At 42.8% G+C, this 72,089-nt stretch overlaps 1 long non-coding RNA gene across 1 annotated transcript; it reads right to left on the bottom strand.

Annotated features, from left to right (window-relative positions):
- Nucleotides 1–31,364: 31,364 nt before the first annotated feature.
- LOC105378555 (uncharacterized) lies at nt 31,365–61,053 on the bottom strand. Its single transcript, XR_946460.3, has 5 exons — nt 60,941–61,053; nt 48,633–48,746; nt 44,091–44,289; nt 33,489–33,657; nt 31,365–31,453 (listed from the first exon to the last, which is right to left on the bottom strand). It is a non-coding gene; the product is annotated as an uncharacterized LOC105378555 (long non-coding RNA).
- Between the last annotated feature and the right edge of the window lie 11,036 nt (nt 61,054–72,089).

The raw sequence follows: 72,089 nt of genomic DNA, 5'->3' as shown, positions 1-72,089 counted from the left end.
AATATTTTTCAATGGCTAGGGTATGAGTAACAGGTGACATCCTCTTCATTCATGGTGTAGGTAAGTGTATTTTTCTTTCTTCTTTTTCCCTGATTAGTCATGGGCAGGGTTAATAAAATGTGATTTTGTTAATATTTTCAAAGACCTAAATTTATCTTTGTTAATTTTCTTTATTGTTTGTTTTTTATTTCATTGATTTATCTGATCTTTATTTTTTTTTACTCCCTTATTAGTTTTTGTGTTTTATTTGCTGTGCATGTTCTATCTTCTTAGAAGAAATCTACTACCAGTGACTTTATAGTTTTTTCTGGAAATATCTTCATTTAAAGCTACAAATTTTTCTTATCTACTGCTTTTTGTTGATTGCCACAAGTAGTTTCGGTGCATGTAAAATAAGGGATTGGCAGTGTTTACTTTTTATCACTTTAAAGATGTTATTCCTTCATCTTTGGCCTTGATTGGTTGATTGCTGAGAAGCCAGCTGTCTTTGTTTTTTTCTGTGTATTTAATGTGTTATTTGTCTATGGCTCTTTTCAGGGTGTTCTGTATCATTGATTTTCAACCGGTTTCCCGTGAGGTGTGCGCAGGCATGGTTCTCTTTGCGTTTTCCCAGTTCAGGATTGTTGTGCTTCTTCAACCTGTAGATGGACGCTTTTCCTGAAACTTGAAAATAGTTCAGCATTATTTATTTGTTATATATAACTATATGTTTTTCTGACCTATTCCGTCCTTTCTCTCCTTCTGGAAATCCTGTCGCAAACTTACTCCATTGCTAATTTTTCTCCTCCAGGTTATTGAGGCTCTGTTCGTAAAAAAACAAAAACAAAACAAAAACAAAAACAAAAAACTTTCTTCTCTATGTTTTTCTTTCTCTGTGTTTGTAGAGTTTCTACTGGTCAGTTTTTAGTTATGGGCCCTTTCTTTGCTCTCTAACCTGCTGAGTAGCTCATCTGGATGAATATTTTACTTCGGATATTTTGCTCTTCTGGAATAGAACTTACCTTTGGGTCTTCCTTTTCTGCTAAGATTCCTGCTCCCTTCACATTTTATCTACCTCTTTGCCTTTAAATTCTCCAGCATATGTATATTTCCATGGAATGCTTCTTCTTATGATTATGAATAACATTTTCCTGCTTTGTGTAATAATTTTTTATTGTATGCTGAACATTTATAACATGTTGTAGGGTGTATTGTTATGTTGCCTTTAATGGATGTTAAGCTCTGTTCTGGTAGGTAATTAAACTATTGGCAGATCTCCTGATCCTGTCAGCTTGCCTTTAGCTTTTGTTAGAGTGGATCTATTTCAGTTTTGGTCTTAGTGCTAGAATATGAATCTTAATCTACGGAGATACATACATACATATATGTATGTGTGTGTGCATGCTTGCGCATGTTTGCATTTCTTTCCTAGTAGGAAAAAAGTTCTCACTTACAATTTCAACAATGACCAAAATAATTAGAATAAGCCAAGCCAACAATGTAAAACATCCATATGAAAAAAAAAATTAAAATCCTGCTGAAAGACTTACAAGGAAAAAAATGCCCTGTTCTTAGAATGAATAAATATTTCAGCAATGTAAACTAAATGTAATCCCAATAGACATCTCAACACAATTTTTTTTACATTATCAAATTCTAAATTTCATAAGAATATTATTCTTGCATAAATAGAAAGAAAAAATCTGAAGATGAAAAATAAATGAGGTAAAAAAATCCAGATATTACATGTGTTATGAAACTAGAGTAAATTAAACAATTGGGGGTTGACGGAGTAGACAAGAACAAGGTAAAAAAATAGAGACAAAGATAAACTCTAACACATATATACATTTAGAATACAATAACTATAGTATTTAAGATCAGTGGAAAACTCATGGATTATATAAGAAGCATTGTTGAAACATTAACTAGCCATTTGACAAACAAATCCAATCTATACCCCCAGCTAATTCCCTAGATACCAATGTAAATGACAGATGTATCAAAGACTTAAAGGTGCCAAATTCAACTTAAAAATACTAGAAAAGAAAACGGGATAATCTTATTTATATAAGTTCAGGCTGGGAAAAACTTAACAGGAAAAATATCCACATGCCACAATTTTAAAAAATTATGCAAACTTACCATTTGTCAAGGAAAATTGCTCAAAGTGAAAAGACAAACAACAAATCGGAGAAACAAGTCAGAGTTTGGCCACCTACATGATAAATAGAGATCTTCATTTCTTGGCATGTAAAGAGCTCTTTCAGGTCAATTAGAAAAAGTCAGGATGCAATATAAAATTCTGAGAAAGAGGAGTGAAATTACACGCACAAAGAAATATAAATGACTTTTGAATTTAGGGTAAAAAGCTCAACTTTACTCTTTACTAAAGAAGTTAATTAAATACATTTAAATGAGATACTATGATCTATGAGATTGATAAAAAACTTAAAAAATCTTAATATACTGTATTCATCATGTTGAGTGAAAAGAGGCATTTTGTGCATGTTTAATGTAGGTGTAACTTTGTGCATCCTCTTTGGAAGCAATTTGATAATTATCTACGTACCTTTTTAACCAGGAATTCTCCTTAGGCACCCGTTAAAAAAAGATATACAGCATGTTTTTTTTAATGGTGACAAAAAAACTTAAAAATATTGTTCAATGATAGGTAACTCATTGAATAATTTCTGTTATATCCATAAAATATAATACATTATATTTTATGTATATAACAAACATTAAAAACATGAGTTATTTACTGATATGGAAAAAATCTCCAAGTTATATATTTATTTTTAAAAAATCAAGATGTATTACAATATGCATCACACACGCCACTTGTATACATAAAGATCACACACACACACATGCACACACACACACATTTGTATATGTATGAGGATACAAGAAACTAGTTATGATGTCTACATCTGACAGTGAAGTTTGATGGCTGGGGTGGAGAGAGACTTCCCTTCCTTCTGCACCCCATGGATCCTATTCTCCAGTTTAATTTTTGTAAATGGGCATAGGTTACTTTTTTAAGAACATTAAAATTATTTTTTAAATATTTACTGAATATTTAAATAAAATACTTAAATTATTTTATTAAATAAAGGAGTATTTAAATATTTATTACTTAAATAATTTTAAGTATTTTATTTAAATATTTTAAAAATATTTTTTAAAATTAAAATTATTAAATATAAAAGAATTATTTATGGATCTCTTTCATAGTTTGTCATTCTAAGAAGCTGTGGTTATGAGATGCTGATGAGGTAGTAAGATTGGGTTGAATGTCTGTAAGAGTTTAGGTTAGTAAGTATATCAAAACCTGGAAGTTTAGATGACTTGCCTAATATGATTTAATTTGTAAAATAAGTTACTAATCCTCACCTCACGGAATTTCTCAATGTGTTAATACATGCAGGACATCATTATAAATCATGTCTTCCTATTTATGTGCTAGTTAGTCACACTGATAATACCATGACTGTGATAATACAGCAGCAGCAGGTGAGGAGGGAAGCTAAGGGGCACTCCTGCTTGTTTCTTCCCTTTGCAAATGTGACGAAGCGTGTGCTGTGAGCCAGGCGATGTTGAGTATGAGCATGAGTGCTTCCACATGAAGGCTGGGACCACAGAGCCCTGGCCTGCTTCTGACAGGGCCGGAGGGGATGAGAGGCCACAGCCAGCTCACACTGCGCGGCGTTGCCCTCCCAGCCCAGGAGGCAGAGCTGAGATCCAAGATGGAACTTGCCTCGAGTTCCCCTTCTCTGTTTTTGTTTTCCTCTCTTGTTGCCCCTGAGTGGAGCTGGGACTTTGCAGACCTCCATCCCTCTTCGCTTAGTAGTTCTTCCAGGTCATTTGGAATTCATTCCTGGTACTTGCTCCCGGTAGATTCCCATATTGCGGAGTGCTGCAGACAGAGAGAAGCTGGTGGAAAGCTCTCTGCTTTTTCTGTTTAAACAATTCTCTGCAAACTTTATGTTCCCTAAGTTTGCCAAGCCCCAGAGCTTCATCCATGTCTGATTTGAAAAGTGGTGAGTTTTACAGAGAAGGGAAAGCAGAACAAAAGGAAACATGTCGCTTTTGTATTCAGCTGTGGACTTGCTCTCCACTCACTTGGAATATGGCACCTAGAGGGTAATCTGTTTGCAAATGGCCCTGAAGCAGCCTGGCCTCACCGTGATGTTACCAGCCCACAGATGCATGAGGGAACACTTGCCAGCCACTTGGGCCCTGGTGGTAGAGGTGGCACTGGCTCCCACCAGGCTGCCCTGAAGAGCGATGGCAAACTGATACTCATTCACTCCTCCCACTACTGGCCAGGTGTTAAGTGCTCATTGTGGCTTTGTTTTTCCCAAGATGGCTTCATCTTGGATGCTTCCAAGTAAGCTTGGCTATGCTGCCTTGGCTGTGCTGATGTGGGCCTATCATCAACGTCACCAGCACCATCCGGGGATACTTCCTGTGTGCCTGTTGCCAACTGTTGCCCATTCAACAAATGGTCCTTTACTGTCTGCCGTGTGCCAGGCCCTGTGCTAAATACTGGGTGGATGGCCACGCACAGCCTCCTGGCTCAAGGAGCATGTGCTGCAAGGAAGCAGAGAAGCACAGTGTTTCCAAATAAGACAAACTGAGCTATGCTGGAGGGAAGGACTAGGTGTTATGGGGCCAGGAAGGGGAGCACAGAGGTCCAGCCTGGCAGAGGCATCCAGGAAGACTTCTCAAAGCAAAAGGGAGGAGTCAAGATGAGCCAGGTGGGAGGAGACAGTGAGTTCAGGGAATTCTCCAAATGTGGGTCCAAGGTTAAGGTCAGATGTTAGGAAGGAATCTTCCTCTGTCTTTCCCTGACTGGGACCCAGCTGAGGTTTTGGATTCCCTCCTGTGGAACCAGTGGAGAGTGGGACAGATAATGTTCTCCTTGCAATGATCCTCTGTAGGTTCACCTTAACTAGCCCCTCAGAGGATGTCCTGCTTGCCCTGCATTCCACCCTGTGCTGCCAGGAGCCCCTAGAATCAAGGCCCAGGAAATCAGCCTGGTTCAATCTGGGGCACCGTGGATCCAGAACAGGACCCTCCTGGATTTGATTCGGCTTGGCATCACTACACAGTCGGGGCCTTTGAATATTCTTTTATCTAATATTATTCTATTTATTCATTTACCTGACATTTACTGAATACTGATTAATGATGACGATGATGCAATAGAGAGATAGATAGGTAGATGGATAGATGAATGGATAGATAGATAAACATTAATTGAGTCCTTATATGTAAATGTATTAGCCCAAAGCCAGACACATGGTATTTATCTCTTTTAATCCTTACAACCATTTTGTGAAGTCAGCATTAAGCTAATTATGCAGAAGGGAAAACTGAGGCTTAAAGAGGTTGAAGTGACTTCCCTATACAGCCAATCAATGGTGAAACTTGGATTCCGTCCCAGGCAGCTTTAACTCCAGAGAGATGGAGATGGGAGTGCTTTCTTGGTGGAATAAACCTGCAAAGGTTCAGAAACAGAAGCTGAATTTAGAAGAATGGCAAGCGGCCCAGCATGGCTGATCACAGGCCCAGTAAGGAACTAAAGCAAAGAAGGCTAGAAAGGTGGTTTGGGGAGATCAGGGAGGGCCCACAACGCTACACTAAATAGTTTGTTTTCCTCAGTAGGCAATGGAGAGCCACTGATACTTTTGAACACAGAACAAAGTTATCCTCTAGGAAGGTTAATGCTGGGGTATATCAGTGTGTGTAATTTTGTTTAAAGCACTTTCATACAAAGATCAAATGCGAAACTAAGTAAGATGCTTCATCTCACACTGAATATGCTAATAAGAAATGCATGGTTCTGGGAGGTCTGCTGTGTTCTCCTGGGGAAACCCACACTCCAGAGCCAGCTCCCACTGGCATTTCTATTACCTTGATCTTGATCAATATAACCAATGATCTCACAGCTAACACAATCTGTCCATCAAGCTAGGCTCAGCAACCCCAAGATCTTTGGCATGTACTGTTGTAAAACTCATTTTTCACCTGTGTGAAGCCTGCTGTCCGACAGCGGCTTCCTTTGTCCTGCCATTCTGACGTGGGCTTTGCATGGCTTAGACCCTTAGTTCCCACCAGACAGCCAGGCACGCCTTCATATTTCCAAGCTGCCTTGGACTTCTGTAATCATAGGGAAAGACGGAAAGAGTAGCACAGTGATCATCCATGCACTTGTCTCATGCATCTGATCGTTGTTCGTATTTCCCACATTTGCTTATCTCAAGTTATTGCTCCAGCTGAATCTTTTAAAAGTGAGTGCAGGCATCATGCCACACTTCCCGAAACACATCAGCATGCAGCTTCCAAACACAAGGACTTTCTCTTACATAAAACACCGTTATCATAGGTAGGAATGGTAGTAATAATTCCCTAAATTCATCTACTATTTAGCCCATACTTAAATTTCTCCAGTTTTCCTCAAAATGTCTTTGATGGTTTTCTCTTTCAGACAGAATCCAGTGAAGGACCATGAACGGCTTCTGGCTGTTGTCACTTCTGAGTGTCTTTTGTCTAGAGCATGTCTCTCCTATTTTTTGTGTGATGTTGTTTTGAAAAGACCAGGTGCCTTGTCTTATGCAAAGTCCCACTGCAGAGTTTCTCTGATGGTTTCCATGTGGTGGGGTTTAACATTTTCTTCTAGCCTCTGAATCTCCTGTAAACAGAGGTTAGGTATAAAGGCTTGACCCAAGGTAAATATGTTTGGCAAAAATAGCTGGACTTCGTGTGGTCGAACTTCATGGGCACAGGACAGGTTTCCCCATCACTACTGAGGCTGCTTAAGATAAGAACTGCTATATTTTTTCATGATAAGTGTGCATCTTTCCATTAGCAATATATGAGTGATGGTTTTAGTCTCTATTGATGGTCCTTTCCTGAGTCGATCATATTTTGGGTGAATGTAAAATCATGACTTTTTCAAAAAAGGAATGAGTTTATATTGCAAACTCATTTTGCTACATAAAAGCCTACACTGTCATTTTACTTATGATCTTGTACTTTATTTATTATTTTGGTGTTTTACAGGGAAGTTTCAATACCCCCTCCTCCTGTTCTCTGAGATGTGTCCAGTTGTGTCCCTATGCACTTCAAGAGTGACTTAGGCTATATAGCAAAAAACCTTTCTGAGCTAATCGTGGATATTTTCTTGTCCCTGAATTGTTGGTTAATTGTTTTGCAAGTAGCTTCAGTTCCTTTGATTCGAAGTGCAGGGCAGAAAGCAAAAGAAGTTTCAGAAAAACTGCCTGCCAGTCTTTAGTGCACCAGCAGCTAGCTTGCCTGTGAGCAGCAGGAGATGCTGGGCAGATGGGAACATCTCCATGACTGGAGGAGCTGGAACTCTGCAGTTCTTCTCAATTCATGGGGCTCCACACTCGCTTGGCTCCTGCCCTGACCCTGGGAGACAGAAAGACCTCGCTGGAGGACAGCGGGTGGGGCTACTAGGGAGGCTGGACTCTTGGCATCAACCACAGGTCCTGGCGTGGGGGGTGATTCCTGTGCCCAAACTCCTTGGAAGCAGCAGAGCCACTTGCCTCCAGGACCTTTCAGCTGGGCCTTTCTCTGACTTCTGGCGTCACCAAGCTCACAGGATTCTGGTGCTGCCCCAAGAACAGAGGAAGGGCTCTTCGATGGCTGAGATTGAGCACCCTGCAGTAGGCAAATTTGGAGCTTGGAGTGGGGCCTGTGATGAAAAGGATGCAAAATGTGCTGTCAATTTCATATCTCCCCCTAAAGAATCATATACACACAGACCTTGAACGGAACTTGAGGAATGAACTACCCCAAGCCCCAGTCTTGGATACACTGTTGAGTGACACATCAGGTTGATTGACCTGCCCTGGTGCTGCCCTGGGCTGAAGGGGCATAGCCCCCACTTGTCATCATTGGGTGCCAAAAGTCGGCGTGTCCAAGCTGTAAGGCATGAGAGAGATGATGCATGCCGCCCCCTTCCTCTTCCAGGGTAAAATGGAGGCTGCAGAAATGGCACAACTTGGCTAGGAGAACTCAGCGAACTCTGGAGAGGATTGGCATGGACCTGGCATCTCGCTTCTAAGCCCAGAGCTCTTTAGGCTACACCACACATGGATCAGTCTGGCCAAAGATGGGGAAGAAGAGCAAGAGACCACCCATCTCCCTGATGAAGGGTCCCCGAAGCCTTGGGTCCATCAGGGAATATAGAAAGAGCAGGCTGATTTGTTTGGAGATGTGCCTCCAAGCTCTTAAGTTACAGAGTTCTAAATTCCAGTCATTACCACTAAACAATTGTTATTGGGGTTTAACCATATAGCCCTCTAATCAGGGTATTTCTGCTTTTATTTAATGGAAATCATTTCCCTGTGGCCCTGAGGGAGCAGGTTTCCACGTGCCCTGTCAAGGTGAGTGTGCTGGTGCCATCTGCCACTCAGAGGCCCAACAGTCCAATATTTTTTTGCCCAGCTGTGCTATAGTGAGTACAATAGATTTAAGGAGGGTTAGAAACCTATTTCATTTGCAATAAAATGCCTGGGAGGTAGACCTGGGAAAGTGTAGCCAGAGGCCCCTGGGGCCCACCCTCATGGAGTAATGTTTGGACCAGGCTGGAAGAACTTGGGAACACATCAATAGCTCTTGTCCTCCCCTCTACCCCTGCCACCTCCTCTTCTTGTTTGAGAATTCGACACTGATCTGTAGTCAGGACTCAAAATTAAATTCTTCTGCATTATTAAATTGAGTATTTGGCTTAATATTTAAAAATCTGAGACCAGTTGAGACCCAAAAGCACTCCATCAGTGCCTTGTGTTCCTATTGAAATTAAAAGCTTGGTGAAAAAAAAAAATGCAGCTGAAGGCTGACTGCCCCATGTTCCCTGATGGCCACAGTCTGTTTATGGGTCTCTGAGCATCTCTTTCCAAGCTCGTGTTCTAAGCTCCCTCAAGCCTCCTGAGTGTATTCACCAAAATGGAACTGGAAAGTGCCAAAACTGGAATCCAATTTTTTACTTCTTTTTCTCTCGGTTCCTCTAACATTGCCTGACTCTTTCGATTGTATCATGCGCTTTGCTGAACTCCCTGGAAAAGTCTGTATGCAATCAAACCGCAGTGAACACATTTTGAACTCTTACTATGTATTTCAGCAGCTCATTTGGCTCTCAAATATGAAAAAGTGCAAATTTCCTGTTGGCTTGGCTTTAGTTTAAATTTTTTTTTCCCCTTCACTCCAAGACAAATCATAGGAGGACTTTCAGGATATCCTAGACATTGAAGCTTGAGCTCATAGATCAAAACGCCTCATTTGCCTTTCCTAGAGATGTTTTTGCTCCATGTAAATTTATAGCAGAACTTGGCAACCCAGCCCATGTATAGAGTTCCTGGGAAATATGTCAATTTTATGTCTAATTTGTATTACTAGGATCTAGGTGCTCCATAGATCCCAATGCAGCATGCGATCACAGTAGTTCCGTTTGTCTACTTGCTTGGTGTATTTACTTCTGTCTTTTTCCTTTTTCCACAAAGTTTCTTGATTTTTCATTTCTGTTCTAACAGTCTATGTTTAGGTTTCTAAATAAAACTGACAATGCTTGGTACTACTCATTGTGAATAAGAAAAAAGTGCTTTCTTCTCAAGCTGGGCAATAAAGGATCTGATACCTTCAGCACTATCTATCCAGCCCTTCAAAGACACTTCTTACTGAGCAGATGCAGACGCATCACCATCCTCCTGGCAAGACATGGCAACGTGGAGGGGACGCCGCTGCAATTGCAAACATCTTGCACCTGTATTTGCTCCAAGCTCTATGTACCCTTTGGTACATTGTAAAGTGGTAAACCCTGAGTGGAGCTTGAGTTGGAAAGACAGCAAACTTACAAAGCCAATTTGTCATCCGAATGGGGTTTCTCACGGTGTGGTTAATAGATCACTGACCATCCAGGGTGGGCTAACTGGTGGTCCCCAGGCAGTTTATCACTTTAGGAGGAAAAACTAATGAATTCATACATCTTATTTTGAAATTGTGAATGCGTCTAAACTAAATGAATATTCTAATTAATTGCTATAGCTTAAAGGCTGTTCGCCATGTATAAGGTTCGAGAGATGAGGCGAGTTGCCCAGATTCACAGAAAGGAGTGGCACAGGACTGGAACGTGGGTTGCCATTACTAAAGCCCACGTACTAGTTTTGAACTGTGGTCCTTGCACGGTTGTTGGGGCTGCTCACTGTAGTGCTCTGATGCGTTAATAGGTGGTGTCATTAATCATGTTTATTTGTCTAAAACATTTAACTTATTTAGATTTCTGGCAAAAGCAGTAATCCATGTTATTTGTTCAAAACTGGGAAAGCTCAAGAGAGAATGAAGAAAAACAAACACATACCTGGAAGTGCTTGCCTGTCTCCCTCCCCTCCCCTCCCCTTCCCTCCCCTCCGCTCCCCTTCCCTCCCCTCCCCTTCCCTTTCCCTTCCCTTCCTCTTTCTTTCTTTCCTTCTTTCTTTCTTTCTCTCTCCCTTTCTTTCTTTCTTTCTTTCTTTCTTTCTTTCTTTCTTTCTTTCTTTCTTTCTTTCTTTCTTTCTTTTTCTCTTTCTTTCTTTCCTTCCTTCCTTCCTTCCTTCCTTCCTTCCTTTCTTTCTTTCTCTTTCCTTTTTTGTGAGACAGAGTTTCACTGTGTTCCCCCCAGGCTGGAATTCAGTGGTGTTATCTCCGCTCACTGCAACCTGTGCCTCCCGAGTTCAAGCGATCCTCCTGCCTCAGCCTCCCAAGTAGCTGGGACTACAGGTGCCCACCACCACGCCCAGCTGATTTTTGTATTTTTAGTAGAGATGGGGTTTCATCATGTTAACCAGGCTGGTCTTGAACTCCTGACCTCAGGTGACCCACCCACCTCGGCCTCCCAAAGTGTTGGGATTACAGGCGTGAGCCACTGTGCCTGGCTGGGAATGCTTTGTTTTGCATGTACAGAAGTACCCCCTTCTATGCAGTTTCACTTCATTTGGTTTTAGTTGCCCAAGATCAACTGTGGTTGGAAAATATTAAGATACTTTGAGAGAGAGAGAAAGAGAGACTACATTCACATAACTTTGATTACAGTGTGTTAGAATTATTCAATTTTATTATGAGTTATTGTTGTTAATTTCTTACTGTGTCTAATTTATAATTAAACTTTATCATAGGTGTGTGTTACAGTCAGCTGTCCATATCCACAGGTTCCGCATCTGCAGATTCAATCAACCATGAGTTGAAAATATTCTGAAAAGGAAAAACAATAAAAATAACAATAAAACAATAAAAAATAACAGAGGCTTAAATGCAGTATAACAGCCTTGTATATAGCAGTTTCATTGTATTAGGTATTATAAGTAATCTAGAGATGAATTAAGGCAAGTTTGTCCAACCCGCCCACGGGCTACATGTGGCCCAGGATAGCTTTGAATGCAGCCCAACACAAATTAATAAACTTTTTAAAAACATTATGAGATTTTTTGCAACTTTTTTAAGCTCATCAACTATGATTAGTGTTAGTGTATTTTTTGTGTGGCCCAAGACAATCCTTCTTCTTCCAGTGTGGCCTAGGGAAGCCAAAATATTGGACACCCCTGATTTAAAGTATAAGGGAGGTTATATGCAAATACGACACCATTTTATATGAGACTTGAGCATCCACAAATTTTGATATGTGCAGGGGGTCCTGGAACTAATCCCCTGTGGATATCAAGGGATGACTGTACAGGTGACAAAAAAAAAAAAAAAAGCACAGTACATCCAGAGTTAAGTACTCTCTGGGATTTCAGACATCCACTCACAGTACATCCAGAGTTAAGTACTCTCTGGGATTTCAGACATCCACTGGAGGCCTTAGAACATATTCCCTGAGGATAAGGGGGGAATACAATATTGATCAAATTGGGCATAAGATTTTGTATACCTCTTCTTGTTTTTTGTTTTATTTTGTTTTGTTTTGTTTTTTGAGACGGAGTCTTGTTCTGCAGCCCAGGTTGTAGTGCAGTGGCGTGATCTCGGCTCACTGCAACCTCTGTTGCCCAGGTTCAAGCAATTCTCCTGCCTCAGCCTCCCGAGTAGCTGGGATTACAGGCACTTACTACAACACCCGGCTACTTTTTTTTTTGTATTTTTAGTAGAGATGGGGTTTCGGCCTCTTGGCCAGGTTGGTCTTGAAGTCTTGACCTCGTGATCCACCCGTTTCGGCCTCCCAAAGTGCTGGGATTATAGTAGTGAGCCACCGCACCTGGCCTGTATACCCCTTCTAATAGGCTTATTTTCCTTATTCACTACAGGTGGTCTGGGAAGATAATTTTCAGCTAAATAGCATTCTACCCTTTGAATGTACCATTACCAATTTAACTAGCTCACTCTTATGGGTCATTCAGGCTGTTTCCCGTTTATGACTGGTATAGATAAAACTTCATTGAATATCCTACACAGAAGTCCTGAGCGCAATATTAGCTGAAAGCCTGAGAGTCGCTACTTTATTAGATGGCGTGTACATTTCTTTCATATATTATTATCAAATTGCCCTCAAAATTATTCTATCAACAAGACTTTGGCAAGAGTGTGCAAGGAAGCCTCCTTTCACAGAATCTTCAAAGAAACTAAGTATGTTCATTACAAGTTTTCAAAAATAATAACCATTGTTTTAGCAAAACATGATAGATCTTATTTTAATCTCCATTTTCTTCGCTAACAGTGAAACTAAACATTTGTCATGTTTTATTAAACACCTGTACCTCTTATCTTGTGAATTGTTTCCTTTTTCATCGAGTTATTTGTCTTTTTCTTACTGGTTTGCAAGGCATCTTTATACCATAAATAGATTAACTCTTTGAAATGTGATCCAAATAACTTTCTCAGAATATCATGGGCTTTTTGAATTTGTTTATGATGTTTCCTTTTAATGCTTCATTAATGTAGTTACATAATTAGATCTGTCTCTTTCTTTATAGTTTCTTTGTGTCATGCTGAGAAAGACTTCCCTCTTCTAAGATCAGATACACATTAATCCATGTTGTCTTCCAGTTCTTTCATGATTTATGATTCATATTTCATCTTTTCATCTAGCAGATATTATGGTGTATGTCAGGAGGTAAGACACTGCTTTTTTTCTCCTTTAATAATTAAGAAATTGTACAAAACATTTAAAAATTATCAGTCTTTTGGTTATGATTTTAAAATGCCACCTTCATCATATCTTATGTTCATGCATGCACAGACCACACACGTCACACACACACACATTTATGAACTTTATTATGTGATCTCCTCTGAAGAGAGTTTATTATTATTTGCTGTTGGTACAGATACTACAACAGACATAATGGGCTTTTTCTTTTTTATTGTATTTTCAATTGGATAGAGATAACTCAATATTTTTATACATCTATTTAGTTACCAATTACTTTATAGAACTCTTATGCATTTTCTTATCAAGGAATTTTCCAGGTGGGCACATGTATCAGCTGCATGTAATAACATTTATTTCACATTTTCCAACACACCATTTTGACACGATTTATGGTTGTTTGTCACAATACATTTTCTTACTTCTTCCATATTATAATTTAGTTATTTCAGGAAGGGACTTCAAAAAGTTTGTGGAAAAATAGAATTAAAAGATAAAGATAAAAATTTAAACTTTATTTCTCAACATGAACTCCATCAAGTTCAAGACACTTTTGTAAAGATGATACCAGCCATTTAGTTCATCCCTAGCAAACTGAGGGTCCTGGGAATTTAACCATGTGAATGGAATCTTTTTTACCTTATTAACTGAAGAAAAATGGGTGCTCCAAAGATTAGGAAATTAAAGGAAGTCAGATGGAACCAAAATCAGGACTGTAAGGTGAATGCCTAAGGATTTCCCATCAAAACTCTGAAAAAATCACCCCTGTTTGATGAGAGGAATAAGCAGGAGCATTGTCGTGGTGGAGAAGGACTCTCTGGTGAAGCTTTCCTGGGCATTTTTCTGCAAATGTTTTGGCCAAATTTCTAAAAACACTCTCATAATATACAGTTATTACCATTCTTTGGCCCTTCAGAAAGTCAGCAAGTAAAAATGCCTTGAGCATCCCCAAACCTGTTGCCATGACCTTTACTCTTGACTGGTCCACTGCTGCTTTGGCCGGACCTCTTCCATCTCTTGGTAGCCATTGCTCTGACTGTGCTTTGTCTTCAGGATGGTACTGGCAAAGCCATGTTTCATCTCCTGTTACAATTCTTCCAAGAAATGCTTCAGGATCTTCATCTCATTTGTTTATAATTCACATTGAAAGCTCCGCTCTTGTTTGCAGCTGATCTGGGTGCAAATGTTTTGGTACCCATTAGGTAAAAGTTTGCTTAACTTTAATTTTTCAGACAGAATTGTGTTAGTTGAACCAACTGAGATGTCTATGGTGTTGGCTATTGTTTCCTCTGTTAATCATTGGTCCTTTTCAACTAGGGTATGAACAAGATTATTTTTTTCTTTGAAAATTGATGTCTGTGGTCTGCTTCTGTGGGCTTCATCTTCAACATGGTCTTATCCCTTCTTAAAGCAAGTTATCCATTTGTAAACTGCTGATTTCCTTGAAGAATTGTCTCCATAAACTTTTCGTAAAGCATCAGTGATTTCACCATTCTTCCTCCCAAGTTTCAGCATACATTTGATGTTTGTTCTTGCTTCAATTTTAGCAGAATTCATGTTGCTCTGACAGGGACTCTTTTTAAAAACTAATGTCTTATCGTTCTTAGTGCCTCAAACTAGATCCTGGTCAGATATGTTATATGACAAGTTAATGCAAGCTTATTTTGATACAAAAAATGTGAAATTCATGCATAGTTGTTCATAATATTGATTGTCTATGGTTTTTTTGAAGACTTCTCATATTTTCTTGCTTTACTCTTAAATTTTCTGTTTTATTCCTGGGTTGCACTTTCTGTAATAAACATTTTTCAGAAGTATTTTTCTCTCCAGCGTCTTGAGTACAATGTTATCTTATTCTGAGGGACCTCTGCATTAGGCTCACACAGTTTTTACTCCTCTCCAGACAAGAAGAAGCCTCTGTTGGCCTCACATTTCCACAAGCCAGGAATCACAGAGTCCCCTGACTCTCTCCCTCATCCTTCTTGGCATGCTTTTAGATCATGTTCTAGGATCTCAGCTCCAGGATTGGTTGATAACATTCATTCTACAGATTAAGGGGCACAGAGGGCTGGAAGTCAGGAGGGACCTGGAATGATTCATGGCTCCAGGAGGAGAGCATCTTCCCTCACTGTGTCTTTGTGTCTGGGGAAGTGGCTTGCGGAATCTGGGTTTGTATGTGATCAAGCTTCCAGATTAGCCATCAGTGAGGGCAAGGACTTTGCCTAGCCTCTTCCTGTGCTGCTGTTTGACAGTCAGAGATAAGCCCATCTACCAAGCTGGATTTTGCTGTGGGTGACCCCCATGTAATCTCAAGGGCCACTAATTCCAGCTGTGACCTGCTGACACCTTGCACATTAGGCACTTCTAATGGAGCCCTGCAATGATCTCCCTCCTGCATTGTAACGGAAGGCTTTTGGGTCTACCATCCTAAGAAGCAGCTGTATTAACACAGCCTGTTACCACTGGCAGTGCATTTTGCAGACATTCTCCACATCAGGGTATGAGAATAGGCACTCCTGATTCCAGTCTTGTTACAGATTTATGCATATTACATGTACACTGTATTTATATGTTTTTATATATACACTAGAAATATATTAATACATAACATTCATTGTGCACTGCAGATGTTGTGCATTACAACTGGGATTTTGGAAGGGCAGAATTAGATGTCAGTCTCCTGTGGACAATAATAGGCTAATCACGTTTACTTTAATTTAGAAATGGGGCATATTATTCTTCACAAGTAGTTTGCAGAAAAGCCATAGTAAACCAACATCGTTAGGCTGTTAATCTCTGGACTAGTGAGAAGCTGTATTGCCTTTGGAGAAGCACTCTCTAAAGACCTAATGACACTGTGTCCTGTAAAGGACATACGACTACCTACTCCTTTCTGTGGTCATTTGTGTGCATGGACTGCACATTTTGAGATGGAGGAAGGGAGGCATCACCACCTGAGCAGGGCCATAATAATAAGTATAGGTGAAGTGAATGTCCACTTACTTGAAGAAAACTTACTCCCTGATAAAGTTGGACTTTTGTGAACCACTGAGCAGGTAAATAAACTTATCTAGGTCCTCTTGAACTTTCTCAAAAGACAGATATTAGCTGCAGCTTCCCTCCTCAATCAACTAGGAACAGCGAAACACCCATCCACTAAGATATTTTAAATCCATTTAAATAAATTTACTCTGTTGATCATCAAAGACCCTCTGGCTTTGATTCACTATTAAAAATACTGTGACAAGATAAGATGAACATTTTATTGACACAAATATATTTCCCATGGAAGTCGAGGACAGAGCATTTAAACTGTTCAAAGTGCCCTCATTTGCTCTTCTTCTCCAAGCTCCTTCAAGGAGTCCATGAATCTGATGCCTTGTTGCTGTTACTAGAATCACGAGATCCTTAGTTCTAGGGAACCACCCTCAAACATAAGGATGTGTCCCCATGTTGATTCAAATTTATCAAAATAATTTATCACGGCATGTTATCTGAGGATTTATTTATAGTTTTAGCTTATGTCATTTCTTCCCCACTGAAGGTAAGAGACAGACAAAACACACAGGTGTGTATGCAAGCTGGGCACACACAATCGTTTTTGTATTTTATCCATCTATTTTTCAGCTTCGAGGGTGACCGTTGGTCCCAATCCTTAGACCAGGATTTCTTTGTCTTCCACCCAGGCACTTTGTGATTTCACAGCTGTGTTGGGCTCCAGCCTGGCTGGCTTTGCCCTGCACACTGGATCCCCAAGCTATGAAGCCTCCCAGTTGCAGCTATTCAGGCTCCTTGATCATTTTGCTGTCCTTCTCTGAAGGTTCGGTTCAATAGTAGAATGCTGTTCTTTGTTTTGTTTCCTGCACCGTTTCCTCCAGGCAAAACTTGGCATTCAGCAAATCTGTTTTGGCCTCCATCCAGGTAATTTAGTAGCACAAGTTTCTCATTATAAAATGGGTTCACCTGTAGGATGGTCCCATGGTCTGGACACCGAGCTGGCATTATTATTATTAAGACGCTGCTTCTGTACAACATATGTTTTCAGCATAGATTGTTAATTTTCCCATATCCATGCCTAGAGAGGTTCCTTTAGGGTTGGCACTTCTTTGTTCTTGTTGGGAATTGAGAGAACAGCCAGCTAAATTTCCAGCTGTCCTCTTCACATTACTATTTAAAATTAGAGATGACGAAGACCGCAATTATAAAAGCAAATTGCCAGCATGTCTGTTCCTACACTCGAGGAAGGGTTTTCCGAATGCTCTGAACATTGGAGCAAGCATTTTAATTTCGGGTCACTGTGAAACCGCGATTATGGTACCTTTAACTCTCCCTTTGTTTTAAAGAAGGTACGGGTTACCTCAGCCCATTTGTGTCTTACTACTCTAAGGCTGATCTTTTCTCGGGTTAAAAGAGAAAGATTACACACTGGGGTCACTCTACAAATGTTTTGCATTAGTGCAGAAATTGCCTTCATGTACTAAGATGTTTAAGCACCTACAAAGTTGTCGCCAGCCATCTGGGCTGCTGGGAACACTAAATCAATCTGTTGTATGCACAAAGCCAAGTAATTTATCTGTCAGGTAGTATTTCATTTAAAACATATTTCTGTGCAAAAGGAAATACGTAAAACCGTCCATTTCTATACTTGAGTCTGGCCGTTCCCATTACTTCGCAGATAAATTTGTCTTTTTAACGGAGCAAGAAGGTCCTTGGGCAGGCATATTGGCCTTTCATTTTAGGAAAAGCCTTCTATTTACATTATGCAAATATCCAAGAACTGTTGGGAAACGCATCGGGATCTTGTTTGATTATTGTGTTTCTCCGAACCTAGCTTTGGAATTACTCAGATGAGTACTGGAATCAGAAGGTCAGTTGAGGTTTTCCATGATGACTTCATGACATAGTATCCGTCCATTATCCGATCTGATGCAGTTAGAAGCCAGAGCTCGATTTCATCTCCTTATACTGAGGGCTGAGCAAGCTTCATGAAGCTTGAGTTTAATCTCCCTCTCAGATTTATGCTCCTCATCTCTCCAAATGCAGACGTGCCTTCTGGCATTCCTTCCTTTCTCCACTGTCAGACACCAATTTGCATTACGGGAAGTGTGCGTGCACTGTACCTATTGTATGTACCTGTTCTGTTAAATTATTCCATTTTTCAATCGTAAAAACCAAAGAGGAATTGGATGAAAAATAGCTGGCTCCCCTCCACCATTTTTGTATTTTTCCTTTCCTATAAGTAAATGATTCATTTCTAAGTTGATGCAGTTAGTATGGGGATCCCAGTCTGGTATCATTTCTCCAGCCCTGCGAACTGATTAATGAGACACCATCTCGGCTGAATTTATGCTCCTGTTCACCTGGCAAAATGCAGTTTATTCTTCCTTCACAAACAGAAAGGAAAAGTGCAGGAATCAGATTTCTCATATCTGTGTGCCAGAGGCCAACAGAGAAAGGCTGCAGAATACGTTTCAGAAAAGCTGCTTGGGAAGAGAAAGGTGCTTTTGTAGATTTCAAAATATTATTTAGTCCAAGAGTCTGTATCCTACTGGGTTAGCTTTCACAGGAGCTGTTAACGCCTTGGAAATGTATCTGTTTCCACTCAAAGAAGCTCTGGGTGCTACGATGTTCTAGCATCTCCCTGCGAAGGTGCCTGGTTGTCTCTTCTCCCCATCTTATGTCCTCCCCCACCCCTCCGAGGGCCAGTGAAGGCCACTGGAGCCTCCTTGTTGAGAATCTGCAGGTGATCATAGATTTTACTACCTGACTGTAGAATTAAAGGTGAGTTCCACACAGTCTGGCACTAAATTTCCATTCCTTGAGTGTTTCTAAATGTCAAAAAGAGATACTGTAAGAATATGGGTGTCTTATCCAGACATGTAAGGTTGGCTAACTCTGGGGTGAGATTTTAGGACCAGAGAATAGAGCCTCACTAAAAATGATGTGATCGTTCCGGTTCCCCATTAGATGAATTTCATGACAGGATGTTCAAAACCTGCTCACCGTCATAAGAGCCTTGGGAGGGCCCAGGAGCACAGCCCAGAGCAGTGATGGATCCAAGCGCACAGCCGGGTCCCTGGCTCTTCCCGACGCCATGCTGCCCTTGCTGGGAGGATGGAAAAGGGACTTTTTGTTTCCTTCTCTCAGCTTTTCCTGCCAGGTTTTCTGCAAATCTTTATTCCAAGGTTTTCTCATCGATTTTTCTCCACAGCAGCCAGAGTCTCCATCCCCCTCACGCAGCGACTGTAGCTCACGCTCCCCTGATGACAAGACTTTCGTGGCTTTCCTGCCCTTCAGCAGCGAGCTGTTTGTCCTCAACCCCTCCCCGCCGGACCCTGGCCTTCCCCCCTTCCCCACCATGGATACTTCCAGTGCTGCCTCTTCTGTCGAAATGATTCCTCTCTTTGGTCGCTCCGCGCGGGAAACACCTCCAGTGTTGGCACATTTGCAGAACATTTGCCTCTGTGGGGAACATTCCTGTCTGTCTCCAAGCCTGACACACTTTTACACGCACGCTGATCTCAGCTTCCCATTCCCCAGACCTCAGACCTCCTGCAGCAGCCCGGGGCTCAGTGGTCCAGGAGTCCGACTTCTTGTGACCCACAGCATCCGCGAGGGTAGACGGCCCAACAGCTGGTCTGCACTGACTCCCTAGGGGCACACGCTCCATTTTTGCACAGATACGTCGGTGCTTCTGTCCCATTTCTTTTAGTCCCAGGAGACAACCTGGCAGGCTCTTGTTCATTTAATTTTTCAGCAAACATGTGCTGAGTGGCGGGATATGGCATGAGCAGACAGAGAAACTCCAAGCTCTACTGTCAGGGGGCTGTGGTCTCTGACACTCCAGCTACTGTTTTGAGAAGAGCACCCAAGGCTACACTTGCTTTTGCTTCACCTCCTGAAGCCAGGTCCCAGCCTGCCATCTTGAACCTAAGTCCCAGTGGTGAGGTGGATTTGTAGAGTCTTGGTTAGTTGTGTTGTTAGCTGTGTGCAAGCCCGTCCTTGTGTTGCCAGGGTCTAGGAATGGGGATGGGTGGTTTGGGGGCAGTAATCAGGGTGTAGAGTGGAGCATGCCATGGGGATGAAACACAGATTTTCCCTGGGCAAAACTTTTGCATGAGTTTTAGAGCCATCTCCAGGGCTTGGCCAGAGATTGGCTTTTACAGCTTCTGTGAGTCTGGTTTGACTGTTCCCCGGTAACTGCCACCTGCCTCTCTGGCTCCTGAGTGGAAGTGTGTGAGTGTCCTGAGGCCTGATGAGATCCTGGGCCATGGAGCTGATCAACATACACTCTTCTGAGAGTAGAGGAACCCTGGTGGATTGATGAAAGCCACCTGTGGCTGCTCTCTGTGAGAGGACATGGGGATTGTCCTCATTCCCTTTTATTAGAGTGACATTTCCCCAGTGGATGCCAGAGGTTGTGATTTCTCCAAGGAACTCGGGATCTCATTATCTGACTCCTTCTGGTGTGGAGCAACATGGCAGGAGGACTAAGTCGGGGGAACTGTGCTCTTCCACAGTGTTAGAAGAATTTAGGCCAGGAAGCTGACTCGGAGGTCAGTGAGGGCTAAGAGTGTTTATAATATTAACTAGCGTGCTTTTCCTATTTCCCAAATGACCTCTTTTTGTAGGAGGAGCAGGGCTTCAGTGTAAACATGAGACACATCCATGTGGACTGGACCACGTTGCGTCCACGTTTAGTCAAATTATCCAGATAGTTAAGAAAAGTGAAAACTGTATTGATGTAATTTGTAGAACCTGATCAAGTCAGTAATCATTGTGTCTTTCAAGTTTTCAGATGGTATCAAGTGGATTAAGGATGTATCGGCTGGACACGTGGGCTTACGCCTATAATCCCAGCCCTTTGGGAGGCTGAGGCGGGTGGATCACCTGAGGTAAGCAGTTCGAGACCAGCCTGACCAACATGGAGAAACCCTGTCTCTACTAAAAATACAAAAAAAAAAAAAAGTTGGCTGGGTGTTGTGGTGGGTGCCTGTAAATCTCAGCTACTTGGGAGGGTGAGGCAGGGAGAATTGCTTGAACCCAGGAGGTGGAGGTTACAGGGAGCCAAGACTGCACCATTGCACTCCAGCCTGGCAACAGAGCAAGATTTTATCTCAAAAAAAAAAAAAAAAAATAGTATGTCTGCCACAGGTGCCACCAGGTGCCATGTTGGTGTGTCCTTGTGACTCCTCCTCCAACATTCTTCTGCAGATGGCACAAGGTTTTCTGCAGTTCAAGGAGGAGAATCTGTGAGTGGCTGCAGGGGGCATTTCCTGGAGGTCTTCTTCATTTCTGTTTTCCCCCATGAATCCTCTACACTGTGCATATGTTGCTTTAAGCCAAAGTGTAGAGCTGAGACTGAGGCAGAGAGAGAAAGCAGAATGACGTGGCCTCAGAAATGTGGCATGTTCCTGCTCCACGGGTTGGGGATGGGAAACTCTTCCTCTCCAGCAAACACAAAACACAGCTCTGAACCACCTGCGTGTCAGGTGCCCCATCAACCAGACGATCCCCCAAGGCCCGTTTAGTGGGAAACAGCAGGATCAGGCGGGCTCTGCCCACCCCAGGAACACAGGCTTGGAGGTTTACTCTCCTTGGTTTGTACTCCCAGGTAATGTCATCTAAACAGTGGCATGGCCACTCATTGGAACTGACACTCTGTGATGGGCTCAGACAAACACAGGGGCCTGGCTGGCCTCCTGCAGCCCTGGGATGGGGTGACCCAGTGTGGTTATCCTTTGACTGAAATGATCAACTCATTTCCCTTAGGTTACAGGATATCAGCGGGCTCCAAATCGGAAAAGACTGGGCCTCATTGCCTGATTACTGATGGCTGCCCCAGCTGAATTCAAGAATGGGCATCTGAAAGTGCTGTTTCCTACTGGCCGTGGCTGGAACACAGAAGTCGAGGTGATGCCTCCAGGAAGTTCCCTCTCTTGTGTCTGCACATTGTAGAACCAGTAGTTGGTGACACTCCCCAGAAGGCCACAGTCCCTGCACAGGTGTGGTGGGGGGCAGGACACAGGAGCTCCTGGCCTATGGCCCTGCCTTCTGCAGAGCTGGGAGGGCCCAGTGTGCACATGGTGTCAGGTGTGCACGCGATATCAGGGAAGAGGAAGTATGTTTGTGTCCTAGGACTAGAGTAGCAAAGCACGACATGCTGTAGTGCGTAACCAACAGAAATTTAATGTCCCACAGTTCTGGAGGCCGAAAGTCCCAAATCAAGATGTCATTGGGGCCTCACTCCCTCCGAAAGCGCCAGGGAGGTATCTCTCTCCTGCCTCCCTCCCAGCTCTGGTGGCGTCAGGCCTCCCTCAGGGTGGATGCATCCCTCCAACCCTCCTCCTTTATGTGAGTTTTGTCTGTGTCTCCACATCATCTTTATTTTCTGTGTGTCCGTCTCTGCATCCAACTATCCCCCTTTTATAAGGATACCGATCACACTGGATTAAGGTCCTGATATAGTTAGGCTTTGTGTCTCAATGTTTTTCTGTTTTTGAGATGGAGTCTCACTCTGTCTCCCAGGCTGGAGTGCAATGGCACGATCTTGGCTCACTGCAACTTCTGCCTCCTGGGCTCAAGTGATTCTGCTGCCTCAGCCTTCCGAGCAGCTGGGATTACAGGCACATGCCATCATGCCCAGCTAATTTTTGTATTTTTAGTAGAGACGGGGTTTCATCATGTTGGCCAGGCTGGTCTCAAACTCCTGACCTCAAGTGATCCTCCTGCCTCAGCTTCCCAAAGTGCTGGGATTACAGGCACCAAATCTCATCTTGAATTGTAATCCCCATAATCTCCGCATGTCAAGGGAGGAACCTGGTGGGAGGTGATTGGATCATGGGTGTGATTTTCCCCATGCTGTTCTTGTGAGAGTGAGTGAGTTCTCATGAGATCTGATTGTTTTATAAGGGGCTCTTGCCCCTTCCCCCTTCGCTCTTGCTTCTCCCACCTACCACCATGTGAGAAAGTCCAAACTTGCTTCCCCTTCTCCTTCCACCATGATTGTAAATTTCCTGAGGACTCTCTAGCCATGCGGGACTGTGAGTCAATTAAACCTCTTTCTTTTATAAATCACTCAGTCTCAGGTAGTATATCTTTACAGCAGTATGAGAACAGATTAATACAGGTCCACACTAGTGACCTCATTTTAATTTGATTATTTCTGTAAAGAACCTACTTCCAAATAAAGTCACATTTCGTGGTACTGGGGGTTGGGCTTTCACGTATATTTGTCAGGGGACAAAACTCAAAATGTAAGAGAAACTAGAAAAACTATGATGACTCCATGTTGTTTCTGGAAGGCCCATCTCTTGGGACAAAAACGCTAGTCCCACGGTACTTGACCGGTCCCGTTCACACCTGCTATACCTCTGCTCGGTGTTCCCCCAGAGGCTGGAGATGAGAATAACTTCCCAAATGTCTAGACCTGCATGCCCTCAAGCAGGAATTCATTCTACATGCAACAAACTGTCCTTAGAACCTTCCGACTGATGCTGGTGCCAAGAAGGAGAAGCTGCCTTAGCATCTATTTCACGCACTGTTGTTCTAGGTATTGGCTTCTTAGAGACCTCTTCAGTGGCTGTGAGAAGTGGCACTGACCTTGGGGAATGTGGCAGACATGACCTAGGATATATCTTAAGGAGAAAGGAAGCGGCACCCAGAGTGGAGTCTGCAGAGCCAGGATCTCTCTGGAGCAGCCCTGATGAAGTCTCCAGGGTGCTATCCAATGCCATCCAATGTGCCAGGTGTGACAATCTATGCCTTGTCACAGCTGCATACATCCCTGACTCAGAGGCCCCACCTGACTCCCACCTCCTGCTTTAGCAGGAACAGGAACAACCCCAGATTGCTGCTCAAAGACTTTGCCAGCAGCGTGTCAGAAGTTTCTAGTGAGAGATAAAAGCTGGCCCATCATGAAGCCTGGAGAAGATGGTGAGAGAGTGGACTCTCAACAGTGGTGTGCAGGAGCCACGCAGCTCGCAACTTGCACCTTTCATCTTGTACCACCTCTGTGTTCTGTGAAGCATTACTTAGAAATGACCTGATGCTCCTTCATCCTCTCCTTTCTCTCCTTATTTTCCTTCATGCCCATTGCCAGAGGATCAAGAATCCACTAGTCTACTGGATCACCATTGCGAGTCTATTGTCACCCTAGGTGGGAGGGCCAGGTACAGACTCCTTGGCAAGGCAGCAAGCAAAGCCAGTTCTGAGTATTTTTTTAAAAAACTCAGGTTTTTGACCTGCCAAGTCTCCTCAGCATGTAAATACTTTAAATGATGGCAGAAATCTGAATGAAATTAGTCACAATTATAACCAAATGGATTTACATTCAAGGGCAGTAACATTGCTGCTTAGACAAGATTCACACATTGGTTTCAGAGAGGAACACATTAATGTCCAGATCACCAAGTGGAGGGAAGGAGGTGCAAGTAAAAGGCATTGGGCAATTTGTCCTTTTTCATGAGTTTCAGGTTCAGTTTTGTCTTCAGGCATAGATATGGGTCAGCATATTAGGTGCACAGCTGTGTTCTGCCATGAAATAATGAGAATGTCACTTACCAGGGCCACTCAGCCTTCCCAGGCAGGACCTCGAAAGCATCAGGCTCCTTGGGTCTTAGGACTACAGGATTGTCTCAGACAGGTGCCTCCTGGAAGTGCCTGGCTCTGGTGAAGGTCAGTGGTCTGGGTTGCTTGCCTAGATTCTGGAGATTTGGAGAGGAGATGGGCTCAAACTATTGCCAAGATTTTGTCACAAGGTTTTAAAAATCCTCAGTGCTCGTGCGATTCTGGAACAAACCTCATTAATGCACAAAGCAGACCTGAGGCCCTGGTTCCCAGGCCAATGGGCCGGGGGAATGAGGAGTGGAGGCTGGGCAGGCCTGCTTGTGAGGGTGAAGTGCCCTAGACAGCCATAGGTGGAGCACAGGGGAGGCAGAAAAGATCAGTGGACAGATTTTAGCTGAGCTCTCCTGAACCAGCACCAGGAGGTGGGGAAGTCACCTGTGAAAGTGGTGTTTTTTTCCTGGGAGCTGTGCCTGGTGTGAGCTGTCTCTCCCTCCTCACAGTGCCATGCCGAGGGGCTCCCTCCAGCCTTTGACTCCATGCCTTTTGCTCCCCTCCAAGGCCACTGTCCTCTACACAGTCTCCAGATGGTGGTCATTTTGAGTGGCTTCTTTTAGTAGAAGTTCCCAAGCAAGTGACCTCCTCTGTAGAGAACTGATTGCTGAAGTCACAGTGCCTGCTTCTTGGCTGATCTGTAATATGGCCCCAGCTTGGGACACCTTACATCCTTCCCCCTGACCTCGTCGGCATCCACAGATTTCCTGAAGCTCCGTGTGCTGCTCTAGAAAACCCTTTCAGACCAGGATGGGCGCGGTGGCTCATGCCGGTAATCCCAGCACTTTGGGAGGCTGAGGCAGGTAGGTCACGAGGTCAGGAGATTGAGACCATCCTGGCTAACACGGTGAAACCCCGTCTCTACTAAAAATACAAAAAATTAGCCGGGTGTGGTGGTGGGTGCCTGTAGTCCCAGCTACTCTGGAGGCTGAGGCAGGAGAATGGTGTGAACCAGGGAGGTGGAGGTGGCAGTGAGCCAAGATTGCACCACTGCACTCCAGCCTGGGTGACAGAGCAAGACTCCATCTCAAAATTGCTTTGGGATTCTTTCTCAATGTCATATCAATATTCTCTCCCATACCTCTCTCACCCCAACCCAGCCCTTGGGGAGACCATAGATGCCTCAAGTCAGAGGCCTTTCCTGCCTCCTTCTCACCCAGACCTTGCAGGCTTAGGGGGCTGCTGAGGGCTGTGGGTGGCTGTGAGACACACCCTTGAAAGCAAGTCTCTGATGAGGCTTGTGGAAGCGCTCTATGAACCAACATGCTATGGAACACACATATGTGTGTGCACGCACCCACAAGTCCACAGAGGTGGAAGACCAGGGTGCAGATGCCCCCCAAATCCTCTCTGTGCTGCCCCAGCTGCAGTCACCTTTGTTCCTCCTTAGTACCCCATTGGCTCCAAAACTCAACCACAGGCCCCAGCTCCCTCTCTTCATCCTCTGTGCATCCTTCCTCAGCTGAGTCAGGCCCTGCACTGGTTCTAATGACATGTTCTTATTACTTCTACAACAAAGACCATCACTTTGTATTAAAATAATCATAATAGTGTCTTGCCCTCTAGCTTGGGGCTTGCTTGAAATTAGGGAACTTGTCTTTCATTTCTAAAGCCCCTAGAGTTAGCACCTAAGAGGCAGATATGTGTGGAGTGAATACATGTCTATAGCTCTCCATCTCCATCTACACCTGTGCTCTGATCCATCTGTATCTCTGTCTACATTCGTATCTCTGTCTATCCACCCGTCTATCCATCCACCTAACCACCCATCCACTCACCCATCTATCCATCCATCTATCTACCTATCTATCCACCCATTTATTTGTCCATTTATCCACCCATCCACCTATTTATCCATCCATCTTTTCATGAATCTATCCATTCATTCACTTATCTATTCATCCATCTATCCACCTGTCCATCCACCCATTCATTCCTTTTTCTATCCACTCATCCACCCATCTATTCATCCAACTATCCACCCATCCACTCATCTATCCATTGATCTACATATCTATCCATCAATTCATCCACTCATTTATTCATCCATCTATCCATCATCTATCTATCCACTCATCCACCCATCTATCCACCCATCTACTCATCCTTCTCTCCATCCATCCATCCATCCATCTGTTCACCCATCTATCCACCCACCTATCCATCCATCTATCCACCCATCTATTCATCCATCTATCCATCTATCTATCCATTCACCTATCCACCCATGTATCCACCCATCTGTCCATTCATCTATTTATCCATCTATCCATCTTTCTAGCCACCCTCCTATCTATCCATCCATCCATCAATCCATGCATCCATCCACCCCTCTATCCTTCTAATATTTATATATGCATTATATTTGTCTACATTTATATCAATATTATGCATATGTATCTATGTCTATGTTCTTGATGCCTATCTATATCCAGATTCTATCCATGTATATCCATATATGTATCTAATTTTATTTGTATCTGTATGTATCTATATTCATCTATTTCTATCTGCATATCTATATACCCATCTACAGCTACATTATGTCTATGTCTATATTTATATTGATATTATGTGTGTGAATCTCTGTCTATGTCTTTGTCTCTATTCGGGACCCTATCCATCTATATCTATATATGTATCTGTTTTTATCTGTATTTGTATATATCTATATTAATCTATCTATATATAACTTTTTTAAAGCCTCACTATATAACTCATAACACAGACATCCCTGAAGCATGTGACCCAGGGCTGAAAGTCATGGTCACATTTACTTTCCCCACAAAGCAGAGAGCTGTGTCCCCTTACTGCTTATATCTTATTCCCGCAACTCTGATGTCTCGTTCTTCCTGTTGCAGGACGATGTGACTCTACTACCCACAACTATGGAAAATTTGCAGAGCAGGTCTTGCTCTTTGCCTCTAGAACTACTTTGTGTTCTGTAAACAAGGTCCAGCACTGATTTTCTAATGTGCAGATTTAAAGGTGGCTTTTATGTTTTGTTGGCAGAGTCCCTGTGCCTTTCATTATCTGAATTTTATTTTAGAACATTTCTCCAGTTTAAAAACTTACCAGAACATAAAAATAGTTCTGGAAATCTGGAATTTTTCATAACACAACTACGCAATATAGCATAAAGTTTCAAATTACCTTTGTAAAATGAGAGGCCCAAGCACGGCGCCCCAACCCCCCGCCACACCCCCCCACCCCCTACCCCCCAGCTGTAACTGAGTGAAATTAGAGGCTGTGCATTGCATCATTCAGATGCTGCCTGACCACTTGGACTCACAGTGCAGCCTAGGACTTCACTGACTGTTATAAACTGATAGCATCCCCCTTCCAAAGAAGACCTTCCTAGTCCTGTAAGCACTGATCCTAAGCTGCTTTTCCAATGCTACTTTGCCATTGGGTGAAGCAAAATGTCAGATAAGCTTACTAGCAAATGTGCCTCTGAGCACAGCCCACTTCTGCATCCCCAAGACGGCATCCTTTGTGCTCTGCTGATGGTGGAGGTGAGTGAGTGGGTCCCTGCGTAGGGGCAGAGCCTGGAGGAATCATTGCAGATACTCTAGTCAATTCCTCCCATAAGTGTGTCAGCTCTGTTCTGTACAATGGAGAGGGTGGGTCCTGGTGGGCTGGAGAAAATAGGAGTGGATGGGCAGGCAGGGGGCCGAGGGGAAGGAGCTTATGAATGAGACAAAAAGGGCTTTCTCTTGGGAAGAAAAAGTGACATTTTAAGATGATTTCTTTGTAAAATAGCCAGAAGCCATGTGAAGTTTGGCCAGAGCCTCTCAGCAGGAGCACCTTGGAGATTTGCCTTGGCAGGAGGGCTCCTTACCATGGCTAACACGAGGACAGCCCTGTCCTGAAGAAAAGGCAATGCCAGTCACCTGCACCTGGCTCGTTGAAAGCGCGTCCCTCTGTGAGCACGGGCGCTGCACGAGCTTCATGTCTACCTCTCTGTCCAGGAGCCACCCGTTGTTCTTCAGCTTCAGGTCACTGGACCTAATATTGATCAACTAAGAAGATTCATAAAGTGAAGAGCAAGGCTGCATGCCACCAAGAAGCTGTGCGGCATCCGAAAGGCGTGCCGCCACCATTGTGTGGCATAGTGCCTGACTGGAGCTTGCTGCAAGGATGAGTCCTGAGTACTCACTGTGTCATGAGAAACCTGGAGGCCTTATTTGTTCACAGCATGACTTTGATGGACAGCACCCCTGCTTCCTGAGCATCTTAACTTCCAATAAAATGGTCTTGAAAGGGAAACTGGGAGCTAGATCATCAGGAAATTGAAAGAGCTTGGAAAGAAGATTTCTTTTCCATAAAGCAATCACTTTCTCATACTAGCTGTGTCCCAAGGTTCAATCACTTACTATTTATGTGGGTATGAAATAACACTGATGAAGTAGCCTTTTTAATCTGTCATGAATCATTTGACAAAGACTTCCTATTCAACTTGCATTGTCTGGACCACACAATGTTGTTGCTGAAATGAGCAGGTGCCATTGCTGCTACAAAGAACAATGACAAACTGCGGACTTGGGGCCAACACCAGACTGCGTGAGAGGTGGTGACCTTTGTACGTTTTTTTTTATTCACAGAGAATCAGCAACCCTCCTTTCCTGAGTGAGTACCTGGCAGTCATCAAGATCCTCAGAAAAGGAGAAGAAAATGGAGAAACTTAGGAGAAGAAAGTAAAAGGTGACAGACAAGGAAAATCGAGCTGTGAAATGCCACATTCATCTGTCCTGGGTCAGGTCGTTGGTTTATCTTTCTCCTCCCTGCTTCCTTCCACCCTCCCTCCCTCCTTCTGTCCCTCCCTCCCTCTCTCCCTGCTCCCTCCAGGCCACAGTCATGACACGATTATAGCACTGCGATGGTACCAGGTAGACAGACACTAAAGATCAATTTTCTCACTGATACCGATCTCCAAATTTTAGGCATATGCCCCAAATATCCCCATCTTTCATTTAGCAGTGGGGACTTTCAGGACACATAAATTAGCTCAGCTTTTCACAAACGTTTTCATAATGAGCAAAGCATCAAAGCCAAGCTTCTGCCAGAATCAGAGAGAGAGAGCAAATGAGCTTAACCCCCTATTCCACAGCTTACTAGCTATGTGCCCTTGGGCGATTTCCTTTGTCTCTCTCAGTTTGCCTCATCCGCAAATGGGAATCTTAACACTCTATTACTTCTCTTCCAAAATGACTTAGATCAATGGCAGGTTTTTAAATTGATGTGCATATGGAATGTGTGGTATTTGTTTTTGCCAGATGATATTATCAATTATAAGACCGATCCCAATTTCAGAAATATTAAAATGTACCACATGTCTAAAAAATAGAGGAACTACGTAGCATCTTCCTGGGCTTAAATGAACCAAGGGCTGCAAAGCGATTTGCACTGAGCTTGGCATGTAGCAAGGGCTCCGTGAGTGAGGGCCGCTCTTACTATTATTCTCAGGATAATTAGGAAGGATGTAATTATGACATTACAAAAGTTAGGCCATATCTGTTAGGAATTTACACAGTGAGCTTTGAAGCCATGGAAACTCCTAAATGAAACTTCCTGTGTTACCTGTTTCTGAGGACACTGCAAAATGTCACCAAAGCCAGAACTAAGCTTTCGAAGGAAATTGTTGAATTTCAAAATTTGTTTTTATTCATAGATTAATGCTCCACATGCTGGGTTGCTGTAGTAGCACATCAGTGGTAACAACTCTTAAAATATATTTGCTTCCATTTAATTAAAGTCGGCCGTGAGGAATGTATTCACAAGTGTTGGCCAAGTGTGTGATTCTTCTGGGGAGTCCTTCAGTCATTGGCTTAAGTAAGAAGGGGTCTGTGCCACAGAATCTTCTGGGGCCAGGCCATCACTGAAAACACGTTTTCCACGACCCAGCCTCTGCATTCTCTGCTGGCAAGCCCACAGACGCCGAAGACAGGGCTCAGAAACACAACGCAGCTGCCAAATGGCTTCCCTTCCTCACTGCTTTATGTTCCCGGGGCCAAATGGGCCTCAGAACAGACCTGAAAATCTGTGAGATGGAAACCGGGAACTGAGCGGTCCCGTGCAGAAAAGAGGCTCCGAGTGTTTACACAACATCCCCAGGACGTACTGCACTTTCCAGGGCGAGTGTCTTTCCAAAACGCCTGCAGACCCAGCCTGCGTCAGGCACAGCTCCAACTTTCCTGCAAAAATCGCCTTGCAGGGCCCTTCATCCTCCTCTCAGTTCAGAAATGGGGCTGGAGAGTTTCACACACGCAGCCCAGATAGGCACACGTGTGGGATCTTGCTGTGTTGCAATCTCATGGGGGTAAAACGGCTGCTGAAATTGGGTAGTCACGGACTTTGGATTTTTAGAGAATACCCAATTCTAATCCTAATGGGAATGAGGATGACGATGATGATGATTCTGTGAAGTAGCGAGCTCCATTTCCCTCACGGTTCAGACCGAAAACCATCTTTCTTTCCAGATACTGCAGTGGAACCCTAGGAAATCATGGTGTTTTGTGAAAAGCTCCTCAGTCTGTGGGATGAACCTGGAGCTCCGACAAGGATAGCTCCAGGCTTCTTTTCAAATCCTCTGGAGAGGGAATGTGTGCGAGAGGAAGTCGGGGGGAAGAGCAGAGACAGAAAGATGTAAATCACCGTCACTTCATAAAACGGAGTTTTCTTGTAATATGCTTTGGTAATGTTGAGCTGAAAATAGATTGACAATCAAAATGGGCTTAATCTGATATTAAAGAATTCTCTTAAAATCCCCCAAACAATTGAGATTTTTTTTTCCCTTTGGTTTGTTTTGCGTTAGCTCTTCCAAGAGGCTGTGGATGTAAAGAAATATATTGACATTAATTAAAGTGAGTTTTGTGTTGCTTAGTGGGGGCAGTTTTGGCTCTGGATTATCAACTGCAAATAATCCTGCCTGGTTCACATAGCCGGAGACTCGCCCCCCAAGTGATGAACCACCCCTAACAGGAAAAGGTCAAAGAAAGACTTTTTGACCACACCACACGGAGGGTAGATGGTCCCATAGCTAATCATCTTTCCAGGTCAGACCCAGTGCATCCAAAAAGATTGAAAATCTGCCAGGTGTGGTGGCTCACGCCTATAATCCCAGCACTTTGGGAGGCCAAGGCGGGCGGATCACCTGGGGTCAGAAGTTCCAGACCAGCCTGGCCAACATGGTGAAATCCGTTTCTATTAAAAATACAAAAATTAGCCATGTGTGGTGGCGGGCACCTGTAGTCCCAGCTACTCAGGAGGTTGAGACAGGAAAATTGCTTGAACCTGGGAGGTGGAGGTTGCAGTGAGCCAAGATCGTGTCACTGCACTCCAGCCTGGGTGACAGAGCAAGACTCCATCTCAAAAATAAAAATAAAAATAGACAAAAGGATTGAAAATCTACATCATCCCTGCTCACATGGTGCCCAGACAGACCCTGAGTTCCAGCCTAATCCTTCGATTTCTCTGGTCAGAAACTGGGAAAGTGGCAAATTTTAGGGAAATGCTCCACATGAACTAGAACCCTATCTGGCCCTTCAGAAAGGTGGCTGTAGTGTCTTTAAAACAGGAAAAATGCACATCTTTTCCTTGGCTTTTGGTCATAATGCAGACCCTTTCATCTGGGGGAAGTAAATCTATTTCACAGTACATCCATTACTTCAGTTGATGAGGTCTAATAAAAATTCTTAATTAAAAATAATTGTATTAATGATAATATCATAATCAGAGCCATAATTCCTATTTTCACACATAAAATCCTTTGATTTTGAAACAAATCACCACACAGCTCTCACTTGGCTTCTTATTGACCAAATTAATCAAATGGGAGATAATATTTTAAAGGAAAACCACTATGTTTTAGACTCTTTACTTCATGACTAACAGCACGTTAGCAGCTCCTAATTTTGAAGGAAGTGTGATGGATCTCGTCTCTCTATCTGGACACAGCACCCAGCTACACAGGCATTGCAGAGCCCACTCTTGGCACACACACGCATTTCCTGCTAAGCTGCACACTGACTCACAAGGGCTGTGATATATTTTCCAATGCCCACTCTGTGTCTTCACAGTAAGACTATGCCATTGGACACAGACAACAAACCACTGTAATTGTTCTAATATGGCCATGGCCACATGGCTGGAAAACCTTGCCTTTTCCAAGGTGCTTTAAGCCCCCTTTGGCACAGTCCATGCCTTTCCTCAGGGAGTGGAGTGGGTACTTTACAGGAACAAATGTAAGGATAACTCCGTATTCACCTGTTTTCTGTTGCTTTTAACAGAATACCTGAAATTGGGTAACTTATAAAGAAAATAAATGTATTTATTGATGTTCTAGAGGCTGAGAAGTCCAAGGTCAACAGGCCCAATCTGATAAGAGCCTTCTTGCTGGTGGGGACTCTCTGCAGGCTCCAGAGGCATCACAAGTCATGGCACAGCAAGGGGCTAAGCATGCAAAGGTGGTCGGTCACTCAGATCTCCCTTCCCTTTCTTATAAAGTTACCAGGTCCCCTCCCATGATAACCCATTAATCCATTAACCCATTAATCCATTAACCTGTGAATGGACTAGCCCATTCACAAGCATTCTGCCCTCCTGATCCAATCACCTCTTATAGGATCCCTCTCTCAATACTGTCACATTGGGGATTAAGTTTCAACATGAGTTTTGGAGGGGACATTTAAACCATAGAAAGACCCAAAACCAGAACTGTTGGTGGCAGAGATAGCCTCACCCTGGGTCCATAGGGATGGCTTGGTGATGGGAAGTCTGCCACACATTCAAGTTGAGTTCTCAAGGATGCCCTCAGCCCTGTGGTCCTGCAGTCACATGAGTGGTGCCTGCTCCAGTGGCTTTCAAGGTAAATTACGACTTCAGAGGCAAGACACACATGATTGATGAAACTGAAAAGTGAAAGGCGAAAAGGAAATGAATGAGAAGCTGAATATGTTGGGCAGAGTGTGGGATTTTTTAACTCTGATGATTTCATGTAAATCTTTCTTGGCTATTGAGGTTTATGAATAAACTCAGGGCCAAATTCTTAGTCATTCAAAGACTCTCAGTTTTCAAACTGTGTATCGCTGGCTGTTGTGGAAGGGTTCTGAGAGTCATCTCATTTTGAGGATGGCTGTTTTATGGTTGCTGGACTCTTGGCACCTGGGCAGCCCTTTATTACACTTGGCAGGCAATGGTGGAGAGCAGTTTGCTGTGAGTGGTTTTGGACACAGCCTTTTGTCCCAGCAGACCAGTGGGTGGAGCAGGGGGAAGGAAGCTTAGTTGTCCAGAACACGTTGAATCTACCATTTTGGATCTTGGCAAAGGGCCTTAGATGACAAATGCATTTGTCATGGGTTGAACTCTCTCTCCCACCCCACAAAGACATGTCCACTCTGTGGATACCCCTGTGGATGTAACCTTATTTGGAAAAAACACCTCAGAAGAATTAGTTAAGATCTTGAAATGAGCTTGACTGGATTTAGGGTAAGCCCTAAACTCATTGACAGGAGTCCTTCTAAGAACAGGGAAGACAAAGGGACAGGCAGAGAGGAAGGGTTTTTGAAGATGGAGGTGGCACAGCAGCAGCGATGCATCTGAAATCAAGGTGCACTGAGGACTGTGGCAGCCCTAGCAGAGAGGAGAGAGGCAGGGAACAGATTCGCCCACAGAGTTTGCAGAAGGAATTCACCTGCCGACACCTTGATTTTGTGCTTCTGGCCTCCAGAACAATGAGCCAATAAAGGTCTATTGCTTTATGCAACCAGGTTTTGGTAATTTGTTACAACAGCCCTAGGAAACTGATCCAAAGTCTTTAATTAACACAGTATCTATAACTGGTGTTCTGGCTATCTCTACCCTTATGGAAATTTTAAGTGAATGTAATATTTCCTTCCTCATATTTTGCTATTTGTTCACATATCTGAAGCATGGGTTTCTTTTCAGTGGGTAGATTTTCATTGGCCAAAGGGTACCTCTGTGCTCTGTAGTCTGTTTGCGACACCTTAAACCACAAGGGCTCCCTCACAGTGCTTCCGCCTTAGGTCAGACTCCCAGAGGCAGACCCTGAGGCAGGGATTTGGGCAAATGTGGCTGAGACTGAGGGAATGCACTTCAGGAGCACAGCAACAGGGCTAAGGCCAGGAAGACAGGGAACGGGAAGTACTGGGCAAGGACGTGGCCTCGGGTGGAGCCTGGGGGCAAAGGAGACCTGTGGGGCATAAACTCTACCCCCTTGTGATGAGACAACTGGTCTTTGCACCTCCATTTCTGTCAGCCATTGGTTGCAACTGAGGAGGGCATGGGGTGATGTAGCCCTCCTGGTTGCTGGACACTGGGGCCTGGGAACAGGAATGTGGTTGGGCACCAACAACACCTACTCCAGGGGTACCCACAGGTAAGGGGTTCCACAGCAGACACCCCACAACCTCCTTGTTACTGGCCTATTTCAGAGTGGCCACCCTATTCGTATTTTGAACCAACTAAGACCTAGCTGTCCCTTGGCCATTGGGTTTTGCAGTGTCCCAAGACATAGACCAAATTTCTCCTCCATTTTCCTAAGCACAGGTGTTTGAAGTTCCTGTGTTGGAGTGGCTACAGGCATCCTCAGGTTGGCATTCTTGTTATTTCTCAACATTTCAAAATGAAACATCCAGCAAATGGTGTCCCTTAACTTAACCGTTCACTCTGTCCTCCCATCCCCAATGAATACTGAGGGTGGCCTCAGTAGTTGAGGCTGCAACAGCAAACCACACACACTTGCTCTTTTAAAGAGCTCAGAGCCTGGGCTGGAGACAGGAAATTAGCAGATCATAAGGACCCGGGCAGATGGCTGTTGCCGCCACAGATAGATGGATCAATGGCTATGTGGGTGCTTCAGGAGCCCCTGACTCTGGAAGATCATAAGAGCAAGCCGAGAAAGATTCACAGTAAGGTAGGTACTGACCAGGTAGAATGAGAACAGAATGGCAAAGCCTCAGAGATGCCAGAAAGCACTGACTTCCCCACACTCAACAAGGAGTTTGGTGGGGTTAAGGGAGGGTGTGCTCGGGAGAGCAGTGCAAGACTGTGTCAGATGAGGTCAGCTCAGAGCAAGCCCTTTAATAAGGATGTTGAGGCTGACAGGTTTGACATTGCTATTAAAATTTGGGAATTATGGCAAAAAAAATAAAAGAAGTGTCACATTTCTCTGAGGTTTGAGGCAGTATAGCCCAAGTTTAGCACCCAGACACTGGAGGTGACAATCTGTCCAACCCAGCCCCTTCTAGTTGAGTGACCTTAGACAAGGGGCTTGAAATGGCTCTGCCTCAGTTTTGTCACTTGTCACGTGGGAGGTTGAAAAAGGCCTCTAACTCCTAATCTTGTGAAGATTAAGTGAATATCACATAATGCTCAAGACAGTGGCTGGGGACAGAGTGTGTGCTTGATGCATTTTAGCTACGAGGCCTAAAACAGTACCCAGCCTATTGCAAGAAATCAGTTAACATTTGCTGAATGAAAATCTTGCACTGTGTTGTGAAATATCATGCACACTTTAAATCTGATTGACATAATATCTTCTTTTTAATACAAGATGGTTTTTTCTCCAATGGTTTAGTCAACATAGCAGCTCCAGCAGGGTGCCTCTTGCCCGTGTTTGGATTCTGCAGCCTCCTGGGGGGGTGGTCTAGAAAGATGTGTGAGCCCCAACTCGGGAGTGGAGGCAGGGGCTGAGGACAGCCACTAAGGGAGTATGGGCTGAACCAGTTGTGTGCCCATCACTACAAGCTGTCTACTTAATCCCAGGAACAGGTGGTCAGATGGGAGGTCACAGGTCACTGTGGGTCTGAGAAATGACATGGTCTGCATCAATGTGCCCCAGTGCATCCAGCCAAGAAGACCAATCATGGGAAGAGCCACATGCAGTTAGAGGTTGGGACTCAGCAGATGGGGACTAGGTCTGAAAGGAAGCATTTTGCACAAGTTAAATCATCTTTGTAGATAGGACCCTATTTAGGTCAGCAACTGAGGCAGGCCAGGACCTTGGATTTATAGGCTACTGCTCACAGCCTAGTCTACCAACATAGAGGAAATGTCCCTGGGTGAAGGCATGAAAAGCCCAAAGGCTCAGGTTGGAAATCTCTTTGCTCCTCCTGGCAGAACATCTGATGCTCAGCTTGTCTGGGTCGGATGAGGTGTCCATACATTTTTCTCTCTCTCTTCACGCAGTTAGCCATTTCTCTAAAATATTAGCCAGGATGTTCTTCTTGTTATCTAGTATTATGGAATCAGGCAATAAAAGAGTTGTCATCATGCATTTGTGTGCTGAAACAAAGAAGGTTGCTGTGGGAACTTTGACTCTTAACTTCTAGAAGTTTCTGAGCTTGATTCATAAACTTAATGCTTCAGGGACCTAGCTGTTACCAAACACAGAAAGGATACCATTTTATTTATTTAATCACACATTTATTTACTTATTTATTTTTAGAGGGGGTCTATGGGCAGGAAGATCATTTGAGCCCACGAATTTGAGACCAGCCTGGGCTCAAATGATCCTCCGTGGGTTATGTTGCCCAGTCTGGTCTCAAACTCCTGGGCTCAAATGGTGTTGAGCCTCCCATGTTGTTCTCTCAAACTGCTGAGATTAAAAGTGTGCCCCACCTTGCCTCGCCAAGAACACCATTTTAGATAGCACTTCCATCAAGAAAAAAACAGATCCCCCAAATACTTTTAAAAACATTCTAAGACACTCTTATGGAGTACATTATAGCATGTATTTGACGCATGGATAAGGAAAACCAGGAAATTCAACTTTCCAGTGATGATATTGCAACTTTCTACAGCACACAGGGCAAACTGTTCAGGCTTTAGCAAAGTTCAAGTTCTTTTCAAGCTTTTCTCAGAAGAGTGAGCAGCACTGTGTGCATCTCTCTGCGAATCTGAAAGAATTGGCTGTTAAATGGTTTCTTATAATGCTGCTTCTACTACCACGGCAAAAACAAGTCTGTTAATAAGAGAGTCTCAGTGCAAACGCAGCAGGTTTTCATGATGTACTTTAGGAAGAAAAGAGAGCAGATTAGAAAGAGGAGCAAGGAAAGGTGGAAGGGAGTGGAGTGACCCCTTTGTGCCCAAGTCACTTCTACATGGCCTTGGAGATTGAAGAAAAACCTCAAGATAGATGAGCTCTCATCCCTGGGAGCCGGCCATGCCTCTCCTCTCTTTCTCCTTCCTTTTGGCCTTCCAAATGTACCTTTCAGAAGCTGGTCCAAGTATTCTAAGGGTCAAGTGTGAAGGTTTCAGAGTGGCTATGGTTGTTCCAGCAACTTCCACATGGTGATTTCCTGAGCTGCTCTGGGGCCACAGTCCAGCTATCACTGAAGCTGGACAGTGATCCAGACAATGCGCCAACTTGCAGACCCACAGTCTCATGACTCTCTTCGGTGATAATCTTGCTTCTTCTCATAAGCTAGCTGCAGCTTGGTTGGAAGCCACACACAAACTGTTCCTGGATATCAACGATATCAATATCCCCTGCTCAGAAGTCCATAATTAATCTGCCTCAGGGATTCCTGCTCCAGAACCCATGCCAAGCCTGGCTGCTAGGTAATCCACAGCATCCAGAAAAGGATTCCAGAAGAATCAGGAGCCAGCAGCAAATATTTCACAAGATGCACAGACAGTTGACTTGCTAGGGAACCACCCTTTGGGCACATTTGCTGAGTGCATGGCCAAGCACCCTGCTGTGTTGTAGTCAAGTGTGCTGAGACCTCATGCCTTGGCAGTAGCTGAGGAGTAACAGGAAAGGTGATGCATTGAAACACAATTGATGGGCACTCTGAAGCCAGGCGGGTGCAAATCAGGCAGGAGATGGGCACATATTGGACAGGCTCAGGATTGGAGAGTGAGGTTTTGGAAAAAGGCTTCCTGGATCCCAGGCAGCTAGGATTCCTGCCGGGAAGCAGTGAAGACACACCCACGCTCACATTTGACTTGTTGTATTGAATGTGGAGGAGCTGAGAGCTCTTCTGTCTTGCTTGTGCTCAGTGTTTGTTGAATGGCTGAATAAACAAATAAGAGCTACCATTAAAGTCTAAGAAATGTAAAAATTATAAAGGTAAACATAAGCATAGGGTCTCACGTTAGCAAGCTCAAAAATGCCTGACAGGCTCTGGCAATATAGCTCAGTTTTGACGCATTGATTTCCCCCTGCAGGCCAGGCTGTGAGCTGACCACTGGGGCTGCCTGCAAATCGCATCCTCTGCCTCTGGGAAACCCGTGATGGAAGGGGGTCTTGGTCAAGTGGACGTTTCACAGGCCCGTTTTCCTTCTGACTTGGTGATTAAGGATGCCCAAGTGTGAAAAGCCCCAAAGTGTGGAATGACAGACTGTGACCTAGCACAGCTCCCCAAACGCCCAGCGTAGGGCAGAAGTTCTCACTCTTCACTACCACCAGAATGGCAGAATGGGGGCAGGGGTGGGGGCTTCCAAACATAGAGGTATCCTGAGGCAGAGCCCAGGTTTCCTGAATCTGCATGACAAAGAACAGTGGGGAGCAAAAGGAAAAAAATAACTAAGTGACTGCATCCTAAAACCTTAAGGGATTGCTTTTCTTAAAATCTAAATTAAGCATCTAACAGGACATCCTTGCTGGCACAAAGAGCCATTGGCACTAAGTGGCTTGAAAACCACTTACACAGTCAACGCTAAGCCCAGGCTGGAGCCTTTCTCCCCAGCCAGACTCCTGATTCACAGTTGCTGATTCTCCTTATTGCTCCTGAATGTGGTGAAAAAAATATGAAATATAACTTGAAGTAGGTCCATATTCTTATTCAGGTGGTTTGTATTGCTTAGAAAAAGCAAAATTGTCTGGTCTGGGTCATGCTCTCTGGGTCTTCCTCTCCAGAGGTAAAGGTAAAGGGAGGATGCATGCTAGGATCATCACAGCAGTGTCCAGGTGTGAGTGGATCCAGTCATGGACATCTCACCAGGGCAAAAAGAAACACAAGATGTGTCCCTTGGTTCTAGTTCAGGCGAGGACCAGAGAGTTCCTCCATCTTCTTGGAAGGCTGATGCGAGCAGAGGAGTCCCTCGGCATATTTTCATACATTCCATTTGATACATTCCTTTTTTTCTATAAAGTTGCCTTGGAGATGACTTCTCCACTACTGGACCAGGGAATCGTCTGGTCCCGTGGCTGTTCCAATTGTTAACCCAACCCTCCTGCCTTCTACATCTGCTCTACCAAGGAATCCCAATCTTGCAATGATGCATAGCTCCTGGTTTCCTGAGAAGGCTGTTAGAACTTTCTTTCTGATGACCCCAAAAGCCAACTCTGTGAAATCCTCACCCACCATCCAAACTCAGGCTTTCTTCCATGAGAAGATAGATTTGCACATTCTTCAGGGTGTCAACAGGATTTAGCCCAACTCTTTCCTTCTCCAGGATGAATGTCCTGGGTTCTTTCCGCTTTGCCTCAGGGGACTGGTCACCTACCCTCTCTCATCAGGGACACCCTCCCTCAGACACATTCCTTTTTGTCAAAGTCTTTTTAGGCGTGGAACTCAGGCGTGATTGGACCCTAGATGCATGCCAAGGGTGGCATCCTCTTCATTTTGGCCCCCTTCTCTGTAGGTGCAAAAGCCTACAGAGTGGGTGCAGGCTCCTGCACGCATGCCAGAGTGAGAAGCTAGCCCAGAGAGCGTGGAAGCATGAAGCCAGGAGCCCCTGATGATTTAGAATACTTTCAGATTCCCTGTGATAAGTTAGAGAGACGGAGAAGGCTTAGCGGACTGATACAGTGGTTATTTTCTCAGGATTCCAAGACTGAATTAATTGTGTACACCTTGAGGAAAGTGTGGAGGAAACAATAGGAAAGCTTCCTTTAAAGTCGTCTTATTAAGGGAAAAGCATCCTGGCCTCTCTCTCTCCCAGGGAACCTCCATTCTGCCTTATCAAACACAAGGTGCTTGCTCGATGCAACAGGTTCCTTCCTCCAAAGCTGTGTTCTCACATTCCTCACACCCCCTGTAGGCTTTGAAATCAGTGTTCAAAGTGGACTTTCTGAATTCATGAAAACCCACAGGTCTATAATCCATCCCTAATGGAAGTCAAACATGACACCGGCAAGATAAAACACAGTGGCCTCCCCCTCTGTTCACAGTAGGTGTCTGCGTATAATAAATATTTTATTTTACTACAAAAACAAATAACTAAACATACCCCCTGTGTTTGTTCTGAACTCGACAGTAGCTTTTGTGAGTTTACTATATTTCAAAGCCGAGCGAGGAAACCATAGTGTCATGCCGGTAACTGGGTGCACTCGTACAAAAGAAAACCAAAGCTGCTTTCATTCTCTACAAACCGCGTATTACAGGGATGCCAGCCAGTGCCCCTCTGTGGAGAAACTTGTTGGCACTCTTCTTCTGAGCCCTGTTTGAGAGCAAAGAGTGGCCACCATAAAAACAGGCATAGAGCAAAAGTGTTTGGAATTAGCCATCTTTTGACCTAAGTGATTCGGATTCATTCTCCACAGCCAACATTCACCAATAAACTATCAACACACTTATTGACTTGGTGCTGTGCAGACATCACCTTCCTGTTCTCAGAAGGCCCAGGCCTGGGGTCTTTGGGGTCCCCCGAGAGCAGAGAAGAAGAAGCAAAATTCTAAGGCTACTGGTCTCCAGGGGGATTCAAAGTCAGCCTTGATGATTTTCAGCCATTTCATGGACTCCATCAGTCTGTAGAACCCTTAAAACCACAGTATTTAAAGGTTTCAGGGAAGTCCTTTTGGTATGTCACAATCTTTTACTGAAGTTGACGCTTGAATAAATTGAGAAATACAAGAAATTCATCTCCTTATGTTGCTCACCTTAAAGGCTGTGGGTTAGGGTGCGAGTTGTCTGGGTTGGTGATAACACTGACAACTCTTCGGGAATATTATCTTACCTGTTTGTTTTTGGTCATGTTGCTATGACTTAAAGATCCAGGGAAGATTTTAATGGGACCAGGTCTCCAGAGCATCTGTGCAAACTAGTGGCTAGAGAGAGTACTGTCTCAGTGCTGCTGAGCCAAGTGGGGCAAACTGGTGGCCAAGAGAGTGTTGCCTCAGTGTGGCAGTGACCAAAGTTAGAGATGGCTGTAAGCCATCTCCGGGAGAAAAGGGCCAGTGATAGCATCATGCTACTTAAATTTCATGTTAGATTGCCACCCACACCGTTTCTTCTTCTGACTTCCAAAGGATGTGGATCTGTCTGAATTCTCACAGTTGTCCATAAGAGTATCACAACAGACTGTCATCTTGGTATACACCTGAAATCTCAGCTCTGCTTCTCTGATGACTAATTGTATGCATCAACGTTGACAGTGTTTTTGGATGAGATTAACATGTAATTTAGTGAACACTGAGTAAAGCAGATTTCCTTCTCCAATGTGGGTGGGCTTCATCCAATCACTCAAAGGCCTGGATGGAACACAAAGACTGCCCTCCCTAAGCAAAAGGGAATTCTCTAGCAGATTGCCCTCACACTGGAACTGCATCCCCACTGTTTGCCCTACTGAGTCTCCGGTCTGCTGGCCAACACTGCACATTTGAACTTAGCAGCACCCATAATTGTGTGAGCCAATTTCTTAAAATAAACATCTTTCTTTTTCTCTCTTTGTACATATGTACATACCCTATTGATTCTGTTTCTCTGGAGAACACTGACTAATACAACCTCCTAGCCAAAGCCAATAAGAGCAAGATGATATCTAATAAGCAAAACAGCAGAGACATGGTTAGATAGCTCGTCCTTAGAGTGAATTCTACCCAACAATCTGGGAGCCAAAGAAAAATTTGTATATTTCACCTTTACTGAGCTGTGTTTCAGGGCCAACTCTCCAGCCAGTATGAAAGGTAAAACACAGGCATGAGACAGCACTGTGGATTCATTGCAACTAGTTGCTCCTGACAGCAACAACTTTTTTGCTCAGTGTCTTGTTTTGAAGGCTCCTCATGAGAAATAAGGTGTCCTGACTCTTTCAAGGGGAAGGATGTATAAACCATTGTGTTGTCCTTTTTGTTTTTGTTGAACTTCCTCCAAATGATGGTGGATGCCAGAATCTACATTATCTTCCTTACCAACACACATCCTTCCTCCTGCTGCCTTTGTCATCATTATCTTTTTCTATGTTGTTTTCTATCTTTAAGTAGCTAGACATTATTTTGGGGAGATGGGGCAGAAATAGCACTGGTTACAGTTCACGCTGAAGGTCCTCCGTTGGCCACGGTGGGTCCTCCCTTTATCCTTCTCAACCTTGTTCTCAGCTTGGAATTTTTATCCACTGGTTCAACCCACAAGGATCCCCATGGAAGAAACAGAAAGAGGGCTACTGGAAAGTAGAATCAAATTACTCTCCCTCTGAGGCCCCTAGGGCTGGCTATGTCCCCCAACAGGTGATCCGTGCTCCCCTCAAGGTAAGTCTGTCCTGCCCTGCTCTACCCCTCCCCAGTTCTGACCACCACTTCCTCTCCATGTCCCTTTGGGCCCAGAGCAGATATAACTCCATTGTAGGAAGCCCTGGCGATATCCCTACTGCCTTTACACGCCTGTAGTTAGGTCATTGGTAAATAAGCTGTCCTTGGATTATTCTGTCAGAGAGTGTCATCTGTTTCCTGCCAGGACCCTGATTCTCAGCTGGGATTTTTTTTTTTTTTAAGACCAGAAAATAACCCGGAGTGGGGACATTTGTAATAGAAAGTCTAAGTCCAATTCTGGGGAAGTTGACCATGGTCTATAGTGAGCTCAACTGGTGGCAGGAGAAACATGGAACAAATCCATCCACGGATTTAAATAGACCAGTATGAGGCGGGGCCCTCCATGTGCAAGGAGCTTTAAGAGATCTAGAGGGGCGATGGCTTTGACCTTGACCTCCTGCTTGCAGGGACAAGCCACTGCCCTTTGTCACCAGTTTCACCCTAAACTTGCTGAGTCCTGGTACCAAAACAATTCAGTAGATTCCATTTCCCAAAGTGTGAAAGTGCACATAGCAGAAGAGCGTTTGCTTTGGCAACTTTTGGTAGCCAAAGGAAGAAAAAGGCAGGGATATTTGAGGCAAAACCAAAGATACTCATGACCTAATCAAAGCAGCTTTTACATTTTGGCAATAAACATCTCAGAGTCCTATGCCAAGATCATTGTCAAGGGAAGGGCAAAGACCAGGAGAGTGAAGGCCATAGAGTCGATAGCTAAGGCCAAATGTCACCACCCTCAGGAAGTCTGCCCAGGGTGAAAGGCTCTCAGGTCTCCAAAGACAGAGGCTGGGGTGACCTCGTGGGGCCTGTGACTGGGGGACTGGTGAGGTGCCTGGCCACATCACCCCTTACCTCAGGCTGGATAGTGGCTATGGGCATCCTATTGGAGAAAGACTGCTGTCACATGGCCCCAGTTCCTGCAGAGCCAAGCTTGCACCCTCCTTGGCACTTTTGCTCCAGAATTCCCTCTGCTGAGTCTGGGGCCCAGCTTAAATGCCCCCTTCTCCACAGAGGCTCACTGCTGAGTTCTCTTCACTGTTGGGAGGAAACTCTGAAAAAAAGTAACATAAAGAAATACTCAGATACACATAGATATACATGTGTATGTGCATATGTGTGTATGTGCATATGTGCATATGTGCATGTGTGTATATGTATGTCTGTGTGCATGTGTGTGCATATATGTGTATATGTATGTCCATATATGTGTATGTGCATGTGTGTGCACCACGTCCCGCCTAAATTAGCATATAAAATTAACCATCCTGGATTATTTAGATGGACCCTAATTCCAAGGTGTGTATACGTACGTTCATATGTGTGGATGTGCATGTGTGCATATGCGTGAATATGTATGTCCATATGTATGCATGTTTGTGTGCATGGGTGTGTATGTGTGCCTATATGTGCACATGTGCATGTGTTTATGTGTATATGTATGTGTATGCATGTGTGTATATGTGTGTGCATATGTGTATTCGTGTATGTGCATGTGTGTATGTGTGCATTTGTGTGGGTATATGTATCTATGTGCATGTCTATGTATACATGCACATATGTGTGTGTGTGTTTAAGTGTGTATGTGTATATATGTGTGGGGGCGTGTGTGTGTGTGTACGTGTGTGTGTATTCATTTCCTGCAGTTGCTGTAACAAATTACAACAAACTGGGTAATTTTAAAACACAGAAAAGTATTCTATCAAGTTCTGGAGACTAGAATTGTGACAATAGTGTCACTGGGCTGAAATCCAGATGCCAGCAGGGCCATGCTCCCTCTGAAGGCTCTAGAGGAGGATCCTTGCTTGCCTCTCCCAGGTCCTGGTGGCTCTGGTGTTCCTCAGGTTATGGCCACATCACTCCTGTCTCTGCCTCTGTCCTCACGGGGACTTTTCCTCTCCTGTCCATGTCAAAGCTCCTGCTGCCCCCTCTTCTCCAGACCTTTGTGGTTGTATTTATGGCCCATCCAGATGATCCAGGGTAATCCCCCCATCTCAAGATCCTTAACTTAATCACAGCTGCTAAATCTTTGCCACGTAAAGTAACATTCCTAGGACCCAGAGATTAGGATCTCATAGCTTTCGGAGAGCCCGTATTCTGCCGGCCACAATGCCCATGCACACTAAAATGCCATCTATAAAAATAGCATATATGTGTGTGTGTGTGTGTGTGTGTGTGTGTGTGTGCGTGTATTTAATTTTACAAACGTATTTTTTTTTGAGACGGAGTCTCCCTCTGTCGCCAGGCTGGAGTGCAGTGGCGTGATCTCAGCTCACTGCGACCTCCGCCTCCAGGGTTCAAGTGATTCTCCTGCCTCAGCCTCTCGAGTAGCTGGGACTACAGGCATGCACCACCACACCCAGCTAATTTTTGTATTTTTAGTAGAGACGGGGTTCCTCCATGTTGGTCAGGCTGGTCTCGAACTCCTGACCTCAGGTGATCCACCCACTTTGGCCTCCCAAAGTGCTGGGATTACAGGCATGAGCCACCATGCTTCAGCCAAGAAATAACCTTTTAGCCACTATCTGGGCATCCGTTAGCCCAGTTCAGTTGACACATGAAATTACCATCACAAATACCTGCACAGTGACATCTAGACTAATGTTTGACCAGAGATCTCGGTACTGTGTCCCAACAAAATGAGCATATAAAATTAACCATACTGGATTATCTAGATGGACCCTAATTCCAATAACAAGTATAGGAGAAAGACAAAAAGAGATCTGACACAGATAGAAGAGGAGATGGCGCTGTGAAGGTGGAGGCAGAGATTGGAATGGCACAGCCACAGACAAGAAAGCCAAGCTGGAAGATGCAGAGCAACAACTCTTACCCTGGAGTCTTCAGAGAGAGCACGAACCTGCCAACACTTTGATTTTGAACTTCTGACCTCCAGAACTGTTGGGGAATAAATTTCTGCTGTTTTAAGCCACTTATCTTGTGCACTTTGCTATGGCAGACCCAAGACGTTGATATCCAGCCTAAGGTAGTGCAGGTGATGCAGGACCAGAGGGGACCTTGGCTTTGACTTTGCAGGGGCAACAGCAGTAATGGACTTTGTGGAGCTTCTCAGGCTGGAGGCCTGGGGAAATGCCTCTGTCTGTGGCTGCCCAGAGGCACGATGGCTGAGGCATCAACATAGGCATCCACTTGTCTGTTGCTCGGCAGCTGAGGACAGGCAGATGGCATCTGGAAGAGATGCTTTGCAGAGTGCCATGGAGCTTACCAAGGGCCATTCTTCACATGGTTCAAGCAAAAAGCCCAGGCCTCAGACATGGCTCTGATGCTGATGCTCTGATACTGATCTCTGGAAAGTTTGCATCTGGACAGTTACAAACTTTGGGTCTTGCCCTCCCAAAAAAACATCTGATGACACTTACTGGACCCGGTGTGTATCTGGTCACCCAGTCTGGATGCCGACTGTGTTTCTTCTGTGGATTTGCTTGGTTGGAAATATGCCACAGTAATTACCGGAAGTCCTCTATGCCTGCTGGCCTACCCTGCCAGTCTGTGGGCTTTGTGTGCTGAAATTAGACCCTAAATACTGCTTTAATGCAGTTTGGGGAACTTTTTTTATGTGTTCTAGTGGTTTATACCATCATTTGTACTGTACTAAAATTTACATGCCCTTTTTAAAAAAATAATATTGTCATGTAAATTTTTGTAAGCTCTAGGTTTATTTTATGACTCATAAACTTAGACAATATATTAAAATCTTGGAAGAATTCAATATCAGCAGCAGATTATCCTAAAAAATACCCACCCCTAATCCTGGTATTCCAGGGAGAGAGTCCTATCAAGTATGTTTCAAGGTTTAATGGCTGTTAATAAATTTTACTGCTGCCGTCAATAACTCCGTAATATATTGGGCCAGTTAATAGGTCAATGGAACATATTTATATCTTGCTATGAACTGTTTACCCAAGAACAAACTAATTTCTAATGATAATGAAACACCAAGTCAATAAATATTAATTTTAGCATTTCTAATTTAAATACAATTTTTCACATCTGCCATAAAATGTTGGGCTGGCAGCATTAAAACATACATGACTGGTTTTGTGTACCAAGGGCAATTGTGTTAAAAACTAACTGTGATATTTAGCTTATGAAGCAATGTTTGTGGATGACATAACCTTCAAGGTGTGTGATTCTTTATCTTGTTATTAAAGCCACAAAAATACTTAGGATGTCATCTGAAATATTTGTTCAATCACTTTGCAACATTTTAGTATATCTCCTACAGATAAACATATTTTAAGTGCATTTTTAAAAAATATACTGTTTAAAAATCATGGCAAGCTTTTGTATTTAATACATTTCGAATTCAAATCCAACTTAAAAAATCATTTTACTCTCTTTCATTTGGTTATCCAAGAGTTCAATTAAGTTTTATAGTTCAACTGCATAAACTCAATACACGTGTATCTCACTTTAGGCTATGGACATGTTTCTAGTGAAGAGAACAATGTCATAAATTGACTACGCTTCCAACAGATTTGAGAGTTAGAGAATGAATTGCCAATGGTGAGTCCTTTCGTAAAACAATAACACTTGGAAAGTACACGTTTGTAAGATTTTTCATCCTATGGGATCTCCTGAAGAAGGATGCACTCACATATGAAAAAATATATAGAAGCAATCTTAGCCATATCACTTTTTTAACAACAGATAAAATGTTATGGCACATTATTCACCAGTGGACAAATATTTAAAGATCTCCCTCTGCCTGGCACTTTGCTGGGCCCAGCAGCTAGCCAGCCATCCTTTCATCCATCCATCCATCCATCCATCCATCCATCCATCCATCCTTTCATTCTTTCATCTATCCTTTGATTGTTTGTTTATGTCACTGACGTTGTCTGAGTTGCAGCTACTGTTAAGTCCCCTGACCTGAGTTTCAATTCATCTTATTTATTCTTCCAATGTCACTTGTTGTTATGGGCATTGTAAGATATTTAGTAGCAACCCTGGCCTACCCAGTTAGAACAATTAAATGTGTTTCCAAATATTGCCTAATGACCCCCAGGATGGAGCCGTGGAGCAAAAATGTCCCTTGTTGAGAATTACCTGCATTGAAGACATGCATGCTGCATGTGTCCATGAAGCTACAACATTGCCTGTGTACATCATGTAACGAAGCACAAAGAGTACAAGGGGCCTTAGAAGCCACCCACCTATACCTGTATTTCTCAGATGAGGTCACAGACCTAGCAGGAATGGTTTTCCCAAAGGCCACCAGGCATTAGGCCATCACCAGAACATGGTTTCGACCTTCTCCCTGTGCACAGCACTGAGGGCCCTTCCTCTGCTTTCCATGGGAGGACAGGGTCGGCAGAGATTGGCGGATGGTGCAGTGGCTAAGGCAAATTTGCAACTGACCCGCACTGCACTGACCTGCACTTGAGGTTCGTCCTGTTCCAGCACTGGTGTCTCTTTCTAGAGGTTTCTCAATGCATTGCACTTCTTCCAGCTGCCTCTCACTCTGATGTAGGTAATCTGCATGAAGCGCTGGCAAATGCAAATATGATCTATTTGTCATCAATGAGAAAGTGAAACCCCACCCCAGCTGGTGCCTTCCCCACATCTGCCCACCATGCTTTGTGCTCTGTGGGGCTGGCATCCTGGCCTCTCTTGCCCTCTGGCTTCCAGAGGGTGTGGGCCATGGGAGGAGCTGGCAGGAGCTCTAAAGAAAGAGGAGAGAGAGATCAAGATGTGGACTCTCCTGGTGCCTTTCTTGAGAGGCTGTGGACTGGGCAGGGACAGAATCTTACCATGCATTCCCTAAAGCCCTTCTCAGTGGCCAAAGCCCTCACTGGGCTGGCACCACTGTCTGTGCCTTTACCAGGCCCAGGTTGGCAACAGCTTCCTGCTGCTACTAGTTCCCAGGGCTTCACCATTCCTTGCTCACTTCCTCACTCTGCCGCTGGCTTGGTAAACAGTACTTCAAGGAGACCTTCTGCCTGCATCTGCCAGAACCTGACTGCTGGAGATCCTTCTCTGCTTTCCGATGAGCCCAGCCTCCAGCTGGTGACCGTGGCCATTGTGCTTTCTAAAGGTCACTAGAATCTTCTCTTTTCTCTTTTGTGCTTAAACTGATGCAATTCCCCCAATGAATGTGTTGTATTAAATATTAGGCTTCTTAATCTACTATTTTATTAATATATCTTAATATTTAATGCTAACATTTTATGTGGAGTTCTCAGTTGTATTAATCTAGTAAATTTTGCTAATAAAATTAATTATTTTTCTATTTTACCTTTTGAATAGTAAAGATTATGGGGGAGTAAAAATAATTAGATTTCACTGGGGTGAGTGATGGGGGAGAACACTTTATTTTCCTGAAAATGGTTCCTGTTCACCTTCCTCTTACTATTACCTAAGTGTCCTATAGTTATCTCATGTGACCAAAAATGGACTGTGAAATGAAAACGGATGGGTACCTGTGAAGGGCTTCTTGGACAAGTTTTAGGATTTTTAGGGTTGGAAAAGCCTTATAGAAAATGGATGATCTTTGGGTTTATAAATAAGAAAAGGAGGGCCTCCATGCTTTCTCAAGCAAGAGCCACCTTTGCTAAGAGGCCTTCCTTCCTCTCCACCCCATCCCTCCATGCCCAAGTTGGCAGGCTCAGATCTTCCCGTGATCTCATCTCCAGATGACAGATTCAGTCCTGCAGCCAGCTGGGATATGTGCGCTGCTTCCAGTGGATGGCTTCGCCTTCTCTGCTCACTGAGTGTTTGATGAGCCTTCCTTTCTTCCTCTTCCACCTTCAAGAGTGACTCTCTATCAGGCGAGTTGTGGCCAGCAGCACTTGGACAGGAGGGGAAGATCCCCTGCTCCAGCCAGTGGTCCCTGGCCATGGTGGGAGGTCTGCGTGTTGTCATGAGGATCTCCCTTCCCCGAACCTGGGCCCTCCTGCTCTCCTCCTACGTGGCTCAGAGCCCCTTCCCCATCCTGAATCCCACCCAGGTCAGCTTGGACAATCCTACATGAACTGGACTTTTTCCTCTCTTGCTGGCTTCAAGAGGAACACCTTAAATCTCTAGTGATGGAAAGAACACACATGGGCTGGGGGAGTAGAGTGTTTCCCTGTTTCAACCTTTCCATGGTGGAACGTGGTGCTCCATGGACCTGGCCTGCCTCTCCCCAACAGCCCTTGACTCTGCCTCTCGCTTTACCTATGTGTTACATTCCTGCCACTGGAACAAACTCAAGTCTCCCTGCCTTTACTCAGTCTCTCTTTGCTGCCTAGAATTTTCTATTTCCCTCTCCCTCTCCACTTTGTTTCCTTACTTAAAATGTGTTTTTCTTTAAATTAATGAATCATACACAAAGAAGAAAAGTACTGACCATTATTTCAATCAACAAGTTCATATGTTGTCCCTTTAGTTCAGTCCCTTTTCTATTACAAATATTTTTGGTATAATTTAAAGCATGCTTCATAATTTAATAATATTCAGAGATAGATTTCTAAGAAGCACATGAAGCTTAAACTTCAGGGACCCTAGCTGTGGCTCCATCCTGTACTGGGGAATTTTATTCTCTCTCTTAAAGGCCACACAAGTTGTGTAGTGCTCAGGCCCCCAAAACCTGGATCTGCCCCCGCCCCATCTTCATTCTATGCATGAGTTTCCCCACGGTGTCACAAGCTGTTTAGGAACGGGATTCCGGTGGTGCAGCATGGAGCCTCAGGGGATGGGTCGGAACTTGCTCCGTAGTGCTGGACCTTAGGCTATAGCCAATATATTGCTATTACAAATAACACAGCAAGCCATGAGTTTATGCATTAATCTTTGTCCATATTTCTTATTATTTCCCTGGAATAGGCTTCCAGGAGGAGAAGTACTGGGTAAAAAGGAAAAAATGGACTGATGGTTCTTGATACCCATTGACCAGTCGCTTTTCCCTGATGGACAGGCCGTCAGCAGGATGAGAATTCTACCCAACTGAGTCCTTGCCAGTACTTAAAAATCCCTGACAATTTGATAGGTGACAAATGGGATCATCTTGTTCTAACCTTTAACTATTTCAGTACTTGTAAGATGGAACTTTTCATCACCAATATCCATTTGTGTAATATTTACTTTTTTGTAAAATACTCTGGCTCTCTCCTTGAGTCTTGGCATCTTCTAAAAAATCAACATATATACATGCTTGTTCATTAAGGGTATTAATCCCTGTGTGTCATAAAGGTTTAAAATATAATTTCCCAGTTTGATACATGCTTTTTAATTTTTAAATTGGAAGTTTTAGACATCAGAAGTTTTAAAATCATAAATGGTAATTTTGATTTATTGACGCTCTCACTAAGGTTTTGTTTTGTTTTTACTTGGAATTCCCTCCTTTACCCATACACCCAAAGGTAAAATAATTTTGCTGATTACTTGATTTTTATAATGAACTTATTATTTCATCTAGTGTTTGTTGTTGTCCTACATGATATGAGAGAAGTATTTAGGTTCAATAGTTTTTTCTATTTAGCTAGCACTATTTATCCTGACACAATTAATTAAATAATCCACCTATCTATTGCTCATGGATTTAAAAAGATGCCTCTATCACACGTTAAGTGCTTTGCATGTCTCAGGCACAGCTGTAGAGTGACTCGCTCTGTGCACTGGCTCCTGGACACTGTTTCCACGATTACAGTTTGGTTATGCGTGTTCACATATAGAACTTGCTTATTACACTCATTTTGACAAATATATTCTTCTCTAAAAATTCTCATTTTCTTAGAACATTTTATTATGAAATATAATGTGTGTATTAAAATGCATAAAATATAAATGTAGAACTTAACAAATTATTTAAGAGTGAACACCCTTGTAATTACCACCCCGGTCAAGAAACGGAACACTGAAGGCCCCAAGTTGCCTAGCTTGACCCCAGCCTCAACTCACTGCTTCCAGACAGGAGCTACCACACCGACTCTCAGCATAATTACAGCCAAGTGCAAATGCTGAAACACTGTCATGGAATTTTGTACACTTTTGAATTTCATATAAATGGACTTTATATGAAAGAACTTAACATTCTTGGTCAGGTGCAGTGGCTCACGCCTCTAATCCCAGCACTTTGGGAGGCCGAGGTGGCCTGATCACGAGGTCAGCAGTTCGAGACCAGCCTGGCCAACATGATGAAACTCTATCTCTACTAAAAATACAAAAATTTGCCAGGCATGGTGGCGGGTGCCTGTAATCCCAGCTACTCAGGAAGCTGAGGCAAGAGAATCGCTTGAACCCAGGAGGCGGAGGTTGCAGTGAGCCGAGACCACGCCATTGCTCTCCAGTCTGGGCAACAGAGCGAGACTCTGTCTCAAAAAAAAAAAAAAAAAAAAAGAGAAAGAAAGAAAAAAAACAACATCCTTTTGTATTTGGCCTCTTTCATTCAATATTTTGTTTTGAAAACTCATCTACATTGTTACGTATAACTTAATTTAAATCACTTTCATTGCTATATTCTCTGACATTAATATCCTACAATATATGTATCTGTTATGCTGTTGCTGCAAACTTGGATTGCTTCCTGTTTAGGACTCTTCTGAATAATGCTTCTGTGGATTCCTGTATATGTCTTCCAGGGCACGTGAGTCTCTATGCACCATGCTTCAGAGTGTATGGTGCCAGCTTCAACTGTATGCGCATGTTTAATATTGACGGTAATGCCACATGTTTGCAGTATATCAGGCACATTTACACTCCCACCAGCAGGGTATAAATATTTCCATTGAACTCCATTTTCACCACTGCTTGATATTGATTATCTTTTTCATTTTAGCCTTTCAAGTGAGTATGATAGCATTTCTTGAGGCTTGAATTTACATTTCTCTGATGACTTGAGCACTTTTTATACACCTATTGGCCATTTGGATTCACATTTGTGAAGTGTTTGTTCATGTCTTTTGCCCATTTTAAACTGAGTTGTCTACCCTTTTCATGTTGTTTTCTAGAGATTCTTTACATACTCCGGGTTTGTGCTTTTTGTTGGTATGTGAATTGAAAACGTCTTCCTTCTTCTGTTTTGTGGCTTGTTCGTTCATATACCTGATGGTGTCTATGGATAAAAAGATGCTCTTATTTTTAAGGTATTCAAATGTGTCAGCCAATTCCTTTATGGCTAATTTGTGTGTCCTTTTTAAGAAATATTTTTCTACCTTTAAGTCATGAAGATGTTTGTCTACAATGTCTTCTAAACAGGGTATTCTTTTGCCTTTTACACTTAAGTATATAATCTCTTGGACTAGAGTTTTGCATATAAGGTAACCCAATATCTTTTTCCATATGGGTATCCAATTTTCCCAGCATTATTTTTGAAAGTCTATCCTTTTCCCCATTGTTTTACAATTCCACCTTTGTCCTAAATCAATTGCCATATATGTATATGTTGTTTTCACACCATTAAATTCAGTACTGTTGGTCTCTTTGAACATCCCTTTGGTAATACACACTGTCTTAATTAATATAACCTTATAATAAGCTTTAATTTCTTATAAAGCAATTCTTCCTACTTGTTCTTTTCTTTTAAGGTGACCAGAGCTGTTCTTGGCACTTTGGATTTTTATTTGAATGTTTAAATCAGTTTTGTAATTAGATCCTCTTTAGATCTGCTGTATTCCCACTCAAAAGGCACTGATCAGCTTAGGGGAGTTAACATTTTTATGCTATTGTATCATCCAATTCACATGCATGGTTTATGTCTTCATTACTTACATCATCTTTAACTTAATTGGTTTTACAGTTTCCTATGTAGATGTCTTGCCCATAGTATGTGCAATATTTATTTCTATGTATCTGATATTTTTAATAATATTGAAAATGATACCTTTACATATTCATTTTTTGTTGTATATGACTATATAAAGGAGGATTTAGGTTTATTAACTTCTGTCCCTAGAGAAGTTTTAAAGTTACTTCTTAATTCATTAATTAATCTGAAAATCCATTTGGGCTATTGATATACACAATTGTTTATTTGTGATTTTGTTTATTTTATCTTTTTAAAAAATGACAGTGTTCTTTCTTCCTTTCTAATTAATCTTTCAGCTTTTCTTTGGCTGTTCCTCCGACTGCATGGGCAAGAACCTCCAAGACAATCTTGAAATGAAATTGAAAGAGTGAATATCCTGGCATTGTTCTGTATAATTTTGTCTTCCAGATAATTTTTAGAATGACTGTTTTCAAGTTTAATGAAATTCTATTGGGATTTTCATTGGGATTGAAATTTGACACCTGTATCATATCGGATCTTCACACCCAGAAGTAAAGGATTTGCTTTTATTTTAGTGGATATTTGATTAAAGGTAAAATCTTTATTTGCTGCCTACAAATGTGTGTGTCATGTACAAGCACAAACATGCTTATATGTGCTCATACATGTACACACACATAATAGTTATAATAGTGCACATACATGCTTATATATGCTCATACACGTACACACACATACTAGTTATAACGCACTAACTCTAGCTCTATATGTGCCCATGTATAGGTGTTTGTATGTGATTGAACTTATTAATTTTGTTAATTATATCCTCTACAGGCTCACATTTTTTGTCTATTTGATTTTCCAATGCTGGAGAAAGTAAATTAAATCTTCCCTCTATGACCATGGTTTCATTAATTCATATTTTACTCATAATTATTTTCCTTGATACAATTTGATTTACATTGCTCACTGTATATGCGACAATGACTGCTATTCCTTCTCAGGCTATTTTAATTATCATCAACATAAAATATATGCTTCTTTGTCCTGTTTAAATATTCCTGCCTTGAATCCTACTTTCTCAACTTTTGATAGTGCCACATTAGCTTTTCTTTTGGTTAGTATTTGACTGTCTGACTCTTTAAAAATGTTTCTATGATTTGGTTTAATGTATGTGTATAAAATAAGCAAGGCCCAACTTTGTATAAGTTATGTGTACTGATATGCAAATCTTTTAATAGAAAAGTTGGAGTCAGTCACAGTTGTTATCATCACTAATATGCTTTGGCTTTATTTCTGTCCTCCTTCCTCTGTTTCGTTTTCTATTTGGTAATAAAACTGAATTTTAATTCTTCTAGTTAAATGCTTTGATAAAGCGTCTTCCAAGGGACCTGGGCTGGCCCCACCAAATTGCAGCCCTCTGGCCATGCTGGAGAGTGATGTCAATGCCAACAGCCTCCTGCTGTGCTGGGGACCCTGGAGTGTGAGTCTGCTGCACCCTCTTTCCAACAGTTCGATTACGGTGCCAGCACAAGGCGAGATCTCTACAGAGCTTGCAACAAACACCTGCACCTGCGAAACGGGCTCTTTTCCTCTCCCAGGTTTGCTGTTTTACCACTGGGAAATTCCAGTCCATTCTTAATGACAGCAACAAAAACCATGTTGATAAAATAAACATTATCTGAGAACTCAACCCACTTTGCTGAAAGACATTGTCAGCAACCCAAGCTCAGCAATGGTGAAATCAGAAAGAGTAAAGGTAGAATACAGCTTCTGTCCTGAATCCATCTGATCTTTGTGGTTAATCACTGTGTGTTTTTTACTATATCACTTCCCACCAACCAGCACTGGGACGTTTGGTGTAGGGCAGTTAGTATAATTTAACCGAGAAAAACAGTTCACCACATGCAATCAACTTGACTTCCTTTGGGTCCTAGAGGCAGCAGAATTGCTATGGGGAGGACAGCACCCATAATTATCATTTAAAAATCAATATGTTTGAATAAAATGTTTGTCTAAAGGTTTTATTTCCTCACTTAAATTTGTTGCATTTATTAATAACTGATTACTATAAAAGTAGAATAAGGCCGGGCACAGTGGCTCACACCTGTAATCCCAGCATTTTGGGGGGCCTAGGTGGGGAGATCACAAGGTCACAAGTTCGAGACCAGCCTGGCCAACATGGTGAAACCCTGTATCTACTAAAAATACAAAATTTAGCTGGGCGTAGTGGCAGGTGCTTGTAATCCCAGCTTCTCAGGAGGCTGAGGCAGGAGTATTACTTGAACCAGGGAACCGGGGAGGTAGAGGTTGCAGTGAGCTGAGATCATACCATTGCACTCCAGCCTGGGTGACAAGAGCAAGAATCCATCGCCAAAAAAAAAGAGAGAGAAAAAAGTAGAATAAGTGTAAGTTTGTAAGAAAAAAGGATATTTTCATTTAAAGTTGGGATATAGGGAGAAAGATGACAAGTGTGCAAAATGTTTGCCTTATTTTTGGGGAAAGGGTAAATTATAGTTGCAAATATTTAGCATTTACATAAAACATATTTAAAAGTAAGACTAGAGAAGAGAAATAGTACATATAAATTACAAAACCCTAAAGCAAATAAGTAAGAAAAAAATTTAAGCCAACTAGGTAAAGTATGAAAGATAAAAAACAGTAAGAAAATGAAACATATCAATTAGCCCAGTACATGTGCATGCATTTATTTTGTACATTAGAAGAGGAGACTAGATAAAAAGAAAAAAATAGCTATGTGCTATGTATAAGAAATACACACCAAGTAACATGATACAAAAAAATTGAAAGATTAAAAGGCTGAAAAATAGATTGTAAAAAATTTGGCAAGAAGCATCAAAAATAAAGGAAAAGATATGAGAAGAAAAGAAAAAAAATGAAAGGAAATTAAAGCAGTAGTATTTTCAAGGGGGGTTGGGGGAAACACAAATACTCATAGACATGTGAACATAGTCTCAACCCAATACTAGGGAGTGTGTTCAAAATACAGTAATGAAGAGAGGCTATATTTTGCTAGTACAGATTAATGTAATCATGAGTGACAACAATGGCAGGAAACAGGAGGCACGTTCATACACATTCACTGTGGTTTGCTGGATGTGTTTTGCTGGAACATTTTTGAAGAGCTTATAGCGGCAACTATCAACATTTACAGCGTGCACATCCTTAACAGCAAGCTGCTTCTAGAAACTATCCTATAGAAATACTAACACAGTTACATACCACTGAAAGTACTCAGTATGGCAGCATTGTTTGCAATAGCTAAAAACTGGAACCAGCTTGAATTCTCATCTATTGTAAAGTAATTAAATATAGTATGGTACAACCATCCTATAAAATACTATATGGGGGAGCAAAAATACTAATGCTAGGAACCTGAGAAAATATTTGCAAACCCACGTATCTGAGAAAAGTCTAATATCCAAAATTTCTAACGAACCCAAACATCTCAAAAACCAAGTAATAACTCTGTTAAAAAATGGGGAAAAGGGCTTGAATAGACATTTCTTAAAGAGAGACACATACACGGCAAACAGGTACCGTTTATGAAAAAGTGCTCAACTTGATTTATCATCAGGAAAATGCAAATTAAAACCACAATGCAATATCATCTCATATCTGTTAGAATGGCCATTACCAAAAAGACAAAAAATAAGCATTGGTGAAGATATGAAGAAAAGGGAACCCCTGAACACTGTTGGTGGAAATGTGAATTAGTACAGCCATTATGGAAAACAGGGTGGAGGTTCCACAAAACATTAAAAATAGAACTACCCTATGATCTAGAAGTCCTGTTTCTGCATATATATCCAAAGGAAATGAAAACAATCTGTCAAGGAGATATCTCCACTGTCACATTCATTGCAGCATGTTTCACAATAGTCAAGATGTGGAATCAACCTAGGTGTCCAATGATGGATAAATGGATAAGTGGATACGTACACAGTGGGATATGAATCACAATGGGATATGATACTATACATAAGAAGGAAGTCTTGTGATTTGTGACAACATGGGTTAACCTGGAGTACATTATGCTAAGGGAAATAAGCCAGTCACAGAAAGACAAACACTACATAATCTTAATTGTAGGTGGAATTTAAAATTTCCAAACTCACGGAAACAGAGTAGAATGGTGGTTGCCAAGGACTGGAGAGGTGGAGGGTGGAGAGATGTCAGTTAAAAGGTACAAAGTTTCAGTTAGAATGAAAAAATTTTGGAGATCTGTTGTACAGCATGATGACAATAGTTAATAATATATTTGAGACTTGAAAATTGCTAAGAGATTAGATCTTAAATATTCTCACCACGAAAAAGAAAATAAACAGGAGAGGTAATAGATGAGTGAATGAGCTCCATGTAATCATTTTACAATGTATGCATGCATCAAAACATGACGTCATATACTGTAAATATATACAATTATTTATTTGTCAATTCTACCTTATTAAAACTGTGAAAAAATAATATTAAAAGTAAATAGCATTGAAAAAGGTGAAAGAGATATTGATGAAGGGTGAAAAGTATTCTGCATGACAATAAGAAGACTAATGAGAACAAATTTGCAGAGAAATGTGCAAGTTTTTTATTAGTCTTCTTATTGTCACACTGAATACTTTTTCCCCACTCATCAATATCTCTTTCACCTTTCAAAACCACAATGAGATACCATCTCACGCCAGTTAGAATGGTGATCATTAAAAAGTCAGGAGACAACAGATGCTGGAGAGGATGTGGAGAAATAGGAACGCTTTTGCTTTTACACTGTTGGTGGGAGTGTAAATTAGTTCAACCATTGTGGAAGACGGTGTGGCGATTCCTCAAGGATCTCAAACCAGAAATACCATTTGACCCAGCAATCCTATTACTGGGTATATAGCCAAAGTATTATAAATCATTCTACTATAAAGACACATGCACACGTATGTTTACTGCAGCACTGTTCACAATAGCAAAGACTTGAAACCAACCCAAATGCCCATCAATGATAGACTGGATAAAGAAAATGTGGCACATATACACCATAAAATACTATGCAGACATAAAAAAGGATGAGTTCATGTCTTTTGCAGGGACATGGATGAAGCTGGAAACCATTGTTCTCAGCAAACTAACACAAGAACAGAAAACCAAACACCACATGTTCTCACTCATAAGTGGAATTTGAACAATGACTACAAATGGACTCAGGGAGGGGATCATCACACACCAGGGCCTTTCGGGGGATCAGGGGGGTAGGGGAGGAATAGCATTAGGAGAAATACCTAATGTAGATAATGGGTTGATGGGTGCAGCAAACCACCATGGCACGTGCATACCTATGTAACAAGCCTGCACATTCTGCACATGTATCCCAGAACTTAAAGTATAATGAAAAAATTTAAAAAAAAAGAACAAACTTGCATGTGTAAAATATTCACTCACATATTTTGACATAAAAGGATATAAATGATACCCACCAAATAATGTTTTCAGCAATTATCTTTGAAAAGGCAAGTGGATTTGGGAGACACAGTAAAAGGAAACTGACTTTTGACTCCCTCTGATTCTGTATAATCTGACTTTAATGACTTCATTAAAAAACCTGACTATTAAAAAATAAGGGCCGGGTATGGTGGCTCACGCCTGTAATCCCAGCACTTTGGGAGGCAGAGGCAGTCAGATCACGAGTTTGGTAGTTTAAGACAAGCCTGACCAACATGGTGATACCCCGTCTCTACTGAAAATACAAAAATTAGCCAGGTATGGTGGCACGCACCTGTAGTCCCAGCTACTCAGGAGGCTGAGGCAGGAGAATTGCTTGAACCCAGGAGGCAGAGGTTGCAGGGAGCCAAGATTGCGCCATGGCACTCCAGCCTGGAGACAGCGTGAGACTCCATCTCAAAAAAAAAAAAAAAAAAAAAGAAAAGAAAAGAAGGAAGGAAAAGTATGTGAGAAATAAGAAATAGCCTAGAGATTTTTGTTCAAGGAGTTGCAGATAAAATCAGGGGATGTATCATTAAAGGTATAAAGCACCAGGGGTTTGTCTTCAAACTTCTTAGGTGGAGAGGTCAATGTCAAGTCAAAAGGAATGCTCACAAAAATAAGAGCAACATACTTAGAACAGCTTGTATGGTTTTCATGGTTATTTGAATAAAACAAAGTTCTTTATGAGACTTTAGTTTCCAAATAAAATGGAATCTGATTAGCTTGGGTGGATGCAGATATAATTTCAGCACCTAGAAGGAACGTGTTTATTGTTTCATGCCTTATTTCATATTAGTTACCGTTATTTACTAAGGTGATTTTTACTAAGGTGCTAGGTTTTTGCCCACTTTTTAGAAAACTAATAGTCATATATTTATCAACTAATATTGTGATAGAAGCTCTACTGTGTCCACTTCACGTATATCTGAAGCCACTGGAAAAGAGTTAATATTACAGATACCTCAGCCTTCTGAGTAGCTGGGACCACAGATGCATGCCATCGTGCCCAGCTAATTCTTAAAAATTTTTTTGTAGAGGCCGTGTGCGGTGCCTCACGCCTGTAATCCCAGCACTTTGGGAGGCCGTGGCAGGTGGATCCCTTGAGCTCAGGAGTTCGGGAAACATGACAAAACTCCATCTCTACTAAAAATACAAAAATTAGCCAGGCATGGTGGTGCATACCTGTAGTCCCAGTTACTCGAGAGGCTCAGGTGGGAGGACTGCTTGAGCCTGGGAGGCAGAGGTTGCAATGAGCCGAGATCATGCCACCGCACCCCAGCCTGGGTGACAGAGCCAGATCCTGTCTCAAAATATATATATATTACGGATATCAGGAATTATCCTTCACCTTAGCAGCAAATGGGCATGAGATAAAAGCCCTGGGATAGAATAAAAATGTTAATTCCCTATGGGCTTGCCTAAAACTCCAAACAAAAAGTTTTAGCATATTAGCCCATTCAGGATAGACTAATTTACACTACAAACTAAAAATATGAAGATCTTGAATTACCAGTGGTTTACAGTGACAATCATCTTTTGTGTTCATCACAGATGTGCTGTGGCATTCTCCAGATTCTCTTTGCTACAGGCCCCCAACTGACAGAGCAGCCCGCGTCTGGGAGGCTCCCGGTCTCCTGGCAGAAGGAAAAAAAAGAAATCATGGCAGTCTCCTGGGTGTGATAGCTACTGCTTGGGATTGGCCAGTGTAGCTTCTGCTCACACTCATTGGCCAAAAGAGGTCACATGACCAGGCCTGCTGTGAATGGGTGGCCATGACAAGGAAGGGCTCCTGGAAGGGCTAGAATGTGTCACACCCTGTATTCAACAGTTTTAACAATATCTAAGAGATGGGCCCTGCCATCTGGACTGTTAGAGTCACAAACAATGCATGCACAGATTGATATCAAACACTGCCATAGTCTATTGAAAAGTTGTAAGAAGAAAACTGCATAAGAGTCTTGTGTTGGTCAGCCCAGAACTAAATATGGATAAAAATGGAAAATTTGAGCAAAATGAAATACCGAGCTAGGGAGACATTACAAGAGTGACTTAACACCATAATAAACTCTTGCCTAGGTGGGGCACTAGCAAGATTGCAGCCCTGGGACTGTGGAGAAGACTGTGCTGAACCATGTGATTCCTCCCCATCTTAAATATATAAACACTTGTACGTGCATATGGATATATGCTCCAAATTAACATCAGGTAGAATCTCCCTTTTATTGAGGAAATTTTCATGCAACGTTCACAAGACACCCTGATAAACTGCACACCATTTCCCCAAGGAACGCCTTCACTAATATCGCATTTCATAGAGTTTCCTCAACGTGCTTTTCTGCATATTACGCCTTATTTCTGGTATATCATAAATCCTTAATAAATATTCATTTAAGAGTAATAAATGAAGAAAAACTGAGATGAGGAGATAAAGCTACATGACAATAGGAAACATTGAGAGGGTGCACAGGCCCTAACCAGATCGGGCTGCAGATTCTGCAGGAAACATCTGCCCTGTGAAGTCACTCCCAGGGGGACTAAGAAGACAGGCATCGTCTGACTTTTTATTTCTTATTTTCTGTTGTTTTTGGAGCCCTAAGCTGTCAAGATGGAGATGTGGAGATGTGAGTTGCCACTGACCCTGAGGAGAGAGCACTGGGAGAGAGGTGGGGGCATGAGGGTGGGAGCTAAGGTCTGCAGGGACCCTGACACATTTGCCTGAGCCTGGAGTGCATGGTATGGTACTGTGGTGCCAACCCTCCGAATGAGAGGATTATGTCTATTCTTCGGGTCATGTTATTATACTTCTTTTTAATATTAATCAGAGAAACTGGAAAGCTTTATTGCAAAGATGATGTGTGTGCCTCTTTCTCAGAGACCTGCACAGGGTGTGTTGGCTCCTGCTCATAGATTTGATGAGGGGAGTGCAAGCTCCCCTCTACTGAGCAGAATGAAGCATCCCCATAATTGGCCATAAAAAGGTGCGCAGCACAGACTCGCTGTGATTCCAGGCTGCAAGCGAGGACCTGCTCTGGCACGGTGGCTTCAGTTTGTCCCCGGGCTGATTTCCACTGGCTGCGAAGTTCATAACGTATCCAGGTTATTTCAATCATGTCTGTACTGCTGGACTTCAATTTTTTTTAAAGCCCTTGTTTAAATCCAACTCTATTTCTACACTGGCCAAATCGAAAACATCACTCCGCCTTCCAGAGCTAACCTATTTTATCATGATTTATACTTGGGAACATGAGCCTTGCCAAGAAGCACATGACCTCTGCCCAATATTAATAATTGCAGTATGGAGATAAAGTCTATTACATGGGATAATTCTCTACATGGCTGAACAGATTTAAAGGAAAAAGATGAGATTCCTGCTTTCCACACACTGGAGTGAATGGCTGTTCACTGGCAGGAGAGTTCATGGGGAATATGAATGAAGAAATGCATTCTGAGCACTTCCCCAATTGGACTTATTACGAGCTATTGTAGAGCTGAGAGCAGAGGGCATGGAACTGTGCTAGGAAGTGTTTAACAACCAGTTCTCCAAGGCGGAAAGCCCTGACTGATAGTGGTTGCCAGTTTCTGAGGTGTAAATATTCCTACTAGGTGGCCCTCCAATATACGGTATTTTTACCATATAGATAACACTGGCATAAGTAACCTCAAGAGGACAGTTTGCTGGAAAAGGTCATGAAATAATTAGAAAGTTATTCATTTGGGGCACCTATTACCTTTCATAAAATATAATTTACTTAATGTTAAATGTATATAATTTAGTATTTAACAATGGCTGTGTTTAACAAAGATTCAAAAAATTCCTGAAAATTTAACAACTGGCTCCCATGAGCCGATACATGTCAGCTCCAGCACGCCACGGGGCCGTGGGCAGATGCTCGCTGTGTGGGTGTGTGTTTAAGAAGAATAATCTCGCAGACAGAGGAGTGAATCTGAGTACCGCGCAATACATTTCAATCTATTTTACCTTTCCTGGGGTCTGGTTGCAGTTTGGCCGGTGCTCAAATTGGCAGCCTTGTGGAGGCAGCCATCCTTCTGAGCGTGAGCCGGCTCATGGGGCCGTGTCCTCAGGCGGAATCCTCGGAGGCTTCCAAGTCTATTGTGCACGTTCCTGAAAGTATCTATCATGCATATTTTTTTTTCTCAGTATCTAAATCCTTTAAGATGTTCTTGCTTTGGGTAAGATGAAGTGATCCAGAGTGTTATATTTCCTTGTATCATCTCTAAAACAGAAACCAGAGAAGGTAAGAGACTTGGACACTTTTCTACAATAGTTATTAATACACGAGCCAGGCCTCATGGGGTTGGAGGAGTACCATGAGTAACTGGAACCAGAGGACAAGAGGCACTGGCTGTGGGGCAACGTGGAAGGGACCGGCTGTTAGGAATGTGCTCAGGGGTTTCCCATGCATGCTGGAACCGCCGGGGGTGGGTGGGAAAGGCAGTGTGCTGTGGGCTTTGCATTCTGACTCTGATCTCCTTACTTCCCAGAATCTAAATAAGGTAAAGTGGTGGTTGCCAGTGCTTCGCTTGAGCAAGGGCACCAGACGTCTGCTCTTGGTTTACACCGGGAATGGAATGGGCTCCATGATGAGCCATTTATTCATGTTGGAAGAACAGAGCAGAGGCCCGTCCAGTGATATCAGACACCTACCGACTGCAATATAGATCCTTCTTAAAGTTAAGGCTCCCAAACCTGCCTTCAAGGTAGAAACTCAGTAAAGCAGCAAAAATCTCACAGCTTGAGGGTCTTGCTACTCATGTAGAGTGGGTATGAGGGTGGCTGGGACCCAAGCGCCTAATGAGCTCAGATTCAGGCCAGTGTAAGAGGCCCGGGGAGTTGAGCAAATCTAATTCCTTCCGGGCCAAATCTCTCACGGGGACATGGCTTCTGACCTGGAGCAGCCTAGAAGGAGAGGAGGAGGAAACTCTGTCTTTTTTATTGTTTTTATTTTTTTGAGATGGTGTTTCACTCTTGTTGCCCAGGCTGGAGTGCAGTGGCAAGATCTGGCCTCAGTACAACCTTCCCCTCCTGGGTTCAAGTGAGTCTTCTGCCTCAGCCTCCTGAGTAGCTGGGATTACAGGCACCCGCCACCACACCCGGCTAATTTTTGTGTTTTTAGTAGAGATGGAGTTCCAACACGTTGGCCAAGCTGGTCTAGAACTCCTGACCTCAGGTGATCTGCCCACCTCGGCCTCCCAAAGTGCTGCGATTACAGGCATAAGCCACTGCGCCCGGCCGAGAGTCTGTCTTATGGAAGGTTTTTAGGGCCTTTGAGTCAAAGGCTCACTGCTGGAAGGCCAAGCCTGTTTTGAGCATGTATTTGCTGCACTGTTAGATGGTAGGTTTTCCAGAAATCCAGCAGCACCTTTTAGTAGTCTTCAGCTGTCCTCAATGCCTGGACCCCCCAATCCTTCTTGTTAATGTTAATAATTGTGGAAGTAGTCAGAGATTTGATAGGAATTGAAAGGAAGCTTTTTGTCTCTGGGTAATATGGAAATCTCAGTTAAGGTAAGAGGATGTCCTAATTTGGAGGCTCTAAAAAGGTCAAAAATTCTAAGGTTATCTTTTTTTAAATTCACTCTATTTAATGTATACAATACGATGTTTTCATATACATAGACAAAGTGAAGTAGTTTTTGTAGTCAAGCAAATTAACATATCCGTCTCTTCACAGAGTTACGTGTGTGTGTGTGTTTGTGTGGTAAAATTTACTCTCAGCAAATTTATAGTATACAATATGTATTTATTATAGCTAAATTTTACACTCAGCAAGTTTATAGTATACAATACATATTGTTGGCTACAGTCCTCATGCTCTCCATTACATCTCTAAACTTTTTTCTCTTCTATAACTGTGAGTTTGTACCCTCTGACCTACTTCTATTTCCCTTATCTGTCTACTGTAACCACTATTCCACTCTCTGTTTCTATGTATTTGACTATTTTTTTTTTACATTCCACATATAAAATGAGATCATGCAGTATTTATCTTCCTGTGTCTGGCTTATGTCACTTAGCATAATGTCCTCCAGGTTCATTAATATTGTCACAAATGGCAGGATCTCCTTTCACAGGTTGAATAATATTTCATCATGTGTGTGTATGTGTGTATATATACATTCACATTTTCTTTTTCCATTCATCTGTCAACGGACACTTACGTTGTTTCTACATCTTGACTATTGTGAATAATGCTGACATGAACATGAAAACCTAAATATCTCTACAAGGAATGTATTTTGTTTCTACTGGATTAGATACCCAGAAGAGGGATTACTGGGTCATATATTCATTGTATTTTTAATTTTTTGAGGAGTATCTCTCTTTATCTTAAGCCACGTGTTTAAGAGGCATTTTCCTGGAAGATTTTTAGGTGGGTTAGATTACCATGTGAGGGGCTTGGCTCAGGATGACAATTTGTAAGTGACTAGCTTCTGGTAGAAGCTTCTGGCAAGAGAGCAGTGTCTGGGAACATTGTCCCTGCTCTGCTGTGTGCTGATCACGCTAGACATTGTGGTAGGGCATGAGATCAATAAAGGGAACAGCTAAAAGCCTGAGTACAATTGACCTGCTCAGTGACAAGGAAAAGTGCTCACACGGAAAAAGAATGGTGAAAAGTCAATTCCATTTTTGAAAAATCTGTCAGATTAATTAAAATACGGTGTAGTACAGAAGAGCTAATTAATATCCCCTCAGCCTCCCTCTCCTTATCTGCACCTTTGTTCTCTTCAGCCCCTCCTTCACACAACGTCGGGAACTGCAGGCTCGGAAGTGCTGGCTTTGCCTGACGCAAGAGTTGAGCACCGGGTAGCAGTAAGGTAAACTGACACAAAAAATTAGTGTCTGTTTCTAGAACAAATAGAAACCAACTAGCTATTAATGTTGTCATTTTTAATCCTCTTAAATTATTTGATTAAAATCAAAGCACAAAAACCATTAGATGAGACCACTTTTTATGGCATAATTGATTTTTAAAATTGTCCTATTTTATTTTACATTTTATAAAAAAAAATGCAAGTAACTCCCAAAGCCTTGCATGAAGACATTCCTAGAAATTATTAAAGCTATGACACCAAATTACCTGAGTGATTACACCAAGATATTTGACCGGTTTGCCTGTCAACCTGTAGGCAGCTTCTACTATGGTTGTTAACCATCCTTGATTGGCTGAGACAGCCTGCTTCCCAAGAGGAAACTTTTAGGATGAAAAAATATAATCAGAGGGGACCCTCCAGAAGACAGAAGGCAAAAGCATTCCAAAGTGGACCACCGTGGGCTTGATTGTTTGGAAAGTCTGTACAGAGCCTGTCAAATCATCTGTCGGTAGCAATTATTTTGATAAATTTGCCACACAGTTGCATCTTCTCACTTGCATTATTTCACGAGACATCACCGGGAAGCACAAGTCTCTATTTGGGCTCCCTCTTGATGCAAATAAGAAAAAGGAACCAGTGACTTTTCAACACGGGCTTTATTTGAAAAATCCCTTGGAATACTTGCCAGAGTTCGTCTCCTTCCACGAATCCTAGGACTTCATCTACTTGCCTAAAGGGAAGTTTATCTTTTGTTGTTGAGCATCTTCCTGGCATTGGCCTCTCTGTACTGAGAGCACACAGAATGCCAGCCTCAGTGACCTTCACCAACGTGACGCATTTCCAACAAGCATACTGGACGCTGCATTGCATCACACACCTATGTTAGCTGGCACATCAGCGCACAAATTGAACAGCCTTTGCTATTTCCGTCGCTGAAGAGCATTTGCATCCCAAAAAGCCCGGTTCAGATATTAGGTGAAGAGATTAATGAGTTCCCTGAACTGTAATAAGGTGGGAGGGGGGGCGGTTAAAAAAAACAAGTAAACATAAAATCAAAACGGCAGTGGGGGTTGGGGATCTGACTCGGCTTGGAGAGCTCCAGGCTGTGCCCTGAATCAGGGTGTAGCGTTGACAGGAGAGTCCTGGGAGCACCGACCCTGTGATATGGAGGGTTTCCTAGTCTGTACTCCTTCATAAAAAGGGAGTTTATATCCAAATATAACCAAGCCTTGCTTAATATCATAAACCCCAAAGAATCAAGCAATCAAACACTGCTTAAAATACAAGGATCTGCAATTTGCATGACATTAGAACTTAAAGACAGCACAGAAGCGACTGTTGAGTGGGGAAGAAAGAAGGCCTTGGCTATGATATATTCCTTCCCCCATGACATATGCCTTCCTGGACTGGGGCCAGGAGGTGGAGAATGCAGAAGACAACAGAGAAGTAGAGAACCTGGTAGATTCAGCTGCAAGCAGACCCCAGCAGGCCATGGGAAGGATGGACATGAGAAAGGCCATGGAAAGGACCCTGCCTGCTTCTAATCTCAAGTCTATTAACTTGCCCAAGGTGGTTGCGTAACTTTGGACAAGTTACTCAAACCTCTCTGTCTCAGTTTTCTTACCTGTAACATGGAGGTAATCATAGAAACTTTCTGGAAGTGTTGTTAGGAGAATCCAGTGATTTAATATTTATGAATGACTCAGAGCTGCACATAGACAGTTCATGAAGGAGTTGTTAACTGGTCACAGCTCCAAGAAAAGGAAACATAGAGTGTTATTACTAGTTGTCCAGTTATAGATTCTTGTCTTGGAGAAAAAAGGATAGTTGGTTACCCTAGTTGTGGAAGCAGAATATAGATTTTTTTCAGTTGAAGTTATCAGGAGGGAAGGCTTCACCATAAAGATGGCAATTGGAAACTGGAAAAATAATTGTGGATTTGCCAAGTGGACAAGTTGGTGCACTGGTATTGCAGTGGAGGGAACAGCAGATACTCAGGCGTGGGGGTGCGGAGATTCTTAGGGTGGCTCAGCCCTGTTATTTTTCAGGTGCATCTCTCAGAGAACCTAAAGATCTCTTTATTTATCAAATATCGATTGTGATATTCGCCTGATTTTAAGAGATCATTCTTTTCAAACAGCTTTCAATGGGTAGGAAAAACATATAATCTCACATGAAACGTACACATTCATTTCAAGTGCCATCCTTATTTGAGAAATGTTAAAATATGGGGTGCTCTTAGGGGCATTTAACATCAATGAAATGCTGTATGTAACAGAGCCTATTTTGATACACCTAGAGGGTGTTTGGAATTGAAGACACTGTCCAGCAGTGTGTGGTCACCATGTTGCTATGCCCTGCACACCTCTGGTGTCTTTGACCTTGGGATGGGATTGGCCAGTGTTTACTAGCACTTACTGTATAAGCCCAGAACCAACTTGGGTGTTGTTGGGAGATTCTGGAGAAGATAACATTTTACATGTTCTCAACATTTATATGGGGAGGCAAACAGCATCTATAAAACAGGTGAGAAAAAAAATATGGTCCCGTGATCACGTTCGTGCAGTCAGTATATACTGGAAGGTGTGGTTCGGCTGAGTGTGTCTGTCATGATGGGATGGAGAAGGTGAGCAGCACCTGGTCCTGGAGGAATCCTAGGCCAACGAGGATTCAGTAATGCTGGCCTTGTTCAGCCTACCCTGACTGTTTTCACATTGTAGTGTTCCATTTGTTACTATTTGGTTCAATCTTTTCCCATGTATTTTAATCTTTACTTTAAGGTTTCAATCTTTCATTACTGATGGGTATTTCTTTATTCTTTATGATGATGAAATTTTATTTTGCCAAACTTTCAACTTCAAAGCACTTTCCCTTAAGTATTTGTATTAGTTTGTTTTCACACTGCTGATAAAGACATACCCAAGACTGGGCAACTTACAAAAGAAAGAGGTTTAAGAGACTTACAGTTCCACATGGCTGGGGAAGCCTCACAATCATGGTGGAAGGCAAGGAGGAAGAAGTCATGTCTTACATGGATGGCAGCAGGCAAACAGAGAGGTTGTGCAGGGAAATTCCCATTTTAAAAACCGTCAGCTCTCATGAGACCCATTCACTATCACAAGAATGGCATGGGAAAGACTCGCCCCCATAATTCAATCATCCTCCACTGGATCCCTCCCACAACACGTGAGAACTATGGGAGCTACAAGATAAGATTTGTATGGGAACACAGAGCCAAACCATATCATTCCATGCTTGGCCCCTCCCGAATCTCATATCTTTACATTTTGAAACCAATCATACCTTCCCAACAGTCCCAAAAGTCTCAACTCATTTCGGCATTAACTCAAAAGTCCACAGTCCAGAGTCTCATCTAAGACAAGGCAAATCCATTCTGCCTATGAGCCTGTAAAATCAAAAGCAAGTTAGCTGCAGTAAACTTCTGCCTGGACATAGAGGCATTTCCATACATCCTCTGATATCTAGGTGGAGGTTTCCAAACTCCAATTCTTGACTTTTGTGCACTGGCAGGGTCAACAGTACGCGGAAGCTGCCGAGGCTTGAGGCTTGCTTGCACCCTCTGAAGCCATGACCCAAGCTCTATGTTGGCTCCATTCAGCCATGGCTAGAGCAGCTGGGACACAGGGCAACATGTTCCTAGGCTGCACACGGCACAGGGACCCTGGGCCTGGCCCACAAAACCACTTTTTCCTCCTAGGCCTCCAGGCCCGTGATGAGAGGGGCTGCTGTGAAGACCTCTGACATGCCCTGGAGACATTTTCCCCATTGTCTTGGGGATTAACATTCAGCTCCTCATTACTTATGCAAATTTCTGCAGCTGGCTTGAATTTCTCCTCAGAAAATGGGATTTTCTTTTCTAGCACATTGTCAGGCTCCAAATTTTCTGTACTTTCATGCTCTGTTTCCCTTTTAAAACTGAATGCATTTAACAGCACCCAAGTCACCTCTTGAATGCTTTGCTGCTTAGAAATTTCTTTCGTCAGACACCCTAAATCATCTCTCTCAAGTTCAAAGTTCTACAAATCTCTAGGGCAGGGGCAAAATGCCACCAATCTCTTTGCTAAAACATGACAAAAGTCACCTTTGCTCCAGTTCCCAACAAGTTCCTCATCTCCATCTGAGACCACCTTAGCCTGGATTTCATTGTCCATATCATTATCAGCATTTTGGTCACAGCCATTTGACAAGTCTCTAGGAAGTTCTAAACTTTCCCACATTTTCTTGTCTTCTTCTGAGCCCTTCAAACTGTTCCAACCTCTTCCTGTTACCCAGTTGCAAAGTCGATTCCACATTTTCAGATATCTTTTCGGCAGCACCCCACTCTCAGTATCAATTTATTATATTAGTCCATTTTCATGCTGCTGATAAAGACATACCCAAGACTGGGCAATTTACCAAAAACAAAAGAAGAAGTTTAATGAACTTATAGTACCACATGGCTGAGGAAGCCTCAAATCATGGTGGAAGTCAAAGAGGAGGAAGTCATGTCTTACATGGATGGCAGCAGGCAAACAGAGAGCTTGTGTAGGCCAACTCCCACTTTTAAAACCATCAGATCTCATGAGACCCATTCACTATCACAAGGACAGCACAGGAAAGACCTGCCCCCATAATTCAATCATCTCCCACTGAATCCCTCCCAAAATATGTGGAAATTATGGGAGCTACAAGATGAGATTTGAGTGGGGACACAGAGCCAAACCATATCAGTACTCTAGTACTCTCCTGCACCAGGCTGGATGTGAGCAGCCAATTTTATGGAGGAGGGAGCTGAATCACTAGAGGTTGACCCCTGGCCCAAGTTATTCTATTGCTTCCAATGTTGTTACCTCCCACTATGTGGAAAGCATTACAGTTCAAGTCAGGGATCTCAGAAATCCACATACAGCCATAGAATAATCTGAAACCTAGAAGGTTCACTCAGCGAGCCTTTCTTGGTTTACCTGATATTTGCATCTGCATATGCACACACACACACACACACACACACACACACACACACACACACACACCAAGCAGCCTTATCTAACTTATCATGTTAGACACCTCCTCATAGCCAGCTCCATGCCCCCTTCCCACCACTCCTCCAGAACAGGCTTCCAGATATTTTGATCGATTCCATTCTCCTTTCAACCTTCCTGAGTTCCTGGCCAAATCAGTAACTTTTGTATTTCAGACCTTTCAGATAATCCGACTATTGTAAGTATGGCTGCATCATTTTGGTAAGTACTAATGAACTTTCCTTTCACTCCATCACAGATAACAGAAAAAAATATTTGTAATGCATTTAATTTTATGGTAATTGTTTATAATTTGCTAAGAAATAGATAAAATACAATGCATTTTGGAATATATAGACCCTTTAAGGCCATGTAATTTAGTCACTTCCTTCTATACTGTTTCTCTATCTACTTCTGACTTCTCTGTTACCTACTTGTATTATTCTTTCATTCACTTGCTCATTCATTACTTTGTTCATGAAGATGTCTTGAATGCCTGCCCTGCATGAGTTCTGGTCAGGCACTGGTGGTATAGCAGGGAACACAGCTCAGACGCACCAATCATTCAACTGGGTTATAGTGATCTATCTCCATAACAGCTTGCCCAGCTAGGAGAGAGCTCAGAAGTGGAGTCTTATCCAGCTCGGTATTGTCAGGGCCCAGCATGGTACCTGTTACAGAACAAAACTCAACAATGCCATGTACATGTGACCCCAGGGTTAAAATGCAACATTAACCGTGTCCCAGGCCCTGTTGGCATAGCCATTTTCTGGAACCAATCCTGGCTGTGACCTCTGACCTTGTCAT

The sequence above is a fragment of the Homo sapiens genome, chromosome 10, assembly GCF_000001405.40.
Source record: "Homo sapiens chromosome 10, GRCh38.p14 Primary Assembly".
In the NCBI taxonomy this organism is placed as follows: domain Eukaryota; kingdom Metazoa; phylum Chordata; class Mammalia; order Primates; family Hominidae; genus Homo; species Homo sapiens.
Note: the sequence above shows the minus strand (reverse complement) of the source record. Positions and strands in the feature narration are given on the sequence as shown.